Source organism: Mytilus galloprovincialis, chromosome 7, assembly GCF_965363235.1.
Source record: "Mytilus galloprovincialis chromosome 7, xbMytGall1.hap1.1, whole genome shotgun sequence".
Lineage (NCBI taxonomy): Eukaryota > Metazoa > Mollusca > Bivalvia > Mytilida > Mytilidae > Mytilus > Mytilus galloprovincialis.
In genome coordinates this window covers 30,847,504-30,911,843 of record NC_134844.1, presented here as the reverse complement: position 1 = coordinate 30,911,843, position 64,340 = coordinate 30,847,504, and the positions used below count along the sequence as shown (strand labels likewise).

At 32.5% G+C, this 64,340-nt stretch overlaps 3 protein-coding genes across 5 annotated transcripts; 2 read left to right on the top strand and 1 right to left on the bottom strand.

The window, feature by feature from the left end:
* Window positions 1–3,956: 3,956 nt before the first annotated feature.
* LOC143082749 (leucine--tRNA ligase, cytoplasmic-like) lies at window positions 3,957–37,865 on the bottom strand. 2 transcript variants are annotated; one of them, XM_076258590.1, is made up of 29 exons: window positions 37,738–37,865; window positions 35,422–35,565; window positions 33,418–33,505; window positions 32,343–32,423; window positions 31,657–31,785; window positions 29,209–29,370; window positions 28,174–28,286; window positions 27,776–27,839; window positions 27,322–27,389; window positions 23,522–23,747; window positions 22,961–23,048; window positions 22,269–22,345; window positions 21,739–21,792; window positions 20,615–20,755; window positions 20,044–20,121; window positions 19,696–19,781; window positions 18,327–18,475; window positions 17,620–17,758; window positions 16,896–17,111; window positions 16,335–16,392; window positions 13,622–13,685; window positions 11,199–11,382; window positions 10,340–10,430; window positions 9,304–9,684; window positions 8,724–8,831; window positions 8,211–8,315; window positions 6,393–6,488; window positions 5,339–5,474; window positions 3,957–4,240 (listed from the first exon to the last, which is right to left on the bottom strand). In XM_076258590.1, the coding sequence occupies exons 2-29, from the start codon at window positions 35,562–35,564 to the stop codon at window positions 4,041–4,043; spliced, it is 3,525 nt and encodes a 1,174-aa protein (XP_076114705.1). In that variant the 5' UTR covers window position 35,565; window positions 37,738–37,865; the 3' UTR covers window positions 3,957–4,040. The 2 variants fall into 2 exon arrangements, with proteins under 2 accessions (XP_076114705.1, XP_076114706.1); XM_076258591.1 differs by having other exon boundaries at window positions 37,732–37,858.
* A 204-nt stretch (window positions 37,866–38,069) lies between these two features.
* LOC143082744 (nudC domain-containing protein 2-like) lies at window positions 38,070–44,958 on the top strand. 2 transcript variants are annotated; one of them, XM_076258582.1, is made up of 5 exons: window positions 38,070–38,292; window positions 41,383–41,431; window positions 42,007–42,158; window positions 44,010–44,048; window positions 44,648–44,958. In XM_076258582.1, the coding sequence occupies exons 1-4, from the start codon at window positions 38,107–38,109 to the stop codon at window positions 44,034–44,036; spliced, it is 414 nt and encodes a 137-aa protein (XP_076114697.1). In that variant the 5' UTR covers window positions 38,070–38,106; the 3' UTR covers window positions 44,037–44,048; window positions 44,648–44,958. The 2 variants fall into 2 exon arrangements, with proteins under 2 accessions (XP_076114697.1, XP_076114696.1); XM_076258581.1 differs by lacking the exon at window positions 44,010–44,048 and having other exon boundaries at window positions 44,648–44,731.
* LOC143082743 (transcriptional adapter 2-alpha-like) lies at window positions 44,805–46,158 on the top strand. Its single transcript, XM_076258580.1, has one exon. It carries the CDS (start codon window positions 44,805–44,807, stop codon window positions 46,077–46,079), a length of 1,275 nt encoding a protein of 424 aa, XP_076114695.1. The 3' UTR covers window positions 46,080–46,158.
* The last annotated feature ends 18,182 nt before the right edge of the window (window positions 46,159–64,340 follow it).

Sequence of the window (64,340 nt, the reverse complement as noted above, 5' to 3'; positions counted from 1 at the left end):
TGGTTGATTGTTATTTCATGCATTTTCAGGACCAAATGAAATATGTATAAAGAATGTTTTTGATGTCAATATGAGGGCGAGAAACAACTGGTATTATAAGATCTTTGATGCAATACTAAAATAGGTTTTCAATCTGCATTTGGTAAAACTTGAGTTAATCTGATTTGCAGTTTTAGAAATTTCTTGTTTTCATGTGTCATTGCAAGTATCGCTCCTGGATTTCCATGTAATTAACAATGCATACGGTAAAAAATAACATTTCACTAGAATTTTTATATACCGTACTCTATGAAAATGAGTATTAATCATGTTAAAAAAACAACTGAGTACATAACATAATAAACCTACCACAAGGGGTTAAACTAAAGTAATCACAAACCTTAACAAGTGTACATGCAAATATATTCAGAATGAGGACACATCAGCTATATTGTATTCATATTCTGAATAGAATAGGTAAATCAAGGGCTTCTGATGTCCAATGGCCTGTAATATAAGTTTGTACATTCATCATGACACGATAAACTGACCGACGACTAGTTAACTAGTATGTCTCACCTGGATGCTCCTTACTATGTTGGGGGATACCTCATTTTGAAAATTTTCTGTCTTCCATACATTCATTGTGGTTGACTTCTTTTTATACGACCCCAAACAAATTTTGGGATCGTATAATGGTATGATGTCGTCAGCGTCGTCTGCATCGTCGTTGTCCGAAGACGCATTGGTTTCCGGATAATAACTTTAGTTTAAGTGAATAGATCTTCATGAAATATTTTCAGAAGGTTCAATACCACAAAAGGAAGGTTGGGATTGATTTTGGGGATGATGGTTCCAACTGATTAGGAATTAGGAGCCCAAAAGGGACCCAAAACAAGCATTTTTCTAGTTACAGGATATTACTTGTGTAGAAGTATTTCAATTGCTCTGAAATCATACCCCAATTTTTGAAACCACAAGTAGAAGGTTTGGATTCATTTTAGGGGTTATGGGGCCAGTTCAGGAATTGAGGGCCAAAAAGGGGTCAAAACAAGCATTTTTCTAGTTTCAAGACAATAACTTATTTGTAATTGTATGGATCTCTCTGAAATTGTACCACAATGTACCATATAACAAAGGGGAGGCTGGGATTAAGTTTTGGGTTAATTGCCCAAAATATGTAGGAATTAGGGGCCAAAAAGAAGCATGTTTCTAGTTTCCAAACAATCATGACAATAACTTGTGTTTAAGTGTATGCATCTCTCTGAAATTGTACTACAAGGTTCAATACTGCAATGGAAAGCATGGGATTGAGTTTAAGGGTTATTGCTCCAAGGGGGTTTCAAAAAGTTGGGGGGGGGGGGATTTTTTGTTTACCATTTTTTGAAGGGCTTCAAAATTTTGAAAAGTTTCAAGAAGAAATCTTCAATCTTTTTTTGCAATAGATTTGTTAGATCTTTGACCACATTAGGGACGACATCAAAAGATCGATGTAGGATAAAAAACTTAAATCAAATAGTTTGGGGGTGGGGGGGGGGGTCAACATTGATGCAAGTTTTGTTAATCTGAAATCGATTTTACATGTATCCCTATTGGTCAATCAATTTTTTCCAAATTAAGTTAAGAGGGGGGGTGTGGGGGTCAGTGAAAAAACTATGTGAATTAAGTTTTTTATCCTTCATTGAACTTTTGATGTCGTCCCTTATTTTTGTGACAAAAACCTATATTATGTCAAAAACTTGATCACAATCCAAATTCAGACAGAATCAAGCTTGAATATTGTGACCAAATTTGCCCCAACTGTTCAGGATTCAACCACTGGGGTCGTATAAAGCTGCGCCCTGCGGAGCACCTGGTTCATGGTTCTTTTGTGATTTTTTGTAAAGAGAAATAATACCAATAGTGTTAACTATATTTGGTATGTGCATACCTTGCACAGTTATCATGCCTAACAGACCGTTTTCACTTTACCATACACAATAGTTTCATAGATTGGAGAACAGCATTTGTGTTTAACTCAATATCTCGTACTATAAGCAACAGGTCTATTATATTAGGTGTATGGAATGAAGATGTGCATACCCAACTGCAGGTGTCATCTCACCTTGACCTCATTTTCATGGCCAAGAAATAAGGTTAAAGTTTTTTTTGTGATTTGGACTCCTTTTCTAATACTGAATGCAATAATTTTTGGTTTATGGAAATATTTTATGATGTACATGTCAGCCTGGCATGTTTTATTTTAACTTTATCTCATTTTGGTGCTTCATTGCTCTTTTGTGTTTTGGTCTGTTTTTGTACATAAGCAAAAGGTCAACTATGTTTGGTACATGGAATGATAGTAATGGCTATGTCTGATTGGAAGGTATTTTCTGATTTTGACCTCATTTTCACAGTTCAGTAGCTAATGAATAGCATTCATGGTTATAAAAAAGAAGATGTGGTATGAATGCCAATGAGAAAATTCCACAAGAGACCAAAGGACACAGAAATTAGCAACTATAGGTCACTGTTCAGCCTTCAACAATGAGCAAAGCACATACTGCATAGTCATTGAATGATACCGTAAGTCACAAAATTGAATAAGAATTACATTAACGGAATATATGTGAACAATTTATAAAGCAGTCAAATTCAATTTATAAAACAGTCAAATTCTTATAAAACCTATATTGAACAGGCAGACAAATTGAATTTAGTAAAACAAGTCAGACAACCAATTTGATCCATTGAATAATTGTATATGTACATGTCTTTCTGGCAGGGTTCATCTGACCTTGACCTCATATTAATGGTTCCTTGGTCAATTTAAAGTTTCTATGGCTTGGTCTGTTTCTTGTATACTTTTAGCAATATGTCAACTATATTCAATTTACTTGTAGTAAAACTTTATATTTAGGGCTTTCAACATCAAGCCAATGGTTGTGAAGCAGGCAAGACATATCACTGTGTGCATTCTTTTTATGTCACATGAAATACTGAGTTGTGAATACTATTTTTAAATATGAGATCTTTGCAAGGTCAACATGTCTTCTAGACCGGGTTCATTGAACCTTGACCACATTTCATGGAACAGTGATCAATGTGAAGTTTTAGTGATAGATACTATAAGCAATGTCTACTATATTTTGTGTGCAATGATTGTAAGGTGTACATGTCCAACTGGTAGGTGTCATCTGACCTTGATCTATTTTTCATCGATCTGTAGTGAAAGATTTTTTGGGGTTTTGGTATGTTTTTCTTAAGGGCTTAATTATATTTGGTGTATGGAAATATTTTATGATGAACAAGCAAATCTTGTAGGTTTCATTTGACCTTGACCTCATTTTTGCAGTTCATTGGTGTATGTTATGATTGTAAGGTGTATATGTCTGTCTGGCAGGTATCATCAGACCATGGCCTTCACTCATTTTCATGGTTCAATGGTTAATGTTAAGTTTTCCTGGTTAAGATTTTTTAGATACTAAAAGCAATACGTCCATTATATTTGATGCATGAAATGGTTGTATGGTTCATCTGACCTTGACCTAATTTTCATGGTTCATACACCAATATATAGGTTTCATGGTATTCATTAGATGGTTACATTTGCTTTGGTGATAGATGTAAGAGAAATATTTAATCTAACACCTAGAAATATCATGATACATGTACTTTCCTTCATAATTGGTTGTTTTGTTATGAAAATTCTCATTCATATTAAATGACAAAACTTTTTCAAAATCAGTGTGTAGTAAACCATTGCATTTGAAGCCATACCTTTGTAAATAAATAAACTTTTTCAAAGTCAGTGTGTAGTAAACCATTGCATTTGAAGCCATACCTTTGTAAATAAATAAACTTTTTCAAAGTCAGTGTGTAGTAAACCATTGCATTTGAAGCCATACCTTTGTAAATAAATAAACTTTTTCAAAGTCAGTGTGTAGTAAACCATTGCATTTGAAGCCATACCTTTGTAAATAAATAACTAATGCAAATTTATATAATAATTTATTCATAACCCTGCTTCAACACATGATTCTCTTTACAATTATAAATAAAATTATCTGTGTTGTCAGAATTTATTTCACAATGTAGAATAATTTTCTTCCAAATTCCTTCTTCTGACCATTTGTCTGCATAAGGACTGAATCTGTTGTCAAATTAAATATGACATTTTCTGGCACATCTACAAGTCCTTTCTCTATATTATTGTAATCAGGGATTGTCCTGCTGTTTTTATCGAAATCTGAGTACATCATAAGTTTTATCTGCTTTGTATCTGTAAATACAAAATAGATATTTTTATTACTATGAAAATTGTGGTATAAACTGGCTTTAAACTGAGTGCCTCTTGGGCAGAAATTTGACCTAAAATTAAAATGACTAATATCTGTAGCACAGATGTATTACTTTTGTGACCATATCACAAACTTTAACAACAGTTGACAACAGCCATATCAAAATTCTACTGCAATTAATTTAGAAAGATAATTTTCATTGGGTTTTAACCTAAATTTAGAGGGTCAGATTCCACTTCTACCAATTTTGAATAAACGAAGCCACTATTTTAAATTTCTAATTTTTTTGGTATGTAATTTCCAATAAAAATAAACACAAAAAAGTAACATTTTGTGCCTTAAAATCTTCTTTTAGGCACACTTCAAGCTATTCAGAAATATAAAAATAGCCTCTGTTTACTACGTCAGGAGTTTATCCATAACATCACATTGTTTACATGACAAAGATGATGCAACAGATTCACATGATTTTCTACGTTATACATAGGCCAAGTCTGTTATACAAAGGCCAAGCTAAACGCACAATACAGTTATCTCCTAAATAACATGCATAGTTCTTGCTGTCTGTGAAAAAGGCAACAACATTGTGAGTGCAACAGTCATTACTTTTCATTTTGAGTGCAGTGTTCATTACTTTTTTCATTTTGAATGCAGTGTTTATTACTTTTTTATTTTGGTTTTCCCATTGGTTATTAAGTCATTTAATTAAATAAACATGTTTTACTTTTAGAACCTCTTTTATTCATTCTCAAAAACTATGCCAAATGGTAAGATACATAGTTAAATGTATAAAATAACAGGCAAAGAGACAACTCTTTTAGTATGGAACAATTCACAAATGTTGCTGCAATAAAGGAATCTCCTGGTTTTAGATGTTTTGATTGGTCAAGATATTCTTTTCATGAATGATTAAGCTGCACAAAGTAATTCACAAGGACGGAAATGTAATTACTGAATGTTCGATTGGGTTAGGATGTATAAACAAATACTGACCATCAAACTTTTACTATTTGGCCAAAAAGGTTACAAGACATGTAAATAAAGGTCCCTTGAAAGTTTTCTTTAGAATAATGTCCTACCTTTCATTTTGGATCTGTCTGTTTTCATCAATCTAGTCAGGACTTTGACCTTTGTGTCATCTTGAAATACTGGTAAGGCAACTTCAAATAAACCACTATAGGCCTGTGGGTTTATACATTGAACTGTGACAGAAGTCTGCAATAAAAAAGAATTCCAACATGATATCCTTCTAGTGATTTACTTTGATATGAACTATTACAGGAAAAAAATGTCAAGAAGGGTTGGACACTATGTGGAATATTTTTCTATTGGTAAAAGGGAGGAGCGCATACAATTCTGTTACAAATGAAAATAAACTGCATGGGTTGTATTGTATGAAAAGTGTTGTCCAAGTTCTAATCCCATCTTCACTCTATAGTATTTCATTGAAAAATCCTAAAAATGGCAGTGTCTTTTTTAGTAGTTTTGCATACTATAATTTTGAAAGTAAAAGCTACAATTAAATGACTGAATCTGCTACGTTTATTTGTCCATTGAAGTCTGTTGGTTCCAACATTGAAGTGCTTCATTGAACAGATGTAGCACATTGTCCACATCTAGCAATGTTGAAGGCCTCAATATCATGTTTGAGATGGAGAACAGCTATAAAAGCACTGTTCCTTTGCTTCCAGTTACTGTTATTTACTGAAGTTATTTTGTGTAATGAGTTTCAGTTGACAATATCCCTTTTCCATTTCAAATTCATATTATCTTTGTAACAACAATGACTTTTTGTAGTTTTTAATTTATTGCCATATAAGCATATCAATTTAGATAGATGTTTGATATTTTATATCATATCATTTTTTTTTTATAACCCAAATGCATCATTTTGAAGCAATGCATTTCAAATGGGAATAATCTAAATTGCAATAGGTGTAAATTTTACTGCACGAAAGTATTATAAAAATTCATGAAGAACCTGCCATTTTCAACACTATTAGAGTCTGATACAAGAACCATGTTTGCATATTCTGTTCTAAAAATGCTCCACAGCTAGACAGACATTATACAGGAGGGAAAAAAAATTAAAAGATAATGAATCCAATAAGCAAACATGATGAGAGTACTAACCTCAATTCTATAAACAATGTATGGTTTCCCTGGAGTGCAATCATCCTTTATCTTACCGTCACCATCATCGGAAAACTTCACATCTAAACCTTCAAGCTAAAAATAAATTAGTAATTATTTTATTGTATGAAAATTGAAACTGTTGCTGCAAGAATAAAATTGAATATTGCAGTATGAAAAAGATCAAATATATACCCAGGTCCCCGACATAATGTATGAATGGATACATGGACAGTACTATACTATTTTATACACAATATCAATATATCAAACTTAAGCAATGATCAATTTACTTGAAAAATTTACATGTAAATTGATTCAAACATTCTGAAGTTAGTACATTTTGTGTGAACAATTGCCTTAAATCTGATGGTAAAGGTCCAACTTTGAAGCAAAACATGATACATTTCAAAATCAAACAAGGGTTGTCCTACATCAACTCAACTTTTTTAATGGAAGTTTCCTGAAACTAAACTAAATCATAATCTAGGAAGTAGTAAGGCTACTAGTGGGAGGATGGACAGAAAGTCTAATTCATCGACCAGTGTATGTTCAATTACCTCCCCTTTAATATGAACCAAAATAATTTGGTAAATATTCATCTTTATACAGTGTACTACCTTGATCTTTTATCAAGATCCTTTTGATAATTTAAGAGAAGTTCTTACAAAATATATAAGATAAGATTGATCTAATACATACCTTTCAAAAACTATTTTTTATTGTTTTGTGTATTTTTTCCTACGATCTTTTTATATGATAATTGTTAGAATTTTAGAGTCAAATGTTGTTGTCAACTGAAACATCTACAACATCATAGGCAATAAAAATAGTAGTAAACGGATTATCAATGTAGTTCAAACTACTGTTTACTTGTAGGAGCTTATCATTGTGTAAAGTGTCATTCATTTTCATCTAACAATTTATAATTCTTATATGATTTGCATATCTATAAATACTTGAATTGGATTGGTCAATTAGAATTTTTCTCTAAGTTTACACTTCGATAAACCATGTTTCCGAAACTACTTTTGTAATCTATTCATGCGCGATACACAAGCTTGCAGTGATCCTGGGATTTTCAGCAAACTGAGATTTAAAAACAATTGCATAACAGTTGTGACTATTCTAGTGCATATATAACAAAAAAAGAAATAAATTTAACGCACTAATGCTTAAAAAATGTATTAAGATAAAATTTAATAAAATTCCGCGAAATTTCATGAAGGATTTAGCGAATTGTCGTCATGACAAAACACGACGTCATGCGAATGGAAATTTTCAAGGGAAGATTATTTCTTTACGTGTACGCTTCAAATTCGAATAACATTTAATTAAAATAAATTTTTTGAGGTAGGTGCTATTTCATTTTAGATTCCGTGTTATTTATCGGACATTTATGGTTTTAAGAAACTCAAGTTGGCGGCGAACTCCTTTGTTACGACTTGCCATTGTGCTTTTGATGGTAAATATATATAGTAGTCATCAACAAAAAATAAAATCGCAAATGTTTGGCTGAAGAATTATAAGGATTAAACACATTTTTTCTAGAGGTTATTGATGTGTAAACCGGGGCTCTTACTCACAAACTCCACATAAAAGTCCTTCAGACTTTTATTCAGTTTGTGAGTTAATCGCCCCGGTTTACACATCAATAACCTCTAGAAAAAATGTGTTTAATCCTATAATGACACTTTGTACAAAAAACATGAACAGATGTATGTAGAGGCAAACATGGGGACTTTTACGACACCTAACTTCCCAATGTTGACCATGTCACCAGAATCACATTTTTAATGCAAATCAAATGCCACTTACGTCAAGAGTTGTAACAAGATACTGATGATAAATGGTAATCACTTCTTTTTCATCGAAGTCCATAGCTAGTTGTAAAGCCTTGGAACCAATTTTCTCAAAGTTATCCTAAATAACAAAAAGAAATAATAAATAACATTCAGTTTATAAAAGTTAAAGTCAGGCCTTGTACAAATCTAATCCCATTAGGAACTGAAGGATTGTTCAGATTAAACAGTGGTTGAAAAAATTGGAATATCATTAATGTCAGGAAAATGGTTCTTAAACAATCTTCCCTCTACTTTTATGATATATTTATAAATAATTGATATTCAGATATAGGTATAACAGAAAAGTTAGGTTGTAAAAATCTCATTGGATCAAATTAATTTTTCTAATTTAAATCTACGTCTGACACTCTGGGCAAGGTGAGCAAAAAAAATGACATATTTCCAATATATAAATAATTATTCCAATAACGCCAGCTCATATTTTCTGTTTCTGGGTTTTATTTTGATTTTCTCATTCAAACCTTACCTTTGTAGCTTGTACAAATGGCATGACCTTTTTCTTATATTTGTCTAATTCCTTCTTGTCCTTCAACTCTGCTGCAATAACTTTGTTATCAGGAAATCCATTGTTTTTCTAAAAAAAAAATATAATACTGTAAGAGTATACAGATGCAGATGTCAACAAGTGTTTTATTCTTAAAACCAATAGTAAACACTTCCAAAATTGATGGGACTTTATTTCAAACAAAAAGGTGATACTGTCTTCCCTCAAAATATTTTTGAGATATTAGCGTTGTTAAGTTGCTGTCCGTTGACATTCCCTTTATTCATAATGTGGATTCATCTATTTTAGTAGGTAGCAATTTGTGTGAATAGAGAAACAATTGTATTTTTCATGGATATTTAATTTTGTGATGATGCTCAAGTTTGCTTTATTGGCCTACTTACAACCTTATTCTGAAACTTTTTTTCATTTTAATTGCAACATGTTTTTCTTTGAGTAGGAAATAAAAAATATACAGAAAATATTTGTACCTATATAATAAGAAATACACCAACATCAATTTAGTTAAATGTATACAGAGCAATAATAATCAACTAATTACCTCATATAGTGTCTTGAGTGATGTTAATACAGTCACCTGCCATGGTGGAAATGACTTGGCTATCCATACAGTTGCATGTGTTGGTTTTCCAGGTAATTTCTTCCCCTTCCCTGGAGCTGTTAACTGCTTCAGTCTGACTCGGAAGTCATGAGCCGAGGATATTAAGTACTGTGACATCTGTATCAGTTTTTCATCTACAGGTCCTGATACTGGCCATGACTCATTCATTATACTTCCCTTATTTCCTAGAAGTCCCCAGACATGTTCACAAATATGTGGACAAATGGGTGAAAGCATTAAAGTTTGTGTGCGTATAAACTTAAAGATCAGGTCAGAGTTCATTCCTGTCATCTCATATTCACGGTACTTATCCCTTAGTGCCTGCAATATATTCATAAATATATTTAAAATGTAATCGAATGCTGCAGCTTTTAAATACTTCATTTACTGTATTTTGTCACTAACACATGTTTTAGGTAAAGACACAGATATGTTGGTGAAATTCCCCAAGACTGCATGCACCTGAAATTGACCTTTCTTTACATTTCCAAATGCAACAAATGATCTAATTAGCCAAAAAGATTAAATACCCTTGTTTGAAATTTATCAAATTACTTGGAGTGAAATATTCATTTATAGATCAGATATAAGTGCATTACTGGGATCTGATTTATCACCACTTGTCCATTAAGTTGATTTAAATGTTGTTTTTTTTGTGTGTAACACTGAGACATAATATAATGATACAGAAATATAAATGGGGTTCAGGCTGTTCACACTTTAGTTTTGGTTTAGTTTGGTTTTTAATCAATTCTCTTCTGGGAATCATCTTGTCAGTTTTTCTTCGACTTACAATTTTTTTTTATTGTTTCTATATTGTATCTTCTTATTTCTGTTTTTTTTTAAAGAAATATTTAGTATCAAACTACATGTATTTAATTGATATACATACACAGATAAAACAAAATTAAAAGAACATATTAAATAAGTTGTAATTGATGTGTGTGCTGAATATTTGGAAATACAAAAATCTTACCTGATACTCAAAGAATCCAGTTTTCAGGGCCTCTTTGTACAGCATCTTCTCATAGTGACCCTTAGTTTCATTTATGGCCTTGTTCATCTCACTAAAAAAAGAGAAGACAATGGAATAAAACAGATAAAAAGCAACTGCTTTGTCGTTTGCAGGACAGTAGATGTTGCAAATAATCAGGGTGATTCTTCAGGATTAACTCCATACTAGATGAAAGAGGCATTTCCTTAAAACCCCCTTCTCGAATCTATCAATCACTGATTGATTGGTGCTTGCTTAATGTCAGGTGTGAATCCATAAATAAAACTTGACAAGGAACCTGTGGGTACATTTTTTAGCATTATCAATTAAGTAAAACTTTTGTGTGACTTAGTTTATCAAGTATGGCTATACCAAAATGAAATTTTATAAATATTAAACACAGACTTATAGACAATAAATGAACTATGTAGTAAATTAAATAAACATCATGATACCATCTGAAATAGTTGTAGCGACTGTCTCTTTGCTCAGTTGTTAAACTTACTTATTTTGACTATCTGAAATAGTTGTAGCGACTGTCTCTTTGCTCAGTTGTTAAACTTACTTATTTTGACTATCTGAAATAGTTGTAGCAACTGTCTGTTTGTTCAGTTGTTAAACTAACTTATTTTGACTGGTAGAAGCATTGTTTAACTAATTCACTTAGTATATTATGGAATTTTTATTCGACATATTTTGGATATGAATAAAAGGCATCAAACAAAACAAAAGATGCCTAAGAGGTAAACATATGGTCTTCACCAGTAAAAAAAGTCAGTTAATTTTGATTTAATCCAAAATCAATGACTGCTTATCATTTATTTCAAAATATTCAACAAACCTGTCAAATATTTTATCACTGATGGTTAAAGTTTTAGAAGTTCTCATTAATTCTGTTGTAGCCAGTATTTCCTTCACCCATTCTAGGTATGTGTACAGACGTAATAGTCCAGCATCAGCCATCTTTTCTACAAAGTTGGCATCTTCCATTGTGTCACCAGCATCAGCCAATGCTAGGCGCATACCTTTAATAAACAATTTTAAATCTATACTTTCTAAAACATTTGCAAGATTATTGTAAAATACCTTCCTTCTCAATTTAACTTCTTTTTTATCATTATAAAGTTAATCTTTTAACTAGAGGCTCTGAAGAGCCTGTGTCGCTCATCCGTATTTACTGATGCTTTGGAAATAATGTAAAATAAGGGTTAAAATCATAATTAACAGCAGATATTATAATGATATCTAAGATAATAACAAAAAACTGCAAAATTTCTGTAAAATTACTAACACAGGGGTAGCAACCCAACAACGGGTTGTCGGATTCATCTAAAAATTTCAGGGCAGATAAATCTGAATCTGATGAACCAAGGCTTCCATTTGAGCCAGCCGGACATTTCATATCTGATCCCGATTTTAATCCCTTAAGACTTGGTCACAAAAGGCAATATTATGGTAATCAGATGGCCATTTCAATGATTGACATTACATTAAACAAACCGATTTTAAACTTTACTTTGATTTGATATGAATTTGATGTTCGGATGTAACTGTTAAATTGGCAGTGCATCATTCAAAGTGTGCACATCAGCGTGCTCATATCTGCCTTAGACTTTTTATTTGTGCAAAATGACATTGTCAAAAACCTCGTTTTCACATTGTTCTAACCGGATGTTGACTTGACAATGGTAAAACATGAACCATAAACGGATACGTAAAATCCGTGTACGTTTTACAAAGAACGACTGAGTGAAGAAGCTCTTTCCACGTTATTTCTTCAACAAAATACTTGAAATGAACGTTAGATACAGGTATCAATGATAATTTTAGCATTTTTGAAGAAATGTAGGATGCATAATTAAATTCCCACCTGTGCACATGCGCACAAGTGTTCTAGTTCATACGACGTACTTCTGACGATTTTTCATTTAAAACCTTTTTAAATTTTTCATCAAATCATGTTGATAAACTAGTTTCTAACAATTTTAATCTTTTGGACTAAATCAATTAGAAACAAACCGCTGAAAAGTAAGAAAAAACTGTGAATAAACCGATCAATTTATACGATACAGTCCGATACTGAACATAATTCACTTGTCACCTGAACAGGTAGATTTCAGCTGTCCAACTACTAATTAGCCTTGATTAAAATTAGAAAGTATTGAAGTAGGTGTTGTTTTGATAGTAATTAATCATCATGTCACATTTATGACCGGAAATGTGTTGATGTTTTAAAGGTAAAAGGTTGGGTCAAAAAGATCGTGAATTATGTAAAAATGACCGAAAAAGCCTTGAAAACTAAAAAGTATATGACCGTTTCATGCTTTGCCCAGCCGGATTTTTACCGGACATTATACAAATGACCGGAATATATGATCGTTTTGTAAGCCCTGTGATGAAAATTTTTGCAACCTATCAGATTTGCTCTAAATGCTTTAGTTCCAGAGATATAAACCAAAAACTGCATCTTCTTTTAAAACTTGATACCCTATACATTTGTAAATGATTATGACCAAGTATGGTTATATTTGTCACAGTAGTTTCAGAGAAGAAAATTTTTGTAAAAGATTACAAAAATTTACGAAAAGTTGTTAAAAATTTACTTTAAAGGGCAATAACTCCTAAAGTATTCTACTGAAAATTTTGGTCATCCCGACTTACTTGTAGATCTTACTTTGCTGAACATTATTGCTGTTAACAGTTTATCTCTATCTATAATAATAATCAGGATAATACAGATTTGTCTGAAAATTTCAGGGCAGATTGATCTTGACCTGATAAACAAAATTACCCTCCATCAGATTTACTCTAAATGCTTTGGTTTCAGAGATATATGTCAAAATCTACATTTTACCCCTATGTTCTATTTTTAGAAATGGGGCCATCTTGGTTAGTTGGCGGGGTCATCGGACACATTTTTTAAACTAGATACCCTAATAATGATTGTGGCCAAGTTTGGTTAATTTTGGCCTAGTGGTTTCAATATTTTTTTTAAACATTTGTAAATTTTTTCTTCATTTGAATCATGACTATTTCCCCTTCTTATTCTGTGCAAATACATATAAAAGATTTTTAATGATACTTTGTATAGGCAGTTCGCTTAATTATACATGGTACCCAAAGTTGAGCTAATTTAAGATTTTACAATTCAATTTCAGTTAACAAATAAGCATTTGACACCCATCCTTAGTTGAGGTTTAAATGTTCCTTTCATGATTTCCATTTACTATATAATAATTTACAGCCCTAAGTAAATAATATTACCATCAGCTGAAAATTTATTTATTGCCTCTGATAACGACAGGAAATTTCCAGTTGATTTTGACATCTGAAAAATAAAGTTTACTGCAATAATGATCTTATATTTTATTCTTTTCATCTAATTTATACAAGGCATATCTCTACATCAAAACAATGTGATAACTTAAAATCTCATTATTAAGTATTGACACATACATTTTCATCAGTAGGACCTTAATTTTTTATATGTAGCAAAAACAATCAATGAATGATTTAAAGTAACTTTTGAATGAACTTCATAGGAGTATAGCTATTGTATCTGTCTTCTTAAATGATTCTTATTAAAACTTTTATTTCCTTTGCAATAAATTGGAAAACAAAGAACTATCTTTAAATTGACTTTCCAATCCAGTCCATACAGGGCTAATGTGGGGCAGCAACCTTGTGTACCATATTACTTCAGGAGTTTTATTTATCATCCATAAACCAGGGCTCACACTACTTCAGAATTATAGGGAGAAGTGACTTCTCTTTTTGAAACTGATAGGGAGAAGTGGTGAGATTTGAAAGAGAAGTGCTCATTTGCGCAGGTGCGCTACAATGTTTGGATTTTACAATAGTATAAAGGGCCATATGTAAATAATGTTCTTTTTATGTTGTTCAATTCATATGAGTAAAAAATTAAAATTAAAGTAACATTTGAAATTAAAAGTTGTTTAAGTTTTACTAAGGTTCTTGTGAGAAACTACCAACTAAATATCTAGCACTAAAAAAAAAAATTATCTTGTGTATGAAATTCAGTGTTTCTCATAAAAAAAATATAAAAGTTATTAAGCTGGGCCATAATATATTGATATTAGTATAACAGTCTCAGAGTTAAGCAACTTTAATCAATAGTTTGAAACATTCATAAACAAGAATGTGTCCAAAGTACACGGATGCCCCACTCACACTATCATTTTCCATGTTCAATGGACCATGAAATTGGATAAAAAATATAATTAGGCATTAAAATTAGAAAGATAATATCATAGGGAACATGTGTACTAAGTTTCAAGTTGATTGGACTTCAACTTCATCAAAAACTACCTTGACCAAAAACTTTAACCTGAAACATGCACTTTCATTTTCTATGTTCAGTGGACCGTGAAATTGGGGTCAAAAGTTTAATTTGGCTTTAAAATTAGAAAGATCATATCATAAGGAACATGTGTACTAAGTTTCAAGTTGATTGGACTTCAACTTCATCAAAAACTACCTTGACCAAAAACTTTAACCTGAAAAACTTTAACCTGAAACATGCACTTTCATTTTCTATGTTCAGTGGACCGTGAAATTGGGGTCAAAAGTTTAATTTGGCTTTAAAATTAGAAAGATCATATCATAAGGAACATGTGTACTAAGTTTCAAGTTGATTGGACTTCAACTTCATCAAAAACTACCTTGACCAAAAACTTTAACCTGAAACATGCACTTTCATTTTCTATGTTCAGTGGACCGTGAAATTGGGGTCAAAAGTTTAATTTGGCTTTAAAATTAGAAAGATCATATCATAAGGAACATGTGTACTAAATTTCAAGTTGATTGGACTTCAACTTCATCAAAAACTACCTTGACCAAAAACTTTAACCTGAAAAACTTTAACCTGAAACATGCACTTTCATTTTCTATGTTCAGTGGACCGTGAAATTGGGGTAAAATCTCTAATTTGGCATTAAAATTAGAAAGATCATATCATAGGGAACATGTGTACCAAGTTTGAAGTCGATTGGACTTCAACTTCATCAAAAACTACCTCGACCAAAAACTTTAACCTGAAGCGGGACAGACGGACGAACGGACGAACGGACGAACGAACGGACGAACGGACGCACAGACCAGAAAACATAATGCCCCTCTACTATCGTAGGTGGGGCATAAAAATATAGGGAATTATATACACCAATCAATTAGATGTAACCAAAAGTCTCTTAATGCGTGTGGGATGCGTAATTTTTCCCTTTGGGATCAATATTCTTCTGTCAGCTGTTCCATCCGTGCGTCCGTAGTAATTATTGTAAAAGTACGGATTTCGTTCATAGCTGGTCCGGTTCAGATCCGTAGTATAGAAATCGGTCAATGGCGGACGAATGCAAGAAAATTTACAAAAATAAACGATGTTTGACAAGTTATTTGGAAAAGAACATGACTGTTTTAATGCAATAAATGGATTAAACATTTACTGGAGTCAACTTTTATCACGTTTAAATGAAGTAACAAACTTATTTTGCCGCCGAAATTTAGGTTGATGTACGTTTTCGAGTAACAAGCACCGGAACTTGCGAAAAATGCACGAAGTGATAAAAAGTTTTTTTTTTATCAAATAACCTGATACACACTGTGAAGACAATGCTTCAACCTCTTTTCTAAAGATAATGAATAGTTTATGTCTGAATTTTTTAATTATCAGTAAAAAATTGATGTTTCATCAACTTGGTAAAAATTGAAAATGTCCGATGACGGAAGCGACTGAAAGCGACTTTCGTCAAGAACAGGGCGACTTGTTTTCGCTTTTGGGGGTCGGGGAAAGCGAAGTGACGGTCGGGAGGGCGACTTCTTCGCCCAAGTCGCCTGGTAGCGTGAGCCCTGATAAACTAAACGTAAAATTACTATAATTATATATTCATTGATTTTTCAAGCATCAATTGTTTTGGTATGCAACTAAAAAGAACAGGTCAAACTACGATCCATAACCTACCTTCTCAGAGTTCAGCAATATATGACCGTTAGCTCTAATACTCTTTGGCCACTTTGAACTGAAATAAACATATATACATTATATTTTTTTTAAATAATACTTTAAACTCAACAGTACCATTTAATACAGATTCTCCTTTTCAATAATTTTTAAACAAATTTTACAGGACAAAATCAAATATTGGCAAACAATTTTATAATTCATCCTGATGTGGTGTACAGCTGAACAGACAATATCTTTAAATCGCTACATCAAAAATATATAAAGTAAATTTCCTCTATGGCAGCTACCTTGTTTTTATAGTCTAGCAGTTGCATCTATAATAAAGCTCTTAGTTTTGGACAAATTCAAGTAAAAATATCTGCCATGAAAATCATGATACATTACTACATTGACAGGTATTGTTTTCAAGCTAACTTTTCACTGGCAATTGGTATTTGCTGATCTTGTATTTGTCATTAGTATGTCTGTTATACTGCCATTTTATGTAAAGTAACCTAAAAGTCCATTTCTTTGCATAATAAATAAATATTTCCACTTCACATTATACCTAACACCTACCTATCATTTGGCCAGATGGCACAATGGTTATAGATGTAATATGTCAGATGGTTGGGCACCAGATCTTTCCCTGACACTCTGAGGTCAACAGGATACCAGTATTCAAACTCCTTCTTCAGTTTATCCAGTATATTTCTTGGTATTTTTGTGGATTTTGGAAACTGAACTCCTTTGAAGAAAATATAATCCCATATTTCTGGCGTCATCTGTTCTGGCCTGAAAAAAAGTGTAATGGTTAAGATTGAATAAGTGCATATGGACATTTGGAAATTTCTTTAAATCACAAATTATTCACAATTTTGTTTAAACTAGATCCTCAGTTTTTGGATGAGCAAACTTAGATTATGTTTAAAGAATTAAACTTCTTTCTGCCAACTATAAGTATCTTTTTAATAACTGTAGCCTCACTATAGACTTTTTGTGTCGATGGGACTTATAGCAAACACCAATCAATAATAACTGAAACCAATTTAATACTGTAAATCCAGAAATTATAGCAAGATTTTTCTAATGTGAATAAACTAATTGAGTATAATAAGAAGTATTTGATTTTATGCTTTTACCAAGGTCGGTATAGAAGACGATAGAAAGTTTGTGTTTTGTTGAACATTAAATTTGTGGTTCAATTATGCCCATCAAACCCATCAAACTCAGTATCTTAAGAATAATAATGCATTCAAATCATATAATTTCAAAAAATGTCAAATATTAGTTTTCTACTTACTTAATTCCAACAGGACTTGGTGACTGACCATCAAAGACTCCCCCTTGTAACAGATGTGCTATTGTGTAATAGGCCATATATATTGTAGAGTCTGACAGAGACTCAATCAGGTACTGCTCATCCCATGGTAATTTAGTACCTACAATTTATAAAATGTACTACACTTTGAAGTTGGCATGTTATATTTCAAAGAACTAAACTTATAAAGGCTAGACAACTCATAATAATTAAATTACGACATTATTGCATGTATTAAGCTAATTATGCGTCTGAATCAGTTTCACAATAATTCAAAACTTGCATTCATAATTTCAGTAGTGATTTTCCTTCACATAGTGTTAGTAATAGCATTTATTTTCTCTTGTATTCTTACCAGTCCCAATAATACTTGCATGCATCCTTGGAGCAGGCATAATCAAGTGACTAGTCCAACAACCTAGTCCATAGATCCTACAGTAGGAATGTTCATGTTTACAGTCCATCTATCATCAATCTGTCCTGGAATAAACATGCTCAAACCTACAAAATGTACCTTGTCCATCGGCCATGGCCATGTGACCAGTCTGTATGCCCTATAGTTAGGAACCTCATGATAATGATCCACCTACCTAGTCCATAAGTCCTGGATAAAGCATGCTCCTTTAACCAGTCTACTACCTAGTCCATAGGTCATGGAGCAAGCATGCTCATTTAACCAGTCAACCTACCTAGTCCATAGGACCTGGAGCAAGCATGCTCCTTTAACCAATCTAGAGTTGACAGGAAGTTACGTCTACAATCTTCTGAGTATGTGTCAATATTACTCAGAGCCTTGGTAGCTAAATCTCTCCATGTCTTCTCACCATATTCCAAATACCTAAAAACAATATATTATTTTAACAATTCCTTGTAAATAATTTATATGTTTCCCATTGAAAATTTCATACAACCAGATAAATTTTATATTGATGCATCTTGTTATTCTAAAATTGTTGTATGACTGTCTATTATCTATTATATTCTAGAACCACATGCAGAATTAAAATTGATTGATATTTATGCAAGTTACATTGTTTTCACTCAGGGTTCTCGCTAAGGATTTTTGAAGGCGAGTCCAACAGCAAGGAGAAGATATTTTATTGCAATATAATGTAATATTTAAGTCTCCATGGCCTAACAGAGCAATGAATTGACATTAAATTCAGATTACTCTTAAACTTTTGCTATAAAATGGTGATATTTGTGTTTAACTGTGTTGAGTTTATACAAAATATTTCAATCTTGATGCATCTGTGGACTCACCAGTTTTGAAAATGGTGGGTCCAGAACTCATGGACTCGCCTTATTGAAAACCCTGTTCAGTGTCTTTGTTAATACCCATTATACATACATATCTCAAGTAAAATGAATATAGTATAGATGTTCCTGTTATGAATTTACCTGCCTTTACTTTGTTTATGGTCCCTTCGAATGTTGTTACTTATGCTTTTGCTTTGGTTTGTTGTACATAAAAGTATTCCACTTATTTTCATGATGCTTTTATCCTAACATAGTGTAATAAAAAAAATAACATAAATTTAACTTGGAGTTTTAAATTTAAATATTATAAGGTGATGTTGTTTCTCAGCTATGAGTCCTACATATCAAATCTGTATTTCAAAACTTAACTGGTAACCCAGATTTTTTTTCTATCTTTGATCAGGATAGGCTACAGGAAAAGAGCTGAAAAACCATTTGTTCCACCTTGAATTTGCAGCTTTTAGTCTAACAATAAACACATCAATCTTATCACTGATCAGAGAGCCACAACAGTCTAACAATGAACACATCAACCTTACAACTGATCACAGAGAGCCACAACAGTCTAACAATGAACACATCAACCTTACCACTGATCACAGAGAGCCACAAGTCTAACAATGAACACATCAACCTTACCACTGATCACAGAGAGCCACAACAGTCTAACAATGAACACATCAAACTTACCACTGATCACAGAGAGCCAGAACACATAAATTTTACCTCTGGTCACAGAGAGCCACAACACATAAACCTTACCACTGATCACAGAGAGCCACAACACATAAATCTTACCACTGGTCACAGAGAGCCACAACACATTCATCTGCTGATCTGGACATCACCTTTTTCTCTGGTTCAAAATATATAACTGCTTCCCCCTACAATAAATACATGTATGATGTTTTATCAAGTAATCTCAATTGCAAAGCCATAAAATAAAATATTTCAGCATCCAAAATACACATCTTTATATATATGATTTTACCTTTTCTGTAATAGTCCTCTATTCCAAAGACTGGCATGTAACATTTTTTAGTTAAGGTTTAGAAACAATTCTATAAATTAGAGAAAGTCAACAAAATAAACAACATCAACAGTATAAATCAACTTCTTATTGATGGTAGTATCATCCATACTTACAGCATCAACCATTTTCTTCTGAATTGGTTTCTTTACAGCCTGAACTTGTTGACCTTTGTACTCTGGAACTATCATAATCTAAAACAAAGTAGAAAGCATTTAAATTTGAGGCAATGGAGTTTAGTAGAGAAATTGTACAGTTAACACAAACAAACAAAAAGTTAACAGCAATTGAAAATAACTTTTTGGCTTGAACCACTTGTACAATACAATAAATATATATAGATCTAACATGGATTTTTTTCATATTAATTCCTTAAATTCAGTCATTGCTTTAGAAGCAATTTCAGTTTTCATGTTATATTGACAAAATAAAAATGGTTTCCATTTAAGATAGCTGTATAGCTCTGCTTTTATTAGATTTTATTCATTGCATATATACTCGATATAAATATCTCAAGAAACCTCAATATATTAATTTTTTTTTCCTTTATGTCAAATTTATTATTTAAACACTGGATATCTGTTATTTTGAACTGCATTTTATCAGTTCATTCATAAACAGAATGCTTTTCCTTGGATATACAAACAAGTCTCTTTAATTCTTCATTTCATTTTATCAGTGACTTACCCCTTCATAGAACCCCTTTAGATAAACCTTTTCCTTGGCCTCTTGAAGCTGGTCTTTGTCATTTTGACTCTGAATTTTCATTTGTTCACACACTGTCACAGCACACAAATTACCAAACTCAGGGACATCAATTATAGGCACCTGTATATAAAACATTCAAGATATACATTGATATAATGTGGCTAAAATGACAAGAAAGTATGACCGGCTTCTCATTAAATAAATTCCTTAAGCGAATGTTTCTGTTCAAACAAATGATCTTTAACGCTTATCTATTGGGCATGCCGATCAAGTTACACATGACAGGAAATATGAATCCAAAATTGTAACAGTTATGATACAGAAATAATCAATGAATGACAAATACTGAATTTCCAACTTTTGATATATTTGATCAAAGCAGCTTCCTGTTACACTTTTTAAAAATCTAGACACACAAAAAAAATAATGAATTTGTTAATATTGAATTTACTTTACATACAAATGTATTCAGCAATAAACATTTGTAATAATTGATTATTACATAATGATTATCACTGGATAATTTTAGGTTTTATCAACTGACTTTTTACAAGAGTAACACCACCGGAATCATTAATTGAACTGCTGACCCTTTTTGTGCTTCTGAGCTCACCCTCGTTTTTTTTTTGGCAGTTTGTTATGCTTGCTGATTTTTTTTTTAAGTAAGTGTTTTGTGGACTTTTTTCTGTTATTCATTTTTCTTCTAGACATATTGTTGATCTCTTTCTTTGATTTTGTAACTATATCTGTTTCTATTAATCATTGAAATGTTCAAACTTTGGTTTATCAAAACATACTGTCAAAATAATTGTTCACATACAAGCATTTTGTTCAAAATGTTGTGGTATATACTGTGGATTCATTTATTTTTTCGTGGGTAATAATTTTCGTGTTTTGAGTAAAACTTGCATATTCGCAGATATATAATTTCGTGGGTTTGGCAAAGTCTGCATACATTCCTTCAGAAAATTGGCAATTTGTTAAATATTTAAATTCATGGTTCCCCTGTACCCACTAAATCCACAAAAAATGGTATCCAACGAATATCAATGAATCCACAGTATATCTGTTGTCTAGTTGAGTACAAATAAATGTCTACTTACAGGGTCATAAGGTAAAACCATTTCATCTTTTAATCCATATTTTTCCCTAAATGGCTGAAATCAAAGGAAAAAATATAATCACTATGTAAAATTATCAATATTCAATATTGTTTTTGCCTAACAACAGATGTCACAAATATATTGTAAAACATAATGACTAATATTGGAGTATTTCCCCCAGATTTTGACAGAAAACAAAATTACATATGGAATTTTAACAACTATACACATACAATTGTTAATCTATTTTTTGAAAAGTCTGATGTTTTATATCCTCTTCACCAGCTTTTTTGTCATATATTACTTTATTTAGTGTAATAAATTATGAAAAAAATAAAAGACAAAGTAAAGAACATTATATGTACTTTTTCTTCCTCAATAACATGTAATTATTAGAATAATAAACTTTGATTTCTATTTTGTTAATGTTTTCTCAATCATTTTTACAAAACTGTATTTCAACATACAATCATCAGATAACAATATCATTTATACTTCTTTATACATTAGTTTTTTGTTATTTTTAATACCTGTTTATTTTTCAAGTCTCTGAGAGCAGCAAAATCATCTGGGGCATCTGATGGGACACTGGTCACTACACCTGTACCTGTAATACAAAAACAGATTTTTTATAACATTGTAAACAGCAGGATAGTGACACATTTTAAAATAAAACAAAATTAGAGTACATCTACTATTAACTTTTGCCTTGAACAAGTAACAGGTAGTATAACATATCATTTGTTTATTATTGTCTTGAGATGTGATGTACATGTCAATGAGTTTCAGCATTTTTTCCCCCAAATAACCCTAATGTGACTAAAAGATTACAGCAGATTTCATAGAGTGTGTAGCTAAAGGTAATATCTTTGGTTAGCTTACTTGTTAGCTGAACCGTGAAGTCATTATTAGGTAAGGTATAATACCCTCCTTTTGAAGTAGCCTAGTCCTACACACATATAGATAGGTTATCAGTCGGACTAGTCTATTCTTAAAGGAGGGTAGTTTACCCAACCTAATAATGACTTACCGGTTCAGCTTACAAGCAAGCTAACCAAAGATATTACCTTGGCTACACACTTAATGAAATCGACTGTAATTTCAATTTCAGTATTTTAATGATTTTGATTTGAGTCTCATGAACATTTAACCCAATCCAAATGTACTTTTATTCACACAAAGGCTTTTATCTGTGGTTCAACACATATTATTTGGGTCTTACCTTTATCTTCTTTAATGGTCAGCATAGGCAGGGTATAGATCTTCTTATAGGATGTTAGTGGTCCTGACAGGGCTACTCCCATTATATCCTATCAAATATACAAGACAAATGGGATTGGAAGAACAAAAGGTCATGACATCTCCAAATAGACTGAAACTTAAACATGCAACTTATATAAATACCAAACACTGTTATAAAAAAAAGTGACAGAAAACCAGTTTCATAAAACTTGGAACCTGACATCTACAAAAGTGAGGTCATGCTTTTAAATGATCAAAAAAATATTCAAGTGTGCATGTATGAAAACCAATGTATTGATATATAGAAACAACAATGGTGGATAGTTATCTCATCAGGAAATCATACCACATCTCCTTATTTTAAATAAATATAACCTCACTAGTGTTTATCTCAGGAAACATAAAGATATATAAACTCAATTGTAGTAACTGACAAAAACTTGATAAATTCAAATAATACTTCACTCAATTTTGTCCTTTGTATAGATACATATATACCATTAAATAATAACCTTTTCATTACTTTGTTCAATTTTATTACCTGTCCCACCAACTCTACTAGAACATTAATCTTTCCATCTTCCTTTGTAAAACCCTGATAGGCCATATTTCTGGCTGACCTTCTGGTACAAACAAACACATCACCATTCTTCAGTTCATGGGCTATATACTTCATGTCAGGTCTGACCCAGATGTTTGTCTGTCCAAACATGGTTTCTGGTCTGAGAGTAGCTGCTACTAGAAATATTTTCTTTCCTTTCAGCTTACTGAAAGAAAAATTGTTAAAACATGAAAGTTGATTATATTTGCTACCAAAATTTAGTTAATTGATTTTTGTATGTGTATCAATCTTTCATTGCATTTATTTTGTATATCTTCAACAGTACTCAACCAACTATTTCAACTGGAAGGTTGATTTAAATTTTTATTGTATAGGCACAGGCAACTCATTGATTGTAACTTGATGTAGAGAACAACCATGAATAATTTATTCAAACTATACAAAGCTCTATATTTTTGCCAGCATCATTGTCCACCTTTATGAACAGGAAAACAGCTAAACAAGTGTTGCCAGTTTTAGCATTAATTAGGTACTTGATTTTCACATTTGAATCACATCACATTTCATTATGTCAGGGTTTTTATTGCTGACTATACAGTATGGATTTTGACCTCTGTTGGAGGTTGTACCATAGCCTATATATGCCAGGGTAGTTGCATTATATCTCTGGTGGATAGTTGCCTTATTGGAAATATCTGGTGGATAGTTTTCTTATTGGCAATCATACCACATGTCATTCTTCTAATATTATGTTGCAGACATAAAATTGAGGAATATAGACCATTGAGACAGCTGAAGCAATTCAAGCTGTTTACATTGATGTAAGATGAAAGGGATCAACTGCCCTGCATGTTAAGTCTTATTTTAGTTGATTACACACCACAACAAGTATGGACACAACATTCAAGCTGTATTCAGCACTAAATTTGGATTGTGATTAAATAGTTGACACAGCATAGGTTTCTGACACAGAATGAATGTGGTCTAATGAACTTAAAATCCTTTTTTTTCCTTTGAGCAATTCACTATGCTGTTGAATATTAATCCTCTCAAAAAAATGTTTGAAGAAATTTTCTTTTTATTTATGAAATCTGAAATGAGAAAAATTTAAACCCCCCCATTTTTTTTTCACATCCCCCTTTCCCTTTTTCCAAAACTGATTTCAATTCAAATTTCTAATGGAGTTTGCAACAATAACTACTCATTTAAATACATCATAAAATATTAAAATGTAACAAAAGGTGCTTGTTATCACTGAATGGTAAAGATTGTTTTAATTTATCAGTTGGTAGTAAAAGTGAATATACATTGTATATTGTATAAAACAATGATTTAAGTTGATTCAACTACTATTCTGGACAAAGAAAGATAACTCCAATCAATTGAAAATTTCTTGCTATTGCACAATATTGTGCAATTAGATATTTCTTGCTATTGAGCAATACTGTGCAATTGAAAATATTTGCTATTGCACAATACTGTGCAATTGAAGATTTTGGCTGTTGCGCAATACTGTGCAATTGAAAATTTCTTGCTATTGCACAATACTGTGCAATTGAAGATTTCTTGCTATTGCTGAATACTGTGCAATTGAAAATTTCTTGCTATTGCACAATACTTAATATAATAATTTTGGATCCTGATTTGAACCAACTTGAAAACTGGGCTGTTAATCAAAAATCTAAGTACATGTTTAGATTCAGCATATCAAAAAAGCTCAAAAATTCAATTTTTGTTAAAATTAAACTTAGTTTAATTTTGGACCCTTTGGACTTTAATGTAGACCAATTTGAAAACGGGACTAAAAATTAAGAATCTACATACACAGTAAGATTTGGCATATCAAAGAACCCCAATTATTCAATTTTTGATGAAATCAAACAAAGTTTAATTTGGACCCGATTTGGACCAACTTGAAAACTGGGCCAATAATAAAAAATCTAAGTACATTTTTAAATTCAGCATATCAAAGAACCCCAAGGATTCAATTTTTGTCAAAACCAAACTTAGTTTAATTTTGGACCCTTTGGACCTTAATGTAGACCAATTTGAAAACGGGACCAAAAATTAAGAATCTACATACACAGTTAAATTCGGCATATCAAAAAACCCAATTATTCAATTTTTGATGAAATCAAACTAAGTTCAATTTTGGACCCTTTGGGCCCCTTATTCCTAAACTGTTGGGACCAAAACTCCCAAAATCAAACCCAACCTTCCTTTAGTGGTCATAAACCTTGTGTTTAAATTTTATAGATTTCTATTTACTTTAACTAAAGTTATGGTGCGAAAACCAAGAATAATGCTTACTTGGGCCCCTTTTTGGCCCCTAATTCCTAAAATGTTGGGATAAAAACTCCCAAAATCAATCCCAACCTTCCTTTTGTGGTCATAAACCTTGTGTTAAAATTTCATAGATTTCTATTCATTTTTACTAAAGTTAGAGTGCGAAAACTAAAAGTATTCGGACAACGACGACACAGACGATGACGCAGACGACGACGCCAACGTGATAGCAATATACGACGAAAAAACAGCATGAAAGTGAATTCAAATAATTGCTTACTAGTTCAAACAAGAGTGCACACGCTGAAATGTCTCGCCTTCTATACTAATCATTGATATTATGTTGATAGTCCTAAGTATAAAGCTAAGCTTTAATACAACTGTCACATAAACTTAACATTAATCAAGATAACTAAACAAAGACCAATGAATCTTGAAAATGAGGTCACGGTCAGATGAACCATGCCAGGCAGACATGTCCAGCTAACAATGCTTCTATACAACATATATAGTTGACCTATTACTTACAGTTTAAGAAAAATAGACCAAAACACAAAAACTTAACACTGTGCAATGAACCGTGAAAATGAGGTCACGGTCAAATAAAACCTGCGCGACTGACATAAAGATCATAAAATATTTCCATACACCAAATATAGATGACCTATGGCATATAGTTTTAGATAAAAAGACCAAAACTCAAAAACTTAACTTTGACCACTGAACCATGAAAATGAGGTCAAGGTCACATGACATCTGCCCGCTAGATAGGTACACCTTACAATCATTCCATACAACAAATATAGTAGACCTATTGCATATAGTATGAGAAAAAAGACCAAAACACAAAAATTTAACTATAACAACTGAACCATGAAAATGAGGTCAAGGTCAGATGACACCTGCCAGTTGGACATGTACACCTTGCAGTCCTTCCATACACCGAATATACTAGCCCTATTGCTTGTAGTATCTGAGATATGGACTTGACCACCAAAACTTAACCTTGTTCACTGATCCATGAAATGAGGTCGAGGTCAAGTGAAAACTGTCTGACAGACATGAGGACCTTTCAAGGTACACACATATCAAATATAGTTATCCTATTACTTATAATAAGAGAGAATTCAACATTACAAAAAATCTGAATTTTTTTTTCAAGTGATCACTGAACCATGAAAATGAGGTCAAGGACATTGGACATGTGACTGACGGAAACTTCGTAACATGAGGCATCTATATACAAAGTATGAAGCATCCAGGTCTTCCACCTTCTAAAATATAAAGCTTTTAAGAAGTTAGCTAACACCGCCGCCGTAGCCGCCGTAGCCGCCGCCGCCGCCGCCGGATCACTATCCCTATGTCGAGCTTTCTGCAACAAAAGTTGCAGGCTCGACAAAAATATCATGCACATTTTCATATTTTATTTTACTCTTTTAAAAGAAATGTATGTAAAAAAATTTTGTTTCTGAGTATGGGAAGGACATGCTTACCTGAATTTAGATGGGTATGGTTCTAATACTTTAAGTTTTATCAGTGTATATTCTTGTGGACCAACACCCTGGAAAAATAAAGATAAATTAAATTACATAAAATAGTTATTTTCTTTATCTTTAATGCTTGAATGATGTAGATTGTCCCTTCGGCTTCCAATTTGACCACTTTTAGCTAGTACCACCTTCAGAGACTCATTACACTTCAAACTTTACAAATTGAACAAAGATGACATATTCTCAGCTTCAAATGACATATTCTCAGCTTCAAATGACATATTCTCAGCTTCAATAGACAAATAAATTGATAATTGTGTTTTGCCTATTACTTTTCAAGTCAAACTTATCTATATCATAACACTTAAAACCGTTTTTAACTTTTCGATAATAATCCATAAAATTAAAAACCTGACAACTTATAAAGAATCAACTGTATCTCTTTGTTACAACTTACCTCCCCTGTGCTTCTGTCATGGTCCATACAAGGTTGTCCATCCTTAGGTGAAAATATGGTGTGCCTAGAAATATAGAGAGAATTTCAAATGGCTATTTCAAATTACACCTGTATCAACCAAAGACACCAATATAATTACAAGAGCTCTGTAATACTATGTTATGTTTCTGATTTAATATTTAAAAAAACATTCAAAATGATGAGGGTTATAAAGGGTTATTTTTGTGCAACATGTTTTGCCATTTTTATTTCAAGTGCAGCCGTGAAAAAGGTTTGTTATTCAGTGTTTTTTAAAATCGGTAATAAGATCAACGTGCTGATACCCCCCTTTACGCCCCTCAATGATGTATTGTTCTCTTTCTTCATGTCCAATATAAAGGAACTTGTTTTTCTGTTACCTTTTTCCAAACTTGATTTTGTTTCTTTCCTTCAGTCTTATAAACTGCCAGCGGACAAAAGAATCATAGAATGGATTGACATCAGTGGTAATAAATGTTCTTCTCCAATCTGCCTGTAAAAACAACAATGGACTTTTATACAGAGAGTATTTTTTTTATTCATTGCCACTCTATGGCTATTCCAATTCCAAACTTATTCGCCAAACCTTTCTTTTGGTTTCATTAAATACTGAAATTTGTCAACTTGTGTTTTAGCATGTATGAAAAACAATTGATATTTGGTCATTTGGAAAAAAAAACTTCTCAATGTAATGTCATTTGTGATGCCTTTTCACATCAAAAAACAGTATAGCAGGTTATTTTCGAGGGGTGCAAATTTTCACATAGAGAACAAAATAGCCAAAATAAATGATGCCAATTTAAAAGAGCACATGCAAAGCTATTGATTAAAGTTTTTAATCCCCAAAATATTTTGTATACCTTATTCAATGGAAAAAAAGAAAATTTAACACCCGCAAAAACAACCCGCTATACAGAACTTGTATATCCTCACTGCAATTGCCCTTATCCATCTTTGATAAGAAGGTCAATTAATTTCTGTTTGAAAAAAGTGAAACTCCAGTCACTGATTATACCCCCCAGCAACTGGATAATTTTAATAGCATAAAAATATGAAAGTGTTGAGTGATGTATCTGAAAACACATCACACTGTATAGCTGACTTATATAAACCCTGAAACCAAATTTTAGAAATCCTTATGTAGTTCCCAGAAAATTGTGACGAAAAATTTTCATTGGACGGATGGAATGATGGACGGACAGACAGACAGACAGAGGTAAAAACAGAATACCCCACCTTTTTAAAGTGTTTTCATACGGTAAATTGCGGTATAATAACAATGAATAGTTCATCAAGTCTTAACAATGTGAAGGTATATCTTGTATCTAATTGTAAACAACCCCTTTAGTAGTGTATCCTAAAATCTTTAACACATGAGATTATGCTTGGAATAAGTTTGGAAGATTAGTACATACCTTCAGTCCCATTTTAATCAGATCACTTTTAGCTTTAGGTGGAAAATATTCCAGCCAATGCTGAACATCACAGAATGGTTTGATTTCTTCATCTTTAAATCCCATGGCGGCCATGATCTGCCATTGGTATTTTAACCCTCCAGTTTTGGCCTTCACCTTGCTCTAAAAAATGCAAAATTTTACAGTAATATCGAAATAATAATTGAATGAAAGTTAGATCTATATATTGCCAGTTTTAAACCGATAAATTTTCACAGAAATTTAAAGATTTACTTTGGCCGCATTTCTTTCTAACACAAACGATGCCCAGTGTTTTCTATTCGGCATTTAAGCCGGGTGTGCCGACCACCTTCTTTTGAAAGCCGACCACCTTTCGATTTTAGGAGGTGGTCGGCTTTTTTTTCAAAATCCGGATTTTTTTCAGTTCCGTACCGTTAAAATTTGAATACTAATCCAGCCTTGTTTTCATTGACAAAGATGGCGTCCAATCGTCAAATTTCAATGTTTTCATTAATCAATCACCACCCAGATGCATCAAAAAGAATCAAACTAGACTTCCCATCAAAAAAACACTTCAATATACTAAACAGTCTCAGATCAGGATACTCCAAACTAAAGGGGTATCAACATTTTATTAACAGACATGTAGAAGACAACAAATGTACTTGCGGAGAAATAGAATCTGTAGAACATTTTTTATTATCTTGTGACAATTACAGTTTGGATAGAGAAAAACTCCGCCAGTCAATATATTTCAAAACAGGAACACTTAATCTAGATCTAGAAGAATTACTTAACACAGAAGCCAGTGCAGACATACAATATGCAGTGTCCGAGTTTATAGACGATACTAGAAGATTTGATCATTTGTTTTTATAAATCAGTATCAACAGCGCCTACCTAAATTAAAGTGAAAGTACAAAGAGAAAATACAAACGTGATTAATGTATCCAAACGCGCAAGTGACCAAAGTACATATGAGAAAATCAGTGTCAAGATGACGCATACTAAAGACTAAAGACTAATCAATCGGGGGGAAAGAAAGGAAGATGACGATGATGATAAAGAAAATACCAGACCAAATAAGTTAAATAAAATTGATAGTAATGTTGAAGTTGTGGAAATTGAACAAAAATCAACCAAACAACGGAAAAGACACGCAAGTGAAGACAAATATGAGCAAGACTTCAAATGACTTATAGTCACAGAGGAAGGATACTACTGTTCTGTGTGCCAAAAATACGGCACAAAAGCAAGAAACAGAACAGAAACCTGGATCGAAAGGCCTTAAATCCATGCTGATGCATAAAATTGTAAATGAAAGAAGAGATAAAAGAGATAAATTTTGGAAAAAATAAAATCAAAGAATATTTGACAACTAATATGACTACTTCTATTTATGTTTGTTCAACTCCATTATTTGATAAAATGTGAATATTATACTAATCTTTATTTCTGTGACCCCCACGTGCACCCACAGTAAATTAAAAAAGGTTGGACATTTAAAAAAAAAACCCACCCGGTTGCAAGTTATTTTTTTAAAACACCCACCTTACCTTAGTGAAAAAAGGAAAACACTGGATGCAAACAGCTAAGCGCGCACATGTTTTGATCATTTCTTTCAAGCATACGTTTGCAAAGTTTGCATAAACTTTGACAAACTATGCAAACGCTAAAAATGCGTCTGCCCTTTTTTAGTACAGATGCTACATTTGTTTCTAACTTCAACCTAATTAAACAAAGTATTTTTTTTTTATATGTTTGTAAAAAGTCTGTTTACCAACAACATGTCCATGCATTAATGAAAGTTCAAACAGGGTCAGCAAAGACTTATTACACGATGTGTTTGTTTCTACTTTTGTAGTGTTTAGAAAACAACAACAAACGCGACACAACGTTTACAAAATTTTGGTTAGAAAGAAATGCCTCTTATAAGATCAGTATCAAATGCTTAATTTCAGATTTCTGATTAAGGATGCTCACTTCTCACATATTCAAGTGTTCCCTTATAATTTATTACTCTCTAGACTTTTTCCCATTAATGCTTAAAATGTTTTGCCCAGCAACCTTTACATATACACTTCAGACAAATTATTTCCAGTTTTTTATATTTCTACTATACTTTTCATAGTTTAATTTTGATATCTGTCTATACATTTACTGTGGTTAGCAGTTTCTGACATAAATATTGATATGCTGTAGCTAACTTTACTTCCATTTGGAAATATTTCATGCATATTAAGGTCAGGAGCAAGTTAACAAAATGTACAAAATATAAGTTTCCAAGGTAGAGATAGACTAAGAGTTCAACCATGCTGATGGACAGAAATTTGAACTGACACAGGAAAATAAGGTGAGTGACTAAGGTTTGCCACCTACTGCACACTAAAAGAATTATTGCAAGGGTTTTCCAATTTTTTTTATACTGAATCAGCCGACATCACTCACCTTTTTACCCTTTGACTTGTCTTTTATTATAACATCCGAGACCTCCTCTTTTTCTTCTTCCTCTTCTGGTGGAAACTGAGGTGGATATCCAAAATCAGCAATCTCTCTTGTCAGCTTATCAGCACAAGCCTGTAAAGATTTGTTAATATCCATTATTGAAACAATTTTTTAAACTTTTGATGTCCCTTTTTAATATCAGCATTTATGGTCATGTAGTAGCATGCTTGCCACTGTGTTTCTTGTTTTAGAACAACTTGAGATGTAGGGTTTCTGCCTCGTAGATGATTATCTAAGAACTCTATTAATTCATATTATATTATAAATCAAAATGAGCAATTACCAACGAAAACAGGCATCATGAATTTATTCAGATCATCAGTTCATTGTCTTAATTTAATATTTTCAACAGATTTTTAGTAAAACTATTTTTCTAATTAGTTCTCTACAGTTTTCACATTTCTGTCAATGTCATGAACATGCGAGGTAAAATTTTAAACAAAATCTTTTTTTTTTAGTGACAAAATTTTTCAAAATATTTTTTTATTTTGAAAATTGTTCTGTAAATAATGAAATGACAAGTGATGTCATAATCACTGGTTTAAATATTTTCTACCTTTACAGATCAGTTATTAGATGTCTGAAAAGCATGTCCTGATTTGATTAACTGATTGCAGTAAACATCATACCTTGATGGGCATTCCAGTACAATGTAATCCAAATGGGAATAGACATTTCTTTCCTTGCATCCTCTGATATCCAACAGCAAACTGCAAAACATTCAAAATTATTAATTTTAGAAATAAACAAAATGGCTTATTTGTACAAATGTTATTTTTTCCTATAGCTATAAGAAACATTGTGTATTTTATTACTCAATGTACACCATGTACACAGTTACAGTCGATTGCATTAAGTGTGTAGGTAAAGGTAAAATCTTTGTTTAGCTTGCTTGCTAGCTGAACCCTAAAGTCATTATTAGGTTAGGTAAACTACTCTACGATAAGAGGAGACTATTCCAACAGATAACCAATCTATATGTCTGTAGGACTAGGCTACTTCGAAAGGAGGGTAGTATACCTAACTTATAATGAATTCAGGTTTCAGCTAGCAAGCAAGCTAACCAAAGATATTACCTTTACCTACACACTAAATGCAATCGGCTGTATTGGTTTTCAAACGCTATTGTTATACTAAAGAAAAATATCTACAACCAGTCTTATTGATCTTAAATTCAAAGTCTCTTCTCAAAGTCAAGTTTTTTTTTACAATAATTCACATTATTCAGGTTATTTAAATAGTTCAAAAAGGTGATATTCTCACATAGTCATGTATTGAACTCCTAAACTATATAAATCTATTTTATTATATAAATCAATTAAACTATATAAAATAAATCAATAACATTTTTCTTCAATTCCGGACAATTTAGAGATTGACATTTTATCTACTGTTGAAGACATTATATTTTGAACTGTAATTGTCTTACACTCTTGTGTGTACCTATTGAGGTAAACCTTGCATCTCTAATTAACATGGATTCATTCATAATGCCATCTTTACATCCAAAAAAAAAACATAAAAATAAAAATACTCAAATCTAGGTAATATAAAACTAAGAAGATGTGGTATGTTTGCCAATAAGACAACTCTCCACAGGTGACCATATCGAACAGAAATTGACAACTGTTGGTCACAGTACTTTCTTCAACCATAAGAAAAAAAAACTACTGCATAGTCAGCTTTTAAAGTTTATTACTTTACCTCACATTTCGATAAAGAAAAAGTGTGTCCTAAATGTAGTGTTCCATTCATATAAGGATAAGGAAATGTAACCATATACTTGGGCTGCCTGAAAAGATATCAATATATTGTTATCAATGTTAATATAAGAAGGAGCACTCTAAAACAACTTTTGTATTTTATAGTTATATAAAAATATCTATATTGCAACTGTGCTACATCAACAGTCAAAATCAATTGATCATATAAACTACATAGTATTTTTGTATAGTCACTGACCATATAAGCCTTGCAAGTAAAGTTGTTAGTCACTGGCCATATAAAGATTGTATGTGACCTCGTTAATATATTTCTGCAGTGTTTTGTTTATAACATTCATTCACTGTACATGGATGGAGCCTGTATTCAGTGGTGTGTCTATAACATTCATTGTACATGGATGGAGCCTGTATTCAGTGGTTGTCTATAACATTCATTCACTGTACATGGATGGAGCCTCTACTCAGTGGTTTGTCTATAACATTCATTGTACATGGATGGAGCCTGTATTCAGTGGTTTGTCTATAACATTCATTCACTGTAAAATGGATGGAGCCTGTATTCAGTGGTTTGTCTATAACATTCATTCACTGTAAAATGGATGGAGCCTGTATTCAGTGGTTTGTCTATAACATTCATTCACTGTACATGGATGGAGCCTGTACTCTGTGGTTTGTCTATAACATTCATTCACTGTAAAATGGATGGAGCCTGTATTCAGTGGTTTGTCTATAACATTCATTCACTGTACATGGATGGAGCCTGTACTCTGTGGTTTGTCTATAACATTCATTCACTGTACATGGATGGAGCCTGTATTCAGTGGTTTGTCTATAACATTCATTCACTGTACATGGATGGAGCCTGTATTCAGTGGTTGATGTTTGTTGCTGTGTTGAATTGATATAAGAAGATGAGGTTTGAGTGCCAATGAGACAACTTTCCATCCAAGTCAAAATTTGTAAAAGTAAATCATTATAAGTCAATATATGGTCTTCAACACGGAGCCTTGGCTCACACAAAACAGTAAACTGTAAAGGGGCCTAAAAATGACTAGTGTAAAACCATTCAAACATGTTCATTTTTCTTTCATTTTTGTTGAGCCTTTGACTTTTGTCAAAAAATTCATAGCAATCCTACATTCTGTCGTCGGCATCCACAAACATCCACTCTGAAATTTTAATAGCTTTCTTAAACTATTCTGGATTTGTACCAAACTTGGACAGAAGCTTGTTTATGATCATAAGATAGTTTCCAGAAGTAAATTTTGTAAACATAAATTTCCTGTTTTTCTGTATTTTACTTATAAATGAACTTCGTTTTTCTGCCAGGAAATTTACATTCACTCTGTGGTTAAATTTTTAAAAATTTTCATAACTTTCTTAAAGGATCAAAAGCTAGTATCTAGAAGGAAATTTTGTACCTGTTTTTCTGTATTTTACTTATAAATGGACTTAGTTTTTCTTCCAGTTAACATTGGTTAACATTACATAATGTCTGCAGTTAAAGTTTTCGAAACATTTAATAGATTCATAAACTACATGTATCCTCGATTTTTACTAAACTTGGACAGAATGTTCCTACAATCAAAAGATAGTATCAAGTGGAATTTTTTATCATTTTTTTCCTCATTTTTGTTGAGCTTACCATTAACAGCAAAGGTAGGTGAGACACTGGGTTCTATGGAACCCTTACAAACTTTTTAAATATAAATTTGTCCGTTATTTTCTCATTTGAATTGTTTTACATTTGTCATTTCAAGGCTTTTTAAAGCGGACTATGTGGTATGGGCTTTGCTCATTCTTGAACATGTTGAAGGCCATACGGTGACCTAAAATGGTTAATTTCTGTGTCATTTTGTTTGTTGCGAAGAGTTGTCTCCATCTCCTTATACATACACGTATTATTAATGTTCAAGATGATAAGCAAAACTGACAACAAAACATATCAGTCAACATGTATATCTACTGTATATATAATATTTACTTAGGATCTGAGGGTGCATCTTCCTCAAACACATGCTGTTGATTCCATTTCTCCTGAACTTGTTTTTCAATACTGAGTATTTCATCTAGCTTAGCTGTACTCTTTCTTTCAACCTGTTGTTGACCAGCACTAGCACTGTCCATGCTGAAATAATAAATATATTTTCTAAATTTATGTGACAACTATGTACTTCTTAACCTAACCTGGTTACCAATATCTAAGGGATATATTTAAAATTAACTTTTCCACTTTTATTTATGACCATGTGATGACATTATGTTCTTTTCAAATTCTAACTTGTTGAACTCTGCAACATATTCAACAATAGTCACTGGGTGCTGATATGACCAGGTGCCGATATAATCAGATGCGTATTTGACAAAATTTAATTGCCTGGCAGGTATTATTGACGATATATGTCATGATAAATGTCTGGGTCACATGTAAGGTACTAGCTAGTCAGAGACAACTCTGACATCCATTGTTTGTTTTACCAGACAATCTGGGGCTGTGGAACCTCAAAGCTTTTCCCATTTCAATAATTTAATTTTTGCTTGAATAAAACGCCTGAATTAATGGGTCACTGTGAAAACTGTTCTAATATGAGGAAAAAAAGGGTGACAGGTACATGTAGATGAAACTTACTGTAACATTTTCAGATGTTAGGTCCAGCGTGTTATCTGATTGTATCAGGTTTACATACATCTGTATTTTCACACATAGCCATTTAATACAGTAAGAGATCATTAGAGATTATATTAATTAAGAGTTATATTTAGATTTCTTTGTTTGACTAGTGAGCCCTAATAATTTGCATATGGTGCCCTAGTAAATTTATGTAAGGAGCACAGAGCATTAGGAGCCCGGATCACTGGAGCACCCGGACTTCCTGAGCACGAACTACACGGAGCCCGGTTGCCCTAGTAGTCTATATTTGTATACAGGCTTGTAGGGGTCATATAAAAGAGAGAAAGAGCGTGAGATAAGAGAGGAGAGAGAATTTATAATGAAGGACAGTAACATTAATGTAGTAGAGATGAGAACCGTATTGTTGAGCCTGAAGTTAGATGTACTAACTACTTTGTGTTATACTTGTAACTTTGTTATAGTCGTTTGATTTTAGTAATACAGTGTTGAACTTTTATTCGACTTCGTGTTTATGTTCACTTACAAGACTTCGTTCAGACTACATCAGGATTCATCTATTTATTAATGTGACCAGGATTCCCTTAATCACGCTACCAGTAGATTTCAATGGTAACCCTGTTGAAGAGTATAATTGGCATTAGCCGTTCCTTGTACGAGTGAAACTTAGACACCCAACAACACAACACAACCACAAGAATACATACTTTAGTTCAAGTACCAAACGTAAACTTTTTCGTCACACTTACATAAATAAAGAGATAAATGAAAAATTAATAAATTGAGGCCCGATTAGTGCGGATCAAATGCCATCAGTTGGATCCAGAAGTAATGCAGTAGAGCATCTGTTTGAGACCATCAAATGGCCCCAGCTAGTCTGGCAAGTAACAGCCATTGGACGTCATAGTACAATTGAACTAGGGTAACACGAATGACCGAATAACACTGTTATTATCCGAATAACACTTGTAATGACCGAATAACACTTGAAATTTTGATATTAGCACATTTTGGTGACTTTTAAAAATTGATTATTGAATAATAATATCTTATCGATGTATTTAATAACTTAAGTTAAAAAAGATTTACAGAAAGCAGATAAGTTCATAAAGATCATTTTAAATTTAGTGTGTACATCGAACTTGGCGGCCATTGTGATTTCCGTGGTCACCATATCAGATCTACCTACTAAATTTTTTAAGTTTTTTATGAACTTATCTGCTTACTGTAAATCATGTTTAAGTTACAAAATACATCGATAATTTACTACTAATTAATAATCAATGTTTAAAAGTCACCAAAATGTGCTAATATTAAAATTTCAAGTGTTATTCAGTCATTACAAGTGTTATTCGGATAATAACAGTGTTATTCGGTCATTCGAGGTACTGATAAAAAAAAAAATTTGAACTAGAGTACTGGCCAGGTGGTTTTTGAGTAACTCTGGAGTTGTTAAGTAGTGTACCTGTGAGCAGCTCGGATGAACAATATACATCACAGACAAAAGAGAATAGTATAGTATAATTTAAACCTCATAAATCAGAATTTGAGATATAAAGAAATTATGGTAAAAGAATAATCGGCTTGACATCCCCATCCGCTTACAAAATATTTTTATTTAGACCGGTTGCATATGAACATGGATAGTTTTCCCAATGAAGTTACCTTTACCTTAGGCAGCTGAATAAACCTGGTTTGTAACCAAGGATGGCAAATCTCTTAAATCAGTGCTAAATATATTATTTTGATGATGAAATCAAGAGACACATGTTCAGTCGTCCAAATTTAGTAGGAAAGACCACGATTAAAATTCCGGAAAATACTAAAACCGTGAAATCAACAATCATGTTTACATCTGTTTTGTTGATATTTATAATACTTTTTTGTGAGAACAATACTATTCTAATAAAAATAAAATATTTTTCATTCTTTTCATTAATTTATCGCACAATAGGCTTTTTCAAAGCTTCGGTATTATAAAGGACAACAAAAAATTAAAAATAAGTAAATGAACACTTTACTTGAGAGTTATGGCAAGAAATGGCAAATTTTGATGAGAAAAGTGAAATTATTCCTTGTAATACGCCTTGGGGAAAGTGGTTGCAAACTGTAGAAGACGTATTTGTAGAAGTATTAGTGCCAGAAGGCACTAAATGTAAAGAAATATCAATTAACATACAAACCAAAACAATTAAAGTGGTTGTCTCAGGGAAAGAATTGTTCAGTGTAATTATTTTTATCTTAGAACCAAGTGAATATTAATATTCTGATTGTATTTAGATTTTTCATTAGTCATTATTCAGTCTAACGTTTTACATATTGTCCCATATGACGAATTATTGTAAAAATTCTTGGCTAAAGACGTCACAATGAAACCCAGAACACATATATCATGTATATCATGTCTATGCAGCGCCACAACATGAAATTTGGTCAAATCGCTGGTAATCTGTGATTGTCGTACAACAGTAAAACGATATTTTAAGCATCGTGGCACTGTCGTGTGACAAAATTGGACATGCACCTTTTTTGTCTGTTTGTGTACACAGGCACTTATTTATATGGATAGTCGACCTTCCTATGGATAGAAACAAGTGCCTGTGTTTGTGTCACTGTCTTGTGGCTGTCGTAAGAGTATCTTACCACAGTGGTACGACTGTCGTGATACAGTTGCATGATTGTCTAATGAATACCAAATTTTGTATGATTCTCGCACAACATTGATTGTCTGTCCCACGACAGTGGAACAATTGTTACGTTCGTCATGCAACATATTTTCATTTTATTTAGTAGAATACAATTTGGTGGGAATGAATGTTTGAAAAACATACCGTCTACCATTAAAAGAGGAAGGCTTTTCCACCAGAACGATTACACTTGGCCCTGCTGAATACATGTAGAAGCCATACAGGACTCCAACAAGAGCAAAATATAGTCCTGTTAGCGTTGATTCGAGCCTGTGAACAGTATAGGAACCATAAAAATGCCTGACGTTGGTGGGTTAAGCCATGGACAGAACAGCACCTGATGTTTGGGCAGTATACATGTAGTACACTGATACAAGAGTTGGAGTGGGAATCTGACAGTGATTTTGTTGGATTCATGGAAATGGAGCCTGGCATGTTTCAAGAGCTTTTGCTGAGAGTTGCTGAGTTGGAGTCAAACTTGTGAGTGACCCATGACTGTTGCGCGACAGTCATCCATGTACGACAGTGGCGAGACAGTTACATGACAGCAACATGTGCATACCGTGACATGAAAACCTGAATAAAAGCCCCAAACAACTCTTGATTGTTGTACAACTGTCGCATGAACGACTTGCGACAGACCCAGGACATTACAATTACAACAATTTTTTTTTCTGTCATGGATCCATCGTTGAACCATCATGGACATGTCTTAGCAGATCGAAATATTTTTTTGACTTTTTACAAGACAGTGCCGTGAAAACTATTTTATAGATCTTCCACAACAAAAAATTGTACTATCTGTTGTGACCAGGCCCTCAGCTGTAAAATTTGGTGCATGAGGATAAAATGTACACTTTCTATAGCTAGTAGACAATAAAAAAATCAACTGATTTTGAAGAATATCGTTACTTTCTTTCCAAAAAGAATCAGATAACTATAATTCTTTGAGATTTGACGAATCACAATAAGAATATATGATGAATCACAGAAAATTTTTAACCAATTTGACACTAAATGGTAGCTGAAAATGACTGTTTGATACCTTCCAGTAAAAAGCATCAACAGTTAGAATATTAATGGTTGACATAAACTATGATGCCTGTTGTTATATATATATTGTAGATACAAAAACATTATCCTCAGTCCATGTACAGACCAGATACTCTTGATCCCTACTTTTCAAGATCCAGTTACCGTCATCTATTCAATGACAGAAGCCTTGCATAAAAAATACATACTGCTGATAATGATCAGAAAAAATTGTTTTACTTTCTTTGTAAAAACTCCATTCTGTTTGATCAGTAGATCTAATTACAATAGGAAAACACTTAGTTGTCTATTAATTGAATATGTTGTGGGAACATGACATCATCACTTTATGACATCCTCAATTTAGGAAAACTTGCCATTTTCAGGGATCACCATGACCTTTTTTTAGTGCAGAGGTATGCCTACCTTCAATTCCAATAAAAAGTAAATCTTTGCAAAAGTTTTACTGTCTGTTTCTAAGAAATTCCTTGTTTATATAGTATATTGTTAGTTTTCTTTGTGATTCTCTGACACAGTTGTACATGTAGACTTAAAATTGAGAAAGGAAATGGGGAATGTGTCAAAGCGACAACGACCTGACCATAGAGCAGACAACAGCCAAAGCCCACCAATGGGTCTTCAATGTAGCAAGAAACTCCCGCAACCGGAGGCGGTCTTCAGCTGGCCCCTTAAAAAATATATATACTAGTACAGTGACAATGGACGTCATACTCAACTCCGAATTATACAGAAGAAACTAAAATTAAAAATCATACAAGACTAACAAAGGCCAGAGGCTCCTGACTTGGGACAGGCGCAAAATTGTGGCAAGGTTAAACATGTTTAAATGAGATCTCAACCCTCCCCCGATACCTCTAGCCAATGTAGAAAAGTAAACGCATAACAATACGCACATTAAAATTCAGTTCAAGAAAAGACTTGTTAATTTCTGTGTCATTTGGTCTCTTGTGAAGAGCTGTCTCATTGGAAGTTAAACCCCATACATTTTTGTAGCTAGACAAAAGTATGAAAAAGAGCTATAGAATGATATCCAATGATACTACTATCTACCTTAATCAAAATGATATGTTATGGATATGATGGTAAAGCAACTATAGGTCACCCGTATGGCATTCAACAATGAGTGTAACTGATATTATATCATAGACATATAGTCAGCTATAAAAGTTCAAAACATGACAAAACTGAAACAATTCAAACAAGCAAACCAACAGCCTGATTTACATGTAAACCTGAATTTAAGCAAAACATGAAAAATTACAAGGATCTAAATTAAACCTCTACCTCCCAGGATCAAACATAAAATAACTAGTACCCAGACTCAGGACTACATTAAGTTATGTACATAAATCATTTAAAATGCAAGGCCAGCCATACAGGTTCCTCAAAGCCTCTGATTAATCGTACAAACTGATATATATACCAGTTGCACCAGCTTTTGCTAAGATATTCACTACTGTTGTCCCTTTTATCATTTTATTAAATCCACTTCTTAATGTTTGAATATTTTTTCTGAAATAATTTATTTACTACATGTTCCTTTAGTTGATGCAATGTATCTTTTCTATATTTGCAGGGAGATTTGTATAAAGCTGTGCATGCTGATGAAGCTGTGTGGACATTAGGTATATTTTTTTTAATAGTTTGAGTATTGGCAAGGGACTTTGTAAATCATTTTGTACATATCAGAAATGCATCTTTATATAAGGCATCAAGCACTTTTATTTTTAGTTTGTTCATCAATCAGGCCTTTATTTTTTCTTGTTTGAATTGTTTTACATAAATTTGTCATTTAGGGGTTTTAAAGTTAATTATGGGGTATGGGTTTTTCTCTTTGTTAAAGACTGTACTGTGACCTATAGCTTATATCTTCTATTTCATTTGGTCTCCTGTGGAAAGTTTTCTCATCGGCAGTTATACCACATCTTCATATTTTAATATATGATAAAAAATGTGCGATCAATAATATAAAACTGACTAACTCAAAAGAGAATAAAGAAAACATACGTGTCATATATTCTTATATCACATTTCATTTGATATTAATCTCATAATATTTATGTAATATTGAATTGTCATGATAAGTGAAACAGTATGTTACAGGGAATTTTCATCAGCATTTGTTTTGTTCTGGTTTGCAGGTTTCAATTGAAGGTTTGTTGATTTAATTCAAACTGACAATGTACATATATGTTTACAGAAGATAAGAAGTTGATAAGAATCTGTTTACCAAAGGTCCATAGTACTGCTGGCAACTGTTGGAAGTCATTGTTAAAATCACAATATGAAGCAGATCCCTCTACCTTTGATCAGATGGAACAGAAATTAACTTTGGAAAAATTTCAGAACGAGGTAAAGCAGATTCTTACAAATTGGATTCTCAAAATGTCGGCAAAAAATATCCTGTTAAGTATGCATGATATATTCAATTAGACTATAAACATGATAAATGTATACATTTTTAATTTTAGTTTCTTGTGTATAATTCGGAGTTTAGTATGACTTCCATTATCACTGAACTAGCATAAATATTTGTTTAGGGGCCAGCTGAAGGACGCCTCTGGGTGCGGGAGTTTATCGCTACATTGAAGACCAATAGGTGGCCTTTGACTGTTGTCTGCTCTATGGTCAGGTTGTTGTCGCTTTGACACATTCCCCGTTTCCATTCTCAATTTTTGTATTATAAATTTCAAATTTTTTTATCAGTAATTTGATTTACCTCTGAACTGATATTCATTAGCTACTCTGAACTTACTGTGTCTATTTCATTTAGAATATAAGTTTTGGTATATTTTAGGGTCTGAATCAGGGGTCTTTCATTTCATTATTCATTTATTTTTATACCATTTTCTTCTTTTATCTATTATGACATTATTCTTGATTCTTTATATTTTAAAACCCTAGTATTCTCAATTCTTTATATTCAAACCCCAATATTCTTTATTTTTATTTTTTTTGCCTATTTTTCTCTTTTCTTCTATTTGCCCAGTATTCTGCACATTTTGCCAATTATTCCCTGTTTTGTAAACCCCATTCAGACCCTAATATTTGATTTTTGGTGTTTTAACGCCACTTTTAAGCTCTAGACTTAGGCTATTTCATGGCACCCAGTTTTTATTTTCGGTGGAAGAAGCCAGAGTGCCAGAAGAAAACCACAGACCTTTGAAAGGAAAACTGACAATCCTAGTCAATTAAGATTGAAATCGAGTGCACCCACACGAGCGGGATTCGAACTCACAACCTCAGTGTTGACTGACTAGTGATTACACTCGGCCATTGAGGCCCCCAACCCTTATATAGCTATGTATATGTTACTCAATCCTCATCTTCAATACAATTGTATATACTGTTAATTCAGAAATTAATGTTGCATACATATATTATTGCCAAAATTTGACTGCTGGCAAACATGTTAAATGTAAATGTGATTGCTAAAAATTTATAAGGGAGATGTAGATCACTACTGGAATTACGAATGCAAGTTTTCTGTAATGTAAATCTGATACTGCAGCATTTTTCACAATTAATAAAATCATCACAATAATTATGAATTTACATTAGGACTATATTAAAAAATAATTGGATCTAAATTTAGAAATTTTAAACAAAATAATGAATTACAGTAATTATTTAATGATTGCTAATATTTTAATGCCAAAAAATAAATTCAGTGTTAAAAACCATGAAAACAGGATGGAATTGAAAATAAGGAATTATTGACTTTTAAAATAGAATTAAGTACAAATTGTAGAAGACTTGTCCTTAAATTGATAAAACTGATTACTTTCGCTAAATACCAAGTAGAGTTTTATTTATTCTCTTCATGCCAACATATTCTAAATTATATAATCAAAAAAGGAACTAGTAAAGTTAAGTTACTAATAATGTTGTCTGCTCTCCAATGAAATGTGTTTTTAAAATGAACATAATGTAATTCAATAATAATGGAATATAAACATGAAATATGTGTAACTGGACAATAAGAAAAGAACAATCAATCAATACGGATACAAAATATTGTAAACATTTTGGTTTCTTGATATAGAATTTTAAAGTAACATGATGTACACAGTATAAAACATATAAAAAAATATGTTTGGATTTTGAGAACTGAATGGCAGTCTTTACTTCATTGACCTTATTTTTAGCTAATAAATATATATTTTTAATTACTTTAAAAACAAGTTTATATCTCCATTTCAGGGAGAATTTGGAGATTTTCTTCATTAAAGCAAAAACAGGGTAAGGTTTTGTCTACTTTGTCAGTATTTAGTTAAATTTGATAAAAACATAATTATAATCATATGAAAGTTTCTAATAAACATGATAAAACCAAAATTTTAAGCATTTTTTTATTCTGTCAATATTTGATATTTTAAAGTGAAAAATTCAATTCTCTTTTTATCAAAACAAAAGAATCTGAATGTTAATTTTGCATTAAATCGTTATAGAAAATAACTGTGTACCCCTTTTATAATACTATTATAGCTCTACTATTGATACCTACATTGGAAACAACGTATAGGAGCTAGCTCGAGCTATTATCCTTAAATCATGATTTTGACTAAAAAATCAGAAAACAGCTGAAAAGTTTTTACCATGTACTTTTAGTAAGAAAAGCATGCTTTTTAGAAATTTTTGCACTGTGGTCTTAAATTTTACATCTGAGAGTTTAATAAGGTATCTAGTTCAATTTAAGATTGTTGAGAAAAATTCCTGAGAGTTATTATTTCCAATTTCCAAAAACTATAATGAAAAGAAGACAACACTGTAAGTTGACCTTATTAGAAAATTAAGTAAATTGAACACTTATAGCACAATATTGTTTTATTATTTTACAGAATCCTGGTTTTGACTTCAGTGGTGCTTCAATAACAGGCAACTATCATGATGGAGGACCAAAATTATCTCATAGTAATTCTTAGACATTTTTCACAATGAATTTAAGAAAACTTTAAAAAATTTGATATTATACTGAACTATTGAACAAACATTGAAATGGAGGAGGAACACTATTGTATGAATTGTAAATGTGAACTAAGAAAGCCATACATTGTATGTAAAGCTGAAGTATGTCACTCCATGACTATCTGTGTTCATTGCTTCTCTAAAGGAGTTATATTTGGTGTTCATCAAAACGATCATCCCTACACTGTTTGTAGAACAGATTTTCCGCTGTTTGAACAGACATGGACGGCAGAGGAAGAAACAACGTTACTTGACATCATGTCAGACTGTGGCTATGGCAACTGGTCAGATGTAGCTCACAGGCTACGGACAAAAAGTCAGTCAGAATGTCAAAATCATTACAATAAATATTTCATTGATAAACCTCATGAGGACTTACCTCACTTTAAAGAGGCAGAGAGGACTGTTTATCCTCAGCCAATCGTATATAAATTGTGTGACGACCCTCCACGCTACCCAGAAAACAACGACCTCAGTGGGTATATGGCTGGAAGAGGTGATTTCACAATAGAATATGACAACTTCATGGAACTGGAAATCAAACATTTAGATTTTGATGAGGAGGATGAAGATAGTAAAATGCAGTTGGGAGTTCTGGATGTGTATTACGATTGCATGAAAGAGAGATGGAAAAGGAAAAAAATTGTCAGAGATTATGGTCTGATCAACATACCAAAAGTACAAGTGGCCAGCCGTAGATACAATTACACCATCAAGGACCTTATTGACAAGTTGAGAGTATTCATAACATTGGTGTCACCTGATGAATATTGTAAATATATTGAGGCCATACATTATGAGAGAGAATTAAAACATGATATCAAGAAACTTCAGAGCAGAAGAGAAAATGGCATGACCTCTATGCAGCAGAGTAAAATGTATCACATCCTTAACTCAAGGAGAAATGTAGTGAAATCTAAAAGACATCTTATGGTAGACCTATTATCACATTTAAAAGATGAAACTTCTTGTCAAACATGGCTTCAAAGGCAAGCTGTGCTAGACAATATGTCAAAAGGAGGCTTAGTTGTGTTACCAAATGCTCCTCGGAAAACAGCACCTCCATTAGACATTTCTAGTTTACCAGGTTATGAAAAACTAGGAGAAACAGAACAAGAGATCTGCGCTAATATTAGATTGGTTCCAGAGGCTTATATAGAATTTCGTGATTCCCTGATTAATGAGTGCAAGAAAAATGGATGTTTAAAACTTGGACAGGCTAGAAGTTTGATCAAAATTGATGTTAACAAAACAAGAAAATTATATGATTTTTTGTTGACTAATGGGATGATTAATAAAGAGTAGCTCCTATAATTATTTCAGATATTTTTTGCAGCATTGCATGAAAGTGAATGTACATGAATTAAAAGAACAGAACTTTTTATTCATGATATTTTCCATCAAAATCTAATTTTTAAGAATTTATAAAAGCAGATGAAATTTATTAATGTTTGTCCAAAACATAGAGGCTGAACAGTGTTTTAGATAGAAACTGATGACAGAGTTGCACATTTATATAAAAAGTGCACTTGAGCACAGCTATCATTTTTACAACAGATTTTCCTTTAAAATTGAAACCTATAAAAAGCCTTTTTTAGCTCACCTGGTCCGAAGGGCCAAGTGAGCTTTTCTCATCACTTTGCGTCCGGTGTCCGTCGTCGTCGTCGTCGTCATTAACTTTGACAAAAATCTTCTCCTCTGAAACTACTGGGCCAAATTAAATCGAACTTGGCCACAATCATCATTGGGGTATCTAGTTAAAAAATGTGTCCAGTGACCCAGCCAACCAACCAAGATGGCCACCATGGCTAAAAATAGTACATAGGGGTAAAATGCAGTTTTTGGCTTATAACTCAAAAACCAAAGCATTTAGAGCAAATCTGACGCAGTTAAATTGTTTATCATGTCAAGATCTATCTGCCCTGAAATTTTCAGATGGATCCGACAACCGGTTGTTGGGTTGCTGCCCCTAATTTGGTAATTTTAAGGAAATTTTGCCGTTTTTTGTTATTATCTTGAATATTATTATAGATAGAGATAAACTGTAAACAGCAATAATGTACAGCAAAGTAAGACCTAAACATAAGTCAACATGACCAAAATGGTCAATTGACCCCCTAAGGAGTTATTGTCCTTTAAAGTCAATTTTTAACAATTTTCACAAAATTTGTAAATTTTTACTAACATTTTCCACTGAAACTACTGGGCCAAGATCATAATAGATAGAGATAATTGTAAGCAGCAAGAATGTTCAGTAAAGTAAGATCTACAAACGCATGACCATCACCAAAACACAATTTTGTCATCAATCCATCTGTGTGTCCTTCGTTTATGATATGCACATAGACCAAGGTGAGCGACACAGGCTCTTTAGAGCCTCTAGTTTGTTATTATCTTGAATATTATTATAGATAGAGATAAACTGTAAACAGCAATAATGTACAGCAAAGTAAAACCTAAAAATAAGTCAACAAGAGCAAAATGGTCAATTGAACCCCTAAGGAGTTATTGTCCTTTATAGTCAATTTTTAACAATTTTCATAAAATTTGTAAATTTTTACTAACATCTTCCACTGAAACTACTGGCCCAAGTTCATTATAGATAGAGATAATTGTAAGCAGCAAGAATTTTCAGTAAAGTAAGATGTACAAACACATCACCATCACCAAAACACAATTTTGTCATGAATCCATCTGCGTCCTTTGTTTGATATTCACATAGACCAAGGTGAGCGACACCGGCTCTTTAGAGCCCCTAGTTTCTATTTTCTTATCGAGAATTTAGTAGATATATGTGAGGTTTCCTTTGCCTCATCAAAAAAAATCTTTTAATTTACTTGCCGTTTTCAAGTGTTAAATTTGGACTAGATACAGCCAGATATTTATAACTGTAATGTAATATAAGTCATTTTCCATAGAAAAACTGACAATGCCATCACAAAAAAACCCTTACATTACTAGAAAATCAAGTCCAAAAAACACTGCATAAAACGCTAATGACTGAACAACAAGAATCACCCTCCCCCCACTCCCCTACCCCAGGTGTGCTCAGATATTGCACTGGTGGTACCTGTCATTTTGCTCTCAATAAGTACAAATTCGGTGATGTCATAATTGAGGAAAAGAGAAATTGAAATATTGAAAAATGAGAGCGATTTTTAGCTCACCTGGCCTGAAGGGCCAAGTGAGCATTTCTCATCACTTGGCGTCTGGCGTTGTCTTCGTCGTCATTAACTTTTACAAAAATCTTCTCCTCTGAAATTATTGGGCCAAATTTTACCAAACTTGGCCACAATTATCCTTGGGATATCTAGTTTAAAAAATGTGTCTAGTGACTTGGCCAACCAACCAAATTGGCCGCCATGGCTAAAAAAGAACATAGGGAAAAATTGTAGATTTTGGCTTTTATCTCTGAAACCAAAGCATTTCGAGCAATCTGACATGGGGTAAAATTGATTATAAGGTCAGGATCTATCTGGCCTGAAATTTTCAGATGAATCCGACAACCTGTTGTTATGTTGCTGCCCCTGAATTGGTAATTTTAAGGAAATTTTGCCATTTTTGGTTCTTCTTGAATATTATAATAGATAGAGAAAATGTAACTAGCAATAATGTTCAGCAAAGTAAGATCTACAAATAATTCAATATGGCCAAAGTGGTCAGTTGATCCCTTAAGGAGTTATTCCCCTTTAAAGTCAATTTTTTACAATTTATTCGTAATTTTTTGTAATCTTTTACAAAAACCTTCTTCTCTGAAACTACTTAGACAAATTTAATCAAACTTGTCCTCATCATTAGCGTATCTAGTTTAAAAATTGTGTCCGATGACACCACCCTCAAACCAAGATGCCAGACATGGCTAAATATAGTACATAGGGTAAAATGCAGTTTTTGGCTCATATCTATTCCAAAGCATTTAGAGCAAGTCTGACAGGATAAATTTGTTCATTAGGTCAAGATCTATCTGCCCTGAACTTTTCAGACCATTCAGGCTACCCGTTGTTGGGTTGCTGCCCCTGAATGGGTAGATTTTGCAGCTTTTGGTTATTATCTTTAATATTATTATAGATAGAGATAAACTGTAAACAGCAATAATATACAGAAAAGTAAGACCTAAAAATAAGTCAATTGACCCCTTAAGGAGTTATTGCCCTTTATAGTTAATTTTTAACAATTTTCCTAAGTTTTGTAAATTTTTACAAAATATTTTCCACTGTAACTACTGGGCCAAGTTCATTATAGATAGAGATCATTGTAAGCAGCAATAATGTTCAGTTAAGTAAGATCTACAAACACATCACCATCACCAAAACACAACTTTGTCATGAATCCATCTGTGTCCTTTGTTTAATATGCACATAGACCAAGTTGAGCGACACGTGGTTTCAATTGAAAGAATGGTTAGTTAGTTTTATTTTCTCCTGCAATAAGTGTCCCAGAAAATGTGAGACAGAGTGATGCAAAGAATGGTTATAGTTTTATTCTCTCCAGCAATAAGTGTCCCAGAAAATGTGAGACACAGTGATGCTTTAAGTGACAGATCAACTGTATTGATTACGTAGAATGATTATTAGATGTAGCTCATAAAAATATATGCAAATTTGGAGAGTTAACTGACGAATACTCAATATTGACTGCAATTGACGCTAAGTATCAGTCGTTGAAAACGAGAAAGATCGTTGGGTGAATAGTAGTTAAATACGAAGACGGCCAGATAGAAGACAAATGACTTTATATCATGAAAGAACATTATGTTCAGTAAAGTGATGCTCGTTCGACAACTGAGGTTGAATATCTCCAAATGTATTCATAGGATAGTGCGGAAGTTTCAATTCAGAGTTGTGAACTTGTAGTTACAAAATTGTTTAGTTCGAGTTTTCATTTTCAAACTCAGAAATCAACCTTTCAAAATACTTCATTTGCTTTTTTTTCGATCACAAATGTTGAACCCCAAGGTAGGCCGCCATAGCTGATATTTCGGAACTTCGAATCATAAGGCTTGTCGACCACGACAAGTTAATTAACCATGTTAACCCATGAGTTTTACAAATAATGTAAGCTTTCTCCATGCGACCCAAAGTGACTTTTTTAGGCCAAAACAGTGGTATTGGTTTGTTAGACGTAATTCTCTGCATCGCATGGCGGTCAGTTGCATTAAAACAACTTCTGCTCCATCACTCAAAGTGCAACTTAAATTGGCCTACCCCTAATCTCATTTTGTCAATTTCACAATTTCATTTTTTATCCGTAATTTTAGATTTTCGAACATAAACCACACTGGGGATTTTCTTAAACGATGCGTCAATATCTCCTCTATAACACATACAGTTGTTGCCCGTCACAATCTATATAAATGGGTCCAAAATTAACATAAATTGACCTACCCCTTATCTCATTTTGTCAATTTCACAAATTAATTTTTTTATCAGTAATTTCCGATTTGAATAAAAACCACTATGGGAATTTTCTTATACGATGCGCCAATGTCTCCTCTACAATATCTATATCGTCGTTGCCCGTCACAAACTCTATAAATGGGTCCAAAATTAACTTAAATTGGCATACCATCACTAATTTGATTTTGTCAATTTCACAATGTCAGTTTTTTTTTTAACCGTAACTTCAGATTTCCGAACATGAACTACTCCGGCGATTTTCCTAAACGATGCGCCAATGTCTCCTATACAACACCCAAATAGTCATTGCCCGTCATCATCTCTTTAAATTGGTCCAAAATAAACTTAAATTGGCCTTTCCCCCTAATTTTACAATTTCAGTTTTTTTACCGCGACTTCAGATTTTCGAACATAAGCTACTCTGGCGATTTTTCTAAACGGTACGCCTATGTCTCCTCTACAACACATATAGTCGTTTCCCGTGACATTCTCTATAAATGGGTCCAAAATCAACCTGATTTGGCCTCCCCCCTAACCACTCCCCAACCCATCCTAATCTCATTTTGTCAATTTCAGTGTTTTAATTGCAGAATCCGGGGTCAAAAGTCGGTAATATGAAAAAAGTCTATTATTCCTTAGGTAATAAAGCTTGATAAATGAAAATTTATGAAATTTTAATCTTGCAAAGGATATTTTTTGGCAACATGAAGCCGTTTAAGTAAGAAGTCACTTTCACATTTTGTTTTCATAACAATAATTTGATCATTATAGATATAAATTGAATAAATTTTAATTAAAAAGTTGCCTTATATATAATAGTTCAAGAAAACAAACAAAAATATCTTGAAAATTAGTTTTTTCTTGTTCAAAGAAATATATTCTCAAAACTGAAATGTGACTTTTTGTCCTGTGACTTTTGTCCGTGACTTTTTGTCGGATTTTTTATCCTGTGACTCTCTGTCCTACATTCTTTGTAGTTGCCTTAAAAAAGATAAGCGAGTAGAAGTTTTATCGCCGCCAATTCATTCAAAGATATCAATGACCATTGTGTAGATTAAAATCGATCTGTTCGAAATCAAATAGATCAGGACACACAGATATATATATATAAAAAAAAAAATGCAATTGAATATACTGTTTTTTTATTTGTGATTTAATACTAGTATGAACAAATCAAAACAAACAATCTATTTGTAGTTACCTATATTTTAGTTTACCAATGTGTGTATATTTGAGAGATTGATGAATGAGATTTTGACATAAGATTGAATGGATATTGATACAAAGATCAGTTTGTATATAGTAAGTCATAGGAATATATATCATGTTAAATAAGATTTTAACTGATTACAAGTGATGGCAGAATCTCATCGAAGGAACGGTGAGCTAAAAAAAGACTGTACAGATATCTTTTGAGTATGTGGTTCGTTGAGCTGTTTGACGAAAAAGAAAAAGATACCTGTTGCAGTCTTCATAACTTCAATACGTTATTGTATTAATAGCGTATCATCATGCCATGAAATTATTGGTCTTGAAGTATGTATTTTCGAGAAAAAAAAATCATCTTATTTTATGCCTTCTCATATAATTTTGAATAAAATGGGTTCTATTTCTCCCTTTTTTACTTGAAATAACGATATCTTTGGTCGCTGCTTGTGTGATCTAGACTGAGAAAACTTGTATATTTTGCATACATCTGAAGTTTTCCATCTTTTCTAAAAATATTTATTAAAGTCATATGAAACGAGTTACTGGTGAAAAATAATGTTTATCCAATTCTAAAACCAATGCATGTATATCATTAACTTAATTAGTCTTTTGTGTACGATTTTATCAAACATATCGTATAATCGTCATTTTTTTTCTCTGTCTGTTATGATGTGAACTTATGGCAGCTCATTACCTGTCGTGTTTTGAAGCCAAAGTTTACCGATTGTCACCTTATAGTAAACAATCAACAAAGAAGCATGCATATTGAGCACGTGTTTAAAATGTACAATAAGATAATTGCTTATTTCAGTGACAGATCCATGCGTATTGCGATCACCGGATATTTACGAAAAAGGTCACGCTAAGGTCATTTTGTATACTGAAAATATGTCGGCGAATTGCTTCCTGGAAACAAGCAATTAAAAAAATGTAAACTTCTTCTAAATATGGAAAAATTAACGAATTTTATTTAAAAAAAAGTATATGTACACAAGTTTAATAATGAAAACTTTCCATTTTGTTACAAAAAAAATATGCATCATTTCTTTTTTATTTTGAGGTTTCATATGACTTTAAATAAAAATTTATTGTATTTGATAACTGAGTTTTCTTGTTTTTAAAGACTACATTTTAACACCGAAATTTTGAAACGTCATGTTTTAAAAACAATCAAACAGACGGTTACGGTTATTAACTGAATAATTTACCATTTTCCTGGCAATTGTTCACTGTCTTTTTATAAAATGTTATTAATTAATTATAAAAAGAGAAAATATTATGAAATTTGATCAAACATTTGTACGAACATGGGGATTATTTTTTATTAGATAAGTGACCTTAATTCCTACATTTATCAAATGTGCGACATTTTGACTACAGAAAAAGGGGCGATATCTTTTTTGCGCCAACAATTAACTAATTTGCGCCATTGCTACTTTAGTGGAAATTCAATTAAAAAAAAATTAGGTATCATTTGTGCCAATCTTATGTATGTATTTATTTATATAATATATATATATATATTTTTTGTTGTCACGATATCACAGTAGCATGGGTTCGAATCCCGGCGAGGGAAGAACCAAAAATTTGCGAAAGCAAATTTACAGATCTAACATTGTTGGGTTGATGTTTAGACGAGTTGTATATACATTATGTACACAGCCATGTATCACCATCATTGATGGCGATCCGATGGATACATCTGTTGTAGGGTTGTCACTGACTCAGACGTACTTATAAATATAATTATTTTCTGTGACTGTATCTTACATTAATTTGTAGGATCCTTTACTATAGATAATTTAGCTGATCTGTAACAATAACATCTTCATGCCTTATATATCATGTACTGCAGTACGCCGCTAGATTAAAACTGACGTGGAAAGGTAACACACGGCCAGCGAAAGCTCTTTTTTTGAGAGCCCAGGTGGTCGTGTGGTCTAGCGGGACGGCTGCAGTGCAGGCGATTTGGTGTCACGATATCACAGTAGCATGGGTTCGAATCCCGGCGAGGGAAGAACCAAAAATTTGCGAAAGCAAATTTACAGATCTAACATTGTTGGGTTGATGTTTAGACGAGTTGTATATACAGATCTAACATTGTTGGGTTGATGTTTAGACGAGTTGTATATATCTATATATATATTAACTGAATAATTGACTACCCTCCTCCTTTATCCATGCTTAGGACCAGTAGTTTACCACTTGGTAGTTATTCTAATACAATAATAGTATATGCTGAATCATCTTTGTTTGTTACAGCACCAATATCAACAAGAATTTTGTGAAATTCGGATGGATTTTTAAGGTGTACTGGATGAAGTTTCCTTCTTTCTCTATACATGGATTAACGAACATATTTTAAATTTTACTTTTTATTCTTTTGTTAATCTATTTTGTAGTGCTCTAAATTTAATAAATTATTGTAGAAGGCTTATTTCCTGTAATCTATATTTGTTTACAATTTTAAAATGTCCTGTACCAAGTCAGGAAAATGGTCATTGTTATATTATAGTTCGTTTATGTGTGTGTTACATTTTAATGTTTTGTTTCTGTTGTGTCGTAGTTATCCTCATTTTTTTTTCATCCTTTTCCCTCAGTTTTAGTTTGTAACCCTGATTTGTTTTTTCGCCATCGATTTATGAATTTCTAACAGCGGTATACTACTGTTGCCTTAATTTTCCCTATTTAATGTGCATGCAGCTGTTATCAATATATTCATGTTTAGTAATATTTTTAACAGTAATTTCATAAAATTTCAAAAAACAAAAATGTTTTATAGATTTCAGTATAATAAAAACCCATATAATTGTCTAAAAAGATAAATCCTTTCTTAAATATAATCAAGGAAACAGTTTTCTTAACACTGGATTGTGATTTTATATCTTGTATTAAAATATGCAAGTTTTCAAGTCAAAGGTGATTATAAGAATAAAACAAAATAGCCTATATCACATATCGAGCACTAGTTTGTATGTGAATTACATGTTCTGATACTCTTATTTCAATCTGATAAAAAAGAGTAAAGATTGTCTCTATCTAAATCCTTTGCGGAATATTTATGCACGATTACTATCAAATAATGTTTAACAAACTGTATCTGCAAATAACGATCTGACACAGGTAAATATTTTTTGCTTTGACGCACTTTTCATTGACACTTGTATTCATCCGAGTTCTTTCTTTATTATAATGAGGCTGACTTCATGCAGGAACTTCTGAGGAAGAAACATAAGAAGTTAGCAATATCCTTTAACTCTACTTTCCGCTATATAGATGACGTTCTTTCACTAAACAATTCAAAATTTGGTGACTATGTGGAACGCATCTATCCCATCGAATTGGAGATAAAGGATACTACAGATACAGTTAAGTCGGCTTCATATCTTGACTTACATCTAGAAATTGACAATGAGGGTCGGTTGAAAACAAAACTTTACGACAAAAGAGATGATTTCAGCTTTCCAATTGTGAACTTTCCATTTCTAAGTAGCAACATTCCAGCAGCACCTGCATACGGGGTATATATCTCCCAATTGATACGATATTCCCGTGCTTGCATTTCCTATCATGATTTTCTTGATAGAGGGTTACTGCTCACAAGGAAGCTATTAAACCAAGAGTTCCAAATGGTGAAGTTGAAATCATCCCTTCGTAAATTTTACGGACGCCATCACGAGTTGGTTGACCGTTATGGAATAACCGTTTCACAAATGATATCGGATATGTTCCTTACGTTGTAACTACAATCCCCTTCCCTTTCATGAATGTGACCTACCGAAATAGACTATTTACCGGATTTGTAATCACATAAGCAACACGACGGGTGCCACATGTGGAGCAGGATCTGCTTACCCTTCCGGAGCACCTGAGATCACCCCTAGTTTTTGGTGGGGTTCGTGTTGTTTATTCTTTAGTTTTCTATGTTGTGTCGTGTGTGCTATTGTTTTTCTGTTTGTCTTTTTCATTTTTAGCCATGGCGTTGTCAGTTTGTTTTAGATTTATGAGTTTGACTGTCCCTTTGGTATCTTTCGTCCCTCTTTTAAAAGAATGAATTATCCTTCTGAAAGGAATAACTCTATATAGGTCTTTACTCTACTTGATTTGTTAGTGTATTACTTGATTTTCGGGTACGACTTCAATATAGATGATTAAGATTAAGAATTTAAAAAACCAAGGCTTTGAAAACATTTAAATGTTTTTAATAAGAAACATGTGCTTACAATACACTCAGCTTATACGACTAGTTATTGTTTTAGACCTAAAAAAAAAGCATCACATATGCAATTAAGGATTTTTTTGAATAAACTTACTAATGATTGGCACCCACTTATGCGCTTATTTAATGATAAAAAGCTCAATAACAAATGCTTTACATATACATGTACTTTACAGTCCTTAATTGGATATTTACATTTTAAAACCTTTCACGTTAATACTATGAAGAGTAACATTTCTTTCTATAGAGATGTCTATTTCTTTTGGATGATACAGGTGCATTTTTTTGGTGATTAAAATAACTTTATTTTGTATTCTTATATACAGGAAGACTATTAATCTTGAAGATGTAAGTATGAGTTATATACTTTTAAAACTAAACTGTATAGATAACTTACTTCTTTTGATATTCATATTTCGCATTTTAACAGCTTTCCAGAGTTTTTATGCATTGTTGAATTATTTGCCAACCCTTTGTTTATTGATATCAAGTGGAAATCTTCATATTGCTTTGATAGTGGTTGAATCGGTATAGTTTAGCGCACTTGAGACAAGTCATAATTATAATTGTTTATTCACAAAAAATACATGCACTCAAAGACATAAAAGGCCAACCAAATATTTTTCAAGCGAAACAGGACTCGCATATAAACGTATGAAAAAAAACCTTAGCAACAAAAAAAAAAGGTTATTGCAGAATGATACAGAAACAGATACCATAAAATTAAACGGTGATACCCAAAAAACGTACAGGAACAAAATCTGCATGAGTCACAATTTCAGTTGCTCATTAAGCTTTAAACTCTGCTGTCTTAAGGATGTACTAAGGTGAAATTTAAAAAAATCAAGAAATTAAAATTGATACTACATTTTGAAAGAGCACCAGTTAAGGCACAAAATAAGCTTAAAATATTGATAGGTCATGGACCTCCTTTTCAAGATATTTGAGTTTTTAAAAAAAGCGGGAAAAGGCTGACTCGGACTTTTACCTTACATTTGCATTGGTATTACTTGGGTCTCAAATCGAAAGATCAAAAATTAAGAAATTGCTTAAATTTTGGAAAATGGTCTTTTATGAGCTATTGAAGTCTTTTATACAAAAACAAATGGGTGTTATGGGGCAAAATATTTTACTCTGTATTGATGAAAAAATACCAAGGAGTCCGAACATTTGACACCAATTTCCAAAACCTCACCTAAGTACATCCTGAAATTCATTAGGTAACTCCAGTGTGTGACACCTGCATAGAGGAAGGAAGGAAAGACATTGCTGGCTGTGCAAACATGACGTAGTTCATTTGTTTTTTCTCGTAAAAAAGAATGAAGTACTTTTTTTTCAAACATATAGATAACGTAAATAAGTCTGACATTATCTTAAATGATTTTATAACATCTTCTGCTGTAGGGCGTATTCTACGTGTGTTTAATAATAGTACTATATATTTAATGCATATATTATAATAGCTGATTATCAATCATTGCTTGTTTTTTTTAAATTTGTTTACATTTAAATATATTTTGGCCAATCATTCTAAAACCATTCAACTGTCGAGCAGCATTCAATGGCTACAAGATATTTTTGTTTTTCTTGAAGCTGTGTTTTCTATATTTGGAATAACCGTACTTATATAAAAAAAAATGCTAACTTTTTATTTTATATAGTTGAATAGCAACGATAAAAACACAAGTAGAGGAAGACAAAAGGTAACATTTTCAACTCTAATTTGTCATTTTTTCCCATATATGTTATACAATTGAATTTAAACTGGCAATCGACTATAAATGCAACAGATACCTGTTAAAACAGTAAATAGTCTAGATAGATATAAGAAGATGTGGCACTATTGGGAATGTTTATTTAACTGTAGTTTTTCCATTCATTGTCTGCTGATGTTTGTAAAATGATGAATATTCGAAACATTTACTCAAAAGGTTTTTTTATCCCCCCCCCAAAAAAAAAACCCCGCATTTTTTCTCTGTAATTTTTTCATTTTAGGATTATAATCCAAAGAGAATGAAATTTGATTTATCTAAATGGGAAATGAAGTCATTATTTTACCCTAGTAGTATTGATTTTAAAGAAAACGAAGAAGTTTGGTGGATTACAGAGGACGAGTTCTTCTACCTCCATTTTCTGTTCCCCGCGCAGAAGAAGTAGCAGAAAATAGTATTTTTGATTTAGAAAATCTACCTTTTAGACAGCCAGAATCCTTTATCGCAGGAAATCGGCACAAACATTTAGAAGCTTGGCGGGAACTAAATCCTTCTGCAGAAGTTTTAGAATGGTTAGAAAATGGGGTTAATATTGAAAATTATTTCAGAGATTTCAAAGGCAATTTTAAAGGGAAAATGAATGACTCGGCTACGCCACCTTGTATTTATTTTGACAATGCTCTTAACTGTAAGAACCATGTTGAATTTATTAAGTCAACTCTTTTAGATCGTGTCAGAAATGGATCTATGTCTGTATGGGGTAGAGTTTGTTGTTGTGACCCCCTCATTTGGTAATGCCCCTTACTTTAGAGGTAACCAAACCTAGGCTCTGTCATGATGAGCGTTTTTTGAACCTGTGGGTCATAGATAAGCCTTTTGTATAAGTCAAAAAAGTTATGATAGATACTCTAGGATAAACAATTTTGTAGACAACTCTGTAGGTTCCCTATTTAAGAAAATTGGTCGTTCACCTCAAACAGCTGAGAGAGTATTTGACGAAGTGGGTGACACAACCAAATTGCTTTCAGCATTTCTCTTTACTTCTCATTTTTCAAGAGTGTGTTATTTCTATTAAAATAGTTTTCAGTGTATTGTATTTAACGTTTGCTGAAGATTTGTATATATATGAATAAATTTGAATTTGTTAATTTTGTATTTATTTACTTACTGATAACAATAAAGTTAACATGGAGTAATTGGCAATGAGACAATTATCGGACAATACGGCATATAATGATTACCAGATTAAGCGTTACAGTTTACGAAGAAAACTACTATAAATTTCATGGTTTTTGTCTTTCACATATATTAAAGGAATTAGTTTTGGTTAGTTTGGGGTTTTATTTTTTGTGAGTTTTGGGATTATTAGTTCATAAGGTATGATGGACAGATAGGGATTTGCTTCAATGGTAACAATCTTGAGAGTATGGATATGCGAAATGAAATTTCACGCTCCAATACTAAAAGCATCTAGTTACTTGGAGTGTGGTGTCACTTAGGATAGCCCCATATCCTAAGCCACATATCACGAGACCTTTAGATTTAAATCATATTTCGAGATGCAGTTGATCTAAGGATGGAGGTTGAATCTTTCTCTCTCTGAGATAGCATTTGTTTGTTAGGCCTGTTTGTTGGTTTGGTGAAGTTCTTGTTCGTAAGAGTAAGAACTCTCGACTACTATTTTGTCCCCCCCCCTCCCGCCGCCTCTCGTTGTCTGTGTTTTATTACACTCCAAGAATTGGATGCTCTCTAAAATTTCATGGTCCAATACTAAAAGCATCTAGTTACTTTAAGTGTGGTGTCACTTAGGATAGCCCCATTTGCGATGTTATCATAAGAGGTAATAGAAACACGAGTTGTCTTCAGATGTCATATAAATACATGTACATTTGATAAAACACTGAGTATCACTCTATTTGTCAAATAACAATTTGGTTCTACGTGAGCACAAGTTAGCACACAAATAAACGATTTTACCGTATTCACTCCTATCATGCCTATAAACTCTTCCAACTATCCTGAATATCTTAAAAAGTCGGATTAGATATTCCACAAAAACTCGATATTTCCTTATTGTTTTGTTGATTTTGCATTAGAAATTAATCAGTTGCTCATTTGCATTATTGAAAGTATATAAAATTAATGCTCGAGAATACATACTGTATTGATAAATCTGCAGATGCGGATACGTCAACGTAAAGTCGTAAACGATACGGTTGATACGTCTAAAATGACCGACCTCTATTTGTAAATATACACATGGAAAAAAGTATTGCAACACCAAATTGAAATTGAAATTAAAAAAACACTCTTTATATTTTTGTGATATAATTGGTTAGAATAGAACAAGTTAAACATTATTTAAATATCACCTGAGTTTAATCAATAAATATCGACTCGATAAATTCTTATCTGCACATGCAGCTACTGTACCCGTAAACAGCAAAACAGATGTTTTTATCCTCATTGTTTTCAACACTTTAAATAACCAAGTTTATAAAGTTATGTGATTGATACCTTTTAATGGGTCCTCCACAACTCTTAACTGCAGCAATATGGCTAATTATCAGCATGAGAGAAGCAGGAATGTCGCTGTGACAACCGCACGTATTTTTTGTCACCACCAATCCACTATAAGTCGTTTTGAGAATAAAAAGCAGGCAATAAACGATGTTAAAGACCTTCCGAGAACAAGAAGACCCCCTATACCATCTGCTAGGGAAAATCAAGCATAATGAAGGTTGGTCAGAAGGAAACCCATTGCATACAATACAATACTTAAAGGTGAGTGGTGGGCATACAGGAGCCTTTTAACAAGAACTGTTCGAGATCGACTCATGCTACTGGTTATCGTGCGATAAGACCATTTCGGGGACCTTTGATTACGAACAGACACACAGTTGTCCGTATCCAATAAGATGCAGAGTTCGCCAAAGTTGGAAATTAGCATCGTGGAGGAAGATCTAATGTTCCAATGGAATTCGGTTCATCTCCCTTGGCCCGACCATAGCCCGGATTTGAACCATATCGAGCATATATGGGACACTATTGGGCGTAAAGTGCGCGAAAGGACACCCCAGTTCAAACACGTCATGAAATAAACAATGCCCTTCATCAATAATGGTTGATGCTACCTTAGCAACAAATTATTCGATTTATGGCAGGAATCAGAAGACGTTAAGTGGCGGTTATCCGTTTGAACGGAGGCAGCGCACAAAGTACTAATTCTTTGGCGTATAACGATCAACCATGATGTGAACAATCATCTTAAGATTAATTTTGAACTGTCTGACATTGTAAAGTTCGACTACAGTAAAAGTTGTAAAATGCATTTTTTTGTACAAAAACACATCATTTTGTTACTAAAATTGTGGTTAGATAAATCATTTTTTTTTCAAACATTTTTTGTTCGTTTAAATGCCAATGTTATCATAAACTATGTTTCAAGATTATTTTACAAATATTTTATCATATTCCATCCAAAATAAGAGGCTGATTTTTCAACTTTTGAAAAATCAGGGTGTTGCAATACTTTTTTCCATGTGTATATATTTACAATAATAAAACGATTAGTAGTCAAGTATTTTTTTCTGTTAGGTGTCTACAAACTTTAAAACTGTAGTCCGGCGGTGATGTTTATGTATTTAAGATAACTACTGAGAAAAGGAAACATTTCCATCAATTAAATCCAAAACGATATATTGTATTTATGATCAATTCAAGAATATAAACCTGTTCAAAAAGATTTTGTAGCTACAAGAAGGCCATATACAACTTTTTACCTGCTTTTAATGTTCAGATTAGGAGTGAATTCATGTTGAATGTCTTACGGAAAAGGGTAATACAGCAAGTGCTGTATAACACTTACAGCCCGTAACAGAGTAGTGATCGAATTCGCGTTTCTTTACCGTCAGAATAAGTTACGTTATCGACAAACTTATTTCAGAAGTGACATAATTTAATTTTCTTCATCGACAAAATATTTCATGTCCAACGTGTAAGTTTTCATTGTTTAAGTCGAAGTTTTTTTAACACAGTAAAACATTTTTTATTATCAACCTCTGTCATTGGCATTTTTATTTTAACGGTAAAGGATCAAATACGGAATCTCCGAAATTTCTATCATTTGTTACGAGGAAATGTTTATTGTAGAAACGATGACTGCGACTCAGATAAATTCATTATGAATAGCATAAATACTCATTGATTGAATGACATTGATCATGACTTTATTGGGGTCGCATCCATCGTTTCTACAATAAACATGACCTCATCGATTTGCTCAATGTTGATATTATATATACTGCTTGCACTGTGAATATTTATGGGATTCAACACTGTAATAGTTTTTCTTTCGTCTGATATAGAATACCCCATATCTTTTCTTTTTCATACCTATCTGTTTATTATGTCCCCGGGATTATGTCAATCATACATTGTTGCAATACCGACATGCTTGTACTTTGTCACAGAAAAAAACTGAAAATAAATTTCCTTCAAATCGAAGTAAAAAATACAAATGTACCCTTTAACATATGAAATGTTGAAGACAAAATTGCTCTATATCTTAAGTTATTGACGAATATTTGAAATTTAAACCTCTATAAGATGTGATGTACGGCATTTCATTTTATCATTGGTAATGATCCATATCTGACAGAGAAGAAATATTCATAATTCTCAGAAAGTTTTCATAAATATTGTTAGATACCACTAATCGTTCAAACAATCAAGACAACAGAGACAAACAGGGAAAAAAATATGAAAATGAAAGATATGACTTAAGTGTTAGCATGTTCAGGGAGACGGCACTCAATTTACAAAAAAAAAACATATATATTATATGTGAATAATTTAATTTTGGATGTATCGCGTCTTTTGATTGGCTGACGTTATTTTGTTATGAGCCCATAGACATAATTTAGTCATGTGACCGTGACGTCATCAACGTTTTTTCATGGTTTTCTACGGTTTAAAATTGAATTTAGAATTAAATTATAAGAAATGACTGTAATATTTTTTCTGTCTATTCGAAATAACATAAAAAAATATGGTGCACACTGTTAAATAACCCGCTACGCGCGTTATTCAGTGTGCACCAAATTTTTTATGTAGGAAATCCGTTTCCCCTACATGTTTCAAAAGTCAAAGAAAAATGTTTTCCCTGATACAAACGTTTTAAGAACCAGCTTTGTGTAACCTATAGACAAATTCGACTGGATATAAGGAAGTTAATATGTTTACTCTGATTTGAAATTATCTTTTAGAACTTTCTTTAGTAATTGAGAACCTAGTATGTTGTTTATGGGTAATAGGTGAAATGTTGCATGATCCCTCAAAATGACAGCAAGCGCAGTTTTCCGGACGATTTTCATTTGTACACTGCTAAAAACTGTTAGGTCCTGGCCATGGTATATTTTGGAGAATTTTTTTTACACTGATTTTTACTTAAAAAAAATATTCTCTGTGTGCGCCAATGCAAGAAATAGTTTTGCTCATTATTTTGTCATATTAAAAAAAATTCTCAACAAAATTTTCCCGTTTAAACTTTACTAGAAAAAAAGTTTGGCATGTGAAACGGACGAAGACATATTCTAACAGAAGTACAAATACCAGTCCTCCCTTTTGTGTATACATATGAGAAAACATTTCAAAGTTATTGATTGAATTCAAATCCATCACACATACGGTGCACATTGTAAAAATAAAGGACTTCATTCCTATCAAACACCTTTTTAATTGTTTACCAGTATATTTTTTTTAGTTTTGGGTAAAATTGTAAATAATACTTTCAAGACCTCCTTCCATAAATCTTTTTTATCTGTTCTGACTTTGAAGAAATGACTACTTTTCGCCCAATCGAAATGGTGCATGGACATATTTTGTTTCATATTATTAGAATTATTTTCAATATTATCGGTATTAAACTTGATTATGGACATATGAAAGTTTGTCAGCATTGTCAATCTTTTTAACGTTAAAGTACCAATAGTTCGGTCACTCTACTCAATTAAGTGTCGATAACGTAGCTAATTTTGTCGGTAAAGACACATCAATTCGATCACTTCTCTGTTACGGGCTGTATATCATCCCCATGATCGGTGAAAATAAAAAACGGTCATGAAAATATGAAATTGTGTTTTGTGTCAGATGAACCCTGTCATACAGACTTGTTCGCCTTTAATTCATTTCATACACCAAATATGATAGTTCACCTGCGACTTATAATAGCTTAGATACGAAATGAGATCTTAGTCAGGCGAACCCTGACTGACGGACATGTCAACAGTTCAAAGAGCCCCTATACCAAAGAGCGTTCCAACTAAGATACAAAAATGAAAGGACGCGTTTATAAAAGCAAGCGCGTTTTATCTCCATCAAAAGAGGCATTAGCTAAACATGTAAATATTCAAGTGTAACTGTTTGTTAATGCATGTCTTTATGGTATTGGTTATTTTTGAGTTATGTACACTATATGAGTATATTTGTGAAAAAAACCTAATAATAAACCAGTAAAACTGCGAGCTACTGCTCACTGATGATACCCCTGTCAAAATACATGACGGTAAATAGGAAGTTGTAGAGTGATGAATCTGAAAACACATCACACGGTATGACTGACTTATATAGGTGTACTACCACCATTGATTTCCCCTATTAGTCTTTGTTAAATTTTCACTTTTCAAAAAAATGTTCAGAATTTATCTTTGTTTCAAATAAAGAAATACTTGGCATTAAAGTTTTATCCTGTCCAGTACTATAGAAAAAAATTCACATAACAGTTCATTGCACATAAGAAAATAACCATACCTGGAAGTCAACCAATGAAATTTCTTCCCTTATTTAATGTGTGTTCAAGGTTTAGTAACCATGTAACCTCAAGTTTACAAACTATTCTATAGAAATCCTAAATAAAAAAAACAGTGGTGCTTTGAAATACCAAAGACGTATGTTTATGACCAGAAATGTGTTACTGCAATAAAATGTAGGATTAATTACCTACAACTGTCAAATTCAAGGGAATATTTTT

Coding starts and splice junctions, on each gene's coding strand:
- LOC143082749 (XM_076258590.1), bottom strand. CDS start 35,564: ATGGACAGTGCTAGTGCTGGTCAACAACAGGTTGAAAGAAAGAGTACA. Junction 23,049..23,521: donor TAGTAGAGTTGGTGGGACAG/GTAATAAAATTG, acceptor TATATTTGATAG/GATATAATGGGAGTAGCCCT. Junction 19,782..20,043: donor AGAAGAAAATGGTTGATGCT/GTAAGTATGGAT, acceptor TATTTATTGTAG/GGGGAAGCAGTTATATATTT.
- LOC143082744 (XM_076258581.1), top strand. CDS start 38,107: ATGGCAAATTTTGATGAGAAAAGTGAAATTATTCCTTGTAATACGCCT. Junction 38,293..41,382: donor CAGGGAAAGAATTGTTCAGT/GTAATTATTTTT, acceptor CTATATTTGCAG/GGAGATTTGTATAAAGCTGT. Junction 42,159..44,647: donor TGGAAAAATTTCAGAACGAG/GTAAAGCAGATT, acceptor ATTATTTTACAG/AATCCTGGTTTTGACTTCAG.
- LOC143082743 (XM_076258580.1), top strand. CDS start 44,805: ATGGAGGAGGAACACTATTGTATGAATTGTAAATGTGAACTAAGAAAG.